Here is a 60,948-nt window from a genome sequence, read left to right on the forward strand (position 1 = left end):
GGTATGGTCTGATGGGTGTCGCGGTCCGGTCCGACACCTCCCATCTTCTTGCGAAGGCATCCACCTTCTTACTTCTGCCACGGCTCCTGCGCAGGCGTACTTTATCTGCAGGCTCCCGACCTCTCTGACATTTTCCGGTGCCTGCGCACTGCAGTACTTTACTATGCCCTCAATAGGGCAGATAAAGTACGCCTGTGCAGGAGCCGCGGCAGAAGTAAGAAGGACACCATCGCTAGAAGGGAGGCGCCGGACCGGATCGTGACACCCACCACGCCCCCCCCCGGTGAGTATAATCTAACTTCTAACTTGTTTAACTTCTCTTTCAGGTTTCATCGGGGGCTTATCTGCAGCATTACAGAATGCTCTAAAGAGAAACTGTCTGGAAATGGGAAGCCGATTGGAAGGTCTCAGGACATGATGCCACTTCTAAAGAGATTCAAATATGGGACTCTAATAAATCACAGGTTGAGCAGTTTTCCACAAACACTTGGAACAGTAATTTCCGTGAGTTGCTGGCCTTCCAAAATTTTGCCAAAAGCACACCAATGACTTCTGCAAAAGTTCATAAGAAACAACAGATGAGCATCCAAAGACATCAAGACTTCATTTGTCTCAATTAAGGTCCATAAACACTATTCTACAATTGGAAAGATTCTGGGCAAAAACTGCATTTATTGAAGGTCCAAACAATGCTGACTAAAAAACAAAGGCTTTTCTCCCGTGTCAAAACTGATGCAAATGAAATCTGATGTCTTTCACAAAATGGCACAAGCAAGTCCACCTCAAGGGAGGCATTAAGGTGTTGGAGTGATTGAGTCAAAGTCTTCACTTGAATCTCATTGAGATGCTGTCGCAATAATTTCAACTGGTAGTTCATGAAAAGTTTTGCAATTAGGAATAGTTTAAATGTTAAAAACTCATTGCATGTTTACACAAATTTGTTTGGTTTAGGGGGGCAATTACTTTTATCTTATATAAAAGGAATGATCAATAAAAAGCTGCATTTTGTTTTTACCCATAATATCTTCATACTATAATAGAACAAACTTTCTCATATTATCAAATCAATATTTATTTACTGATACAATTACGAAAACTACAGTACAAGCATTCTTTGTAATTAAAAAATGTATGAAAAATTACATGCTGCAAAGTACAGACCCAGTGACATAATGCCCTATAGTACTCAATATAGTAGAAAACAATAGTTTAAGTGAGCATAAACCAGAACAAACTTCCAAAATAAAGCCCTATAAATGATAGTGAAAAAATGTGACCGATAAAAAAGAGACACAAAAAGTGCCCAAAAAGAAAGAAAATACCTAAGAAAATAAGAAATAAAGTGTATCTAGGGAATATAGTCAGAGAAATTATTGATTACGCCAAGAAATAATGATCATCAATGATCAACTCCATCCCCCCAGAAGCCCCAAAAGGAAGAGTTTACTATTACTATTCATATAAGGTACAGACCCCCAAGTTGTCTAGGTCTTAACTTGCCTAGCCCCATAAGTATTAGAAATACTAGGATGTATACATTCGTACAGGAATGCCAACTGTCTATTACTGTCCTAACAATGTGGTTCCATATAAACCTCTGTACTTTGTGATCCCTATTGATGTTTCCTTGTATAGATGACCAATGTGATCTATGGTATTCAAGCATTTATCTTAACTACTGTGTTTCCCCGAAAATGAGACCGGGTATTATGTCTTTTTTTTGCTTCAAAAGATGGGGGAGGGTTTATTTTCAGGGGATGTCTTAATTTTTTTTCATGAACAGTAATCCATATTTATTTAAATATAATCATTGCATAAGATATACACAGTGCACATACACATGTATACACACACATACTAGCCTGTCTCCCCTTAAGTTCCTCTGGACTCCCACAGTTAATGGACCTTTGATGTCACATGATCACATGACTGTGATGTCACCAAAGGTCCTTAAGCAATCTTAAAGGGAATCTGTCACCTATTTTTTCGCATATAAGATGCGGCCACCTCCATCAGGGGCTTATCTACAGCATTCTGTAATGCTGTAGATAAGCCCCCGATGTAACATGAAAGATAAGAAAAACTAGTTATATTATACTCACCCGGGGGGCTGTCCGGTTCGATGGGTGTCACAGTCCGGGTCCTCTCATATTCTAGCGATGACATCCTCTTCCATGCTTCCTATCGCGGCTGTCACAGGGCAGAGCAGAGTACTGCAGTGCACAGGCGCCAGACCTCTCTGAACTTTCCCGGCACTTGCACACTGCAGTATTTTGCTCTGCCTTCAACAGGGTAGAGAATTACGCGTGTGCAGGAGCTGCGACGGGAAGCAAGGAAGAGGATGTCATCGCTAGAAGATGGGAGGCACCGGACCCGGTCCGTAACACCCATCGGACCCGGACCGCCCCCCCTCCCGTGAGTTTAACTCATTTTTCTTACCTTTCAGGTTACATTGTGGGCTTATCTACAGCATTACATGCCGCCTCTTATATGCGAAAAAATAGGTGACAGATTCCCTTTAACCTCAGAATAGAAAAGCTGGTAACCCCGAGCAATTGCCCAGCGACTCTCCTAACTCAGGCCCAGACTGTAACTGAGGCTTATTCTTGGAATAGGGCTTATATTTCAAGCATACTCCAAAAATCTTGTAAAACCATGTTAGGGCTTATTTTCATGGAAACACGGTATATGGGGTTTTTGTCTCTGATAGTTTTTATCATACATAGTAACATAGTTAGCAAGTTCGAAAAAAAGACATTTGTCCATCCAGTTCAGCCTATATTCTGTCAGAATAAATCCCCATCTGTACGTCCTTCTAAAGAACTTAATAACTGTAAGATACAATTTTGTTATGCTCCAGGAAGACATCCAGGCCTCTCTTGAACACCTCGACTGAGTTCGCCATCACCACCTCCTCAGGTAAGAAATTTCAGATTCTCACTGCCCTAACAGTAAAGAATCCTCTTGTATGTTGGTGGAAGAACCTTCTCTACTCCAGATGCAGAGAATGCCCCCTTGTGACAGTCACCTTCCCTGGTATAAACAGATCCTCGGAGAGATATTTGTATTGTCCCCTTATATACTTATACATGGTTATTAGATCGCCCCTCAGTTGTCTTTTTTCTAGACTAAATAATCCTAATTTTGCTAATCTCTCTGGGTATTGTAGTCCCCCCATTCCCTTTATTAATTTTGTTGCCCTCCTTTGTACTCACTTTAGTTCCATTATATCCTTCCTGAGCACTGGTGCCCAAAACTGTACACAGTACTCCATGTTCGGAATTTTGTTACCATTCTTTGGGGTTTTTTTAAAATCAGATATTTTTTATTCAACAAGTAAAGCAAGTACAACTTATACCCAATAACATATAATTAGGCATTTAAAAGATTTTTGTCCCCCCCCAGTAGACAGCAATCACATTTTCTACCTCCCTTTGGGTACCAAACAACCAGATTTTACACTATGCACATCACTGTAATATGCAGCTGGAACAGGACACTCACTCATGAAACTTTCTGCAACCTCCAGTATATCTTAAATGTTCATATCCTTCCTACATTATCTTCAGCCATGATGCCCAAATTTGTTCAAACTTTTTAACAGCATTCTTTTTCTGATATATACTTTCTTGTATAGAAACTGTATAATCCATTTGCTGAATATATTCCTTTCTAGAGGGTGGCTCAGCCTTCCCCCAATATCTGGCAATTAATTTCCTGGCCATGAACAGTAGCCTAGCCACGGCCAAATTCTTTGAGATAGTAATTCCAATTTCTTCCACGTACCCCAACACACACACTAACGGAGACCTAGGCAGTACACATTCATACCTCCCCTCAATCAGACAAATCAACATAATCCAAAAAGTTTGTAAATGCGGATTTTCCCATAATATATGCAAAATACAAGCACCCTCATTCATAGATCTCGTACATTCAGAAGTGCTTCTTACATCAACCTTAGGTAAAAACTCAGGGGATCTGTAAGCTCTATGAATGGTAAATAATTGCAACAAACGACCAGGCTCACTAAGTGACATTTTCGGAATATATTCTAAAATAGACTCCCAAACTTCATCATCTATTACTCCCAATTCTTCCTCCCATTTATACCGTGCTTGAACAGGGTGCCAAAACAAAAAGGTGTGTAACAGGTCTTCATAGTTCGTTGATATAACCCTTCTCGTGGTCCCTTCCAATACAAATATAGTCTAACAAAATATCTTTCTGAACCCTTAGACCGCTAACCCGCCTCTGCAGCCTTTAGGCATGTTGAACCCTTATATAAAGAAACCAATCCGTATCGGTCATCTGAAATTCTTCTTGTAAGGGCTCAAATGACCTTAACTACTGATTCACCAATAGCTGCGATATATAACATATCCCCCTACTCTGACCAAGCTTTCTGTTTCCCCAATTTATGAAATTGGCTCAAATTTTCGTTTATCCAGACGGGAGTATAGATCGTCATTTCAGAAATTCCTGTAATCGTTTTGATCCTGGACCATGTCTTCTGCACCAGATCCAGAGTGGGGAACCTCTTACCCAACCACCCAAAACTACCATCCTCTAGCCCTTACACCAAAAGGACCCTCCGAACCACATACCCAACCATAGCCTGCACAGAACTCCCACCAACCCCTGATACCCAACCTCTAATTTGTTGGCCTTGGGACGCCAGGAAGTATATCCACGGATTTAGCAGAGCCAGTCCCCCCCCTTCCTTGGGTCTTTGCAAGATCTCTAATTTTATCCTGGGTTGCTGACCACCCCAGACCAAATGCTGGAATATGGAATTAAGTCTCTGGAATAGACCCCACGAGAGCCACATCGGTGAATTGTGAAGTACATATAGGAGCTTCGGCATAAGTATCATTTTAGACAGGTTCGTCCTACCCACCACTGAGACACGCAGCTTGCACCAAGTCTGGGCCTTATCTTTAAATTTAGCCAGGAGCGGAAGTTCATTCAGCCTAGTATATTCCTTGATCAGCAAAGCAATCTGTATTCCCAGATATTTAAACCGATTAACAACTCTGAGTTTAGTACATCCCATCTCTCCCAGCTCACCCAATCTATCCCTGTCTACCCATTTTACCTTCAATTCTGACATAACCCCAAACCGCTCAATAATAATTACCACCTGGCTCAATGACTCTAGGGGATCCTCCAAAAACAGAAGAACATCATGTGCATAGAGTGCAATCTTTTCCTCCACCGGACCATACTTAAAGCCTTCCAAATATGAGCAGCAAGTGGCTCAGTCGTGAGGGCGAACAGTAACAGAGAAAGGGGACATCCCTGCTGTGTCCCTCTGGTAAGATCAAATTTATCCAATCTCTCTCCGTTCACCCTTATTCTAGCCATCGGGGAGGAATAGAGCAGCCTTACCCAAGAAATGAAAATTGGCCCGAAACCCATCTGCCCAAGCACCATCCACAAATACTCCTACTCTACACAATTGAATGCCTTATGAGCATCCAAAGAAGCCACCGCTCTGCAACCCGCATTATCCACCAGCAGTTGAATATTTAAGAATAGCCTCCTCAGATTGATGGCTGCTGATTTATTAGGCATAAACCCAGACTGATTCAGGTGAATCACCAGTAGCCACCCTTGCCAACCTGCCTGCCAGGACTTTTGCCAATAATTTGACGTCTACCGACATAAATGAGATGGGCCTATTCGAATCTGGTCTCCGAGCATCTTTCTCTTCCTTAGGCAAAACCACAATCGTTGCTTCCCTCAGACTCTGGCAGCCGTCCCTCCCCAAGGGCACCCTTAAATACTTGACATAATCTAGGTAGCAACACATCGTTAAGCTGTTTAAATATTCCAACAGGTAGGCCATCTGCCCCAGGAAACTTATCATTTGCCATGGAAGCCAACGCCTCCTCCAGCTGTTCAACTGTTAAGGGTTTTTTCAAACTATCCCGATCCTCCACACTGAGCTGTAACAGGCCCTTCTTCCCTAGAAGCCAAAAGCTTAGAACTGTATAGCTCTGAAAGGAACCTCCCAAATACACCCAAAATGTCCCTTGTCTCCATCACCAGCCTATCTTCCTCAGCATACAGATTATACACATAGGATGACGCCCTCTGAGCAACCGCTATCAATGACGAGTTGACCCACTTTTTCATCATCTTCATACATCTTCATGGAATGACACCCTCTGAAACGCCTGCCTCTTTTTAGCATTTTTAAATGGATCTTATCCAGTGCCTCTTGTGCTCCCTTTAGGCACCCCTGCGTCTCTGGGGTGGGCCGACTCACCGCCTCACTCTCTGGAATCCTCAAGTCTTCCAACGCCTGCCGCTCCTCCTGCCTAGATTCGTTCTTACATCTGGAAATGTCCCTAATGAACAAGCCTCAAACAAAAGCCTTCATGGCATCCCATACAGTTCCCTCAGGCGCCCTCCTTTCATTATCCTGGAAAAACAATTCCACCTCCCCCTAATTTTCTCCAAATCAATAGGTTTTAACTAGGCTGGATGAACTTTCCACTCCCCTCTTTGTCCCACACTTCCCGACCCAATCTGTATTACCACCTCCACCGGTTTATGATCTGAGGGCACTCTAGGTAAATAGTCCACCTTCCTAACTCACGCATCTATAAAAGTCTATCTCCAAGTGCCATATCTATTCTTGACATAGTATGAGAAGCTAAAAAGCACGAGTAACATTTCACATTTAAATTCCTAACTCTCCACAAATCCACCAAACCAACTTCTTTTATACGTTTAGCAAAGGATGTTTCAATGTCCCATCCCGTGCCTCTCATGCCACCCCCATGCCTATCCAGCTGCCAGTTCAAAATATTATTCATGTCTCCAACTATCAACAACGGTATCCCCACTCTGTGCCTCGTGAGTTCCAGAATCTCATGCAATTTCGTTCCCATGTATGGTGGCAGAAAATACACTGCAGCCAGGCACATGTACCCATACACACTATATACACATACTGTCCGTCTTTATCCAGTCGCACTTCCACCTCCTCATACGGCACCGAAGTATAAACCAAGACCGAGACTCCCTTGCATAGTTAGAGTATGTAGCGTGATATGAATGACGAATCCACCTTCTGGCTAAAACCCCAATCCTGTCTCTGACGAGGTGTGTTTCAATCAGACACAAAATAGACGGTTTTAAATAAAACATGTCTCAGTACAGCCGCTCTCTTACTCCTGTCAGCAATGCCCTGTATATTTCAGCCAATTACCCTTACTTGTCTAGCCATATTACATTTAAAACAATTATCTCCAGCATTAGTACCCAAAGGAGCTCCAATTCACATAATCGACCCTCTCACCCCCCTTAATTATCCTCCCCTTTCCCTCCCCTGCCCCCCACCCTCCCCGCCAAACAATCACCCCATACAAACTTATACTACCAACTCCCAACCCCTTTCACCCTCCAAAAATTAGCATCTCTCTATCTGAGAGTAGGTAAAAGCGCCTAAACCAACAAACCGCTCCCTTATATAGTTTATAAAATAACATTCAATTCGCCCCTCCTCCCCCTTTTAGTAAACAATTCAAATAACTCTCATTGTAAGCTACAGCAGCACATCGCAACGTCACAGCTCAACAGGTGACAGTCCAGGATGCCAGTCCAAAGAGAATGTTTCCTCTTGAAGTGATCAGAAACCTGAAAACAGAAAACTCATTTCAAACTGATACCACTCAGCCAGCTCCCAAGTCTCTCAGTTGCTTGTCATTGCGTTTGATCCATTCAATGGTTTCCTCCGAGGACTGAAAAAAATGAATCTTTTCAAACGCCACCACTCTCAGGTTTGCAGGATATAGCATAGAGTATGCGATGCCAAAACCTCTCAGTCACTTTTTCACTTCACCAAACCTCATTCTTAATTTCTGAACCGCTGCAGAATAATCAGAATAGATGGAGACGATCTGACCATCAATCATGTCTTTAGCATTCCTAGCTTTCCTCAGAATATTTTCTCTATCCAGATAATTCAAGATCTTTGCCAGAATAGTGCGGGGTGCTGCGCCCGGAGGCAGGGGTCTTAATGGTACTCTGTGGGCTCTTTCAATCACAAACACCTTGGATAGAGCATCAGCACCAATTTTTTGTAAAACATTTCTCTATAAATTCAGTGGGATTTGATCCTTCGGCTTTTTCTGGGACTCCCGCCATCCGAATATTATTCTGCCGTGAGCGGTTCTCCATATCATCATTTTTGGCAATAATCTCAGCCAATTGATCGGCATGTTGTTTATGAGCCTTTTGCAATTTAACTATTTGATCCTCTGCAGTACCAAATTTCTCCTCCACCTCTCCAGTCCTGGCATCTGGTCTTTGCATAGCAGCCCTCATATTCAACATCTCTGCTTTAATGCCATGAAACTGCTGAGTCAGAGTTGTAAGAGTCTCGTTAGAAAAATTCACTACAGCAAAGACATCCTTTATAGTGGGTTCATTGATATTAGAGGCAGCCATATCTCCTGATCCACCATCTCCTTCACTCACATGTGGGCTTCCAGACACAGCTCCTTCCCCCACCATGGGCTCTTCCCTGCCCTACTCCTGATCATCATCCTCTTCAACCCCTGCCTCCAGCTCCTCCACCTCCACTCTAGCAAACCTTTAAAGTTTGGCAGCCGCCGCCATCCTCCTGGCACATGCCGCGTTCTCCTTTGCTGCGTCCTCCAGCGCATCGGCGCCATCTTGGATTTTTCTACCCTCAGCATTTCCGGCATCCCGCTGCCTTCTGCAGGTCATAATGGCATCCCACTCAGCTATGGAAACACCCTCTGGGTCCAGGGGTACGCCTCGCTCCGTTACTCAACAGGCCCTGTAACACGGCACTCAGCCCACAAGGGGATTTATAGGCGGGAGAGCTCCGAGAATGCGACTGCTCACATCACAGGTTAGGTCACGTCCCCATTGCCGTCCTTTGTACTCGCTCTTGTTACATTATATCCTTCCTGAGCACCGGTGACCAAAACTGTACACAGTACTCCATGTGTGGTCTAACCAGGGATTTGTACAGAGGCAGTATAATGGTCTCATCATGGCTGCCTGGCACTGGCTGTTCCAGGTAAGTTTATCACTAACTAGGATCCCCAAGTCCTTCTCCATGTCTGATTTACCCAGTGGTTTCCCGTTCAGTATGTAATGGTGATATTGATTCCTTCTTCCCATGTGTATAACCTTACATTTATCATTGTTAAACCACATCTGCCACCTTTTGGCCCAAGTTTCCAACTTATCCAGATCCATCTGTAGTAGAATACTATCTTCTCTTGAATTGACTGCTTTACATAGTACTATACATGAGTACTTTAGTACATTGTCAAAAAGGTCAATACTCCACAGCATGTAATTTCCCATACGCTTTCCATTATAAAGAATTTTTGTACTGTGTAGTCTTCGCAATTGTTAAAATAAATATTGCTTTGATAATAATATATTGTAGAATAAGTAAGTAGAAGAAATTGATAAAGAACAAATACTTTTTCACAGAACTGTACATTGTAATCTCTTAACCAACATTTAGTGTTCTAAATTGCTTTCCATATTTCTTTAACGATGTGACGTTATTTTGACTGATAACTGTATCTTTTATTATTTTTAAGTAACACAAGATTTCTTTTTAAAGAAAAAGGCTATGACCTTTGATGTTTAAGAAGATGTGATGTATGGGTAAAACTTTTCAAATATTCAGGACCTAAAATAAATTTTCCTGTGTGAGATTTTTGATGTACAATTGGCTTTTTCTTGAAACTCTTTCCGCATATGGTGCATGTAAATGACTTATGCTCTTTTTAATTTATTTGATGGTTACACAGACTTGATTTCATAGTAAAAGATTTTTCAAATTCTGGGCAGGAAAATTGTTCACTGCTTGTGAATTCTTTAATACCTCATAAGATATAAATTCTTGCTAAATCATTTCCACATTCTAAACATCAACATGGTTTGTCCCTTGTGTTAGTTCTTTGATATTTAATTAAATTTGATTCCGCTTAAAAAAAAACCCAAATTCTGAACAGTAAAATGGCTTCACCTCTCTATGAATATTTTGATGTGCAACAAGAGATGAATTAGGAGTAAAACATGGCCCATATTCTGAACGTGAAAATGGCATCACACTGCGCGAACCTGATGAGGTTTTCATGATTTAAATTATCCGTATAATCCATGTTAGGAACATGAATATGGGTTTGTTTCTGTGTGAATTCTCTGATGTGCAACAAGACACGATTTCTGGCTAAAACATTTCCCACATTCTGAACATGAAAACGGCTTCTCCCCTGTGTGAATTCTCTGATGTCTAAAAAGATCTGATTTTGCGATAAAACATTTCTCACATTCTGAACAAGAATATGGCTTCTCCCCCGTGTGACTTTTCATATGTTTAGTAAGATTTGATTTCCGATTAAAGCATTTTCCACATTCTAAACAATTAAACGGCTTCTCTCCGGAGTGAATATCTTGATGTTGAAGAAGAGATGATTTATCAGTAAAAAATGCCCCACATTCCGAACATGAAAATGGCTTCACACCTGTGTGAACCCACTGATGTCTAGCAAGACTTGATTTATTATAGTAATTTTTCCCACATTCTGAACATGAAAATGGCTTTGCTCCTGTGTGAATATTTTGATGATTAACAAGAGATGATTTATCGGTAAAAAGATTCCCACATTCTGAACAAGAGAACGGTTTCACCCCTGTGTGAACCCACTGATGTCTAACAAGACTTGTTTTATTATTATAATGTTTGCCACATTCTGAACATGAATACGGCTTTGCTCCTGTATGAATATTTTGATGACTAACAAGAGATGATTTAGCAGTAAAAAGTGCTCCACATTCTGAACATGAAAATGGCTTCACCCCTGTGTGACTTTTCTTATGTTTTCCAAGAGATGAACTCTGGCTAAACCATTTTCCACACTCTGAACATGAAAATGGTTTTGCACCTGTGTGAATTCTCTTATGTCTAAAAAGTTCTGATTTCTCTTTAAAACATTTCCCACATTCTTCACAAGAAAATGGCTTCTCCCCTGTGTGTTTTCTCTTATGATTAATAAGTTTTGAGTTCCAGGCAAAACATTTTCCACATTCTGAGCATGAAAATGGCTTCTCTCCTATTAGACCACTTCGATTTATGACATCTTTTCTGTGACATTTAGTTTTCTTGACATTCTGTGATGAATCAGAAGATAGGATCTGTTGAAAAGGATCAACTGATAGATCTTTTCCATGGAGGGGTAGATTTGAAATTCTGACATGCTCTTCACTAGCATCTTTTGCGATATCACGATCATCTGCTTTACGATCTATATATATCCCATGTTCCTCTGAGCTCCTTCTGCAGTCATCTGAAAAGAATAAAAACAATTTTATTAGTTTTTAATAATATCAATACAAATTTATACGGATAATTTATATTTACAGTTTTTCACAAAAGTTAATACATTTGTAACATTTTTTGTAAATATTTTATATCTTTTCATGGGACTACACTGAGGATATGACACTTTGATACAATGTAAAGTAGTTGGTGTACACCATGTACAATAGAGTAAATTTGGTGTGCCCTCTAAATAACTCAACACACAGCCATTAATGTCTCAACCGCTGGCAACAAAAATGAGTGGACCCCCTAAGTGAACTTGGCCAAATTGTGCCCAAAGTGTCAATATTTTGTGGCCACCATTATTTTCAAAAACTGCTTCAACACTCTTGGGCATAATGTCCACTACAGCTTCACAGGTTGACACTGGAATAATTTTCTAGTCCTCCATGATGACATCACAGACCTTGTGGATGATAGAGACCTTGTGCTTGAGGATGCTCCACAAATGCTCAATGGGGTTTATGTCTAGAGACATTTCTTTTAGCAAGGCAGTGGTCATCTTGGAGGAGTGTTTGTGGTCTGGGCCCTGTGACCCAGTTTCCAAAGGGAGGGGATCATGCTTTGCTTTAGCATGTCACAGTACATGTTGGCATTCATGCTTCCCTCAATGAACTGTAGCTCCCCTCAGCCCACAGCATTCTTGCATACCCATAATGTCCTACAGCCATTGGTGGGGAGGAAATAGTAAGTGCACGTGCTGACCCTTTAAGAGGGTGGGAGCGAACACGCGCGTGCCCTAAGGACATGGCTAGAGGACCGGCTGGAAGCATGCCGAGCATGGGGAAGGGAAGAACTGTCTACAGCACGGGTGAGTGAAGTGACATGCCGGAGAACCTTCCTGTCAGAGCAGGGATCCGGCGTGGTGCTAACAGCACTAACTTTTGTGAGATACTGTATATATAAAAATCTCCAAATGAATTTAAAAATATGCAGCAATATTTGCTTGTAAATCAAGACAGTGATACAAAACAGATCACAACCTAATAGTAGACATCAAAAAAGCATTAGAAGATGCTACTTTTCCATTGACAGACGATTTTCCATTGAGATGAGATTCCATTGAGATGATTTTTTCTTTGATAGAGTGGAGGCTTCTATTTCACAGATTGAAAAAAAGTTTTTATTGGTACGAATTTAGGGTTGATGACATTTTTCGTCTCTTTATTAGTATGTGTGATATATGCCGAGAAAATGTAAAAAAAAAATTGTCAGTTTTTAAGTTACAGTATGATTTTTCTTGGTTATTATCAAGGGTTAAGCGTGTCATGTGAAAAAATTAATCGGGAAAATTTGGATGGCCTTGACGACACCTTCCTGCTCAAATGAAGATGGATCCTGATTGATGTGTGAGAATTGAGAAGCAGGGAACTTGGATATAAAAATTGCTGTAGTCCTTGTCCTCTTCAAGGAAAAAAGCTGAAAAGCCGCCACTCTCCCAAATAATTTTGTCTTATTCTTTTGCCATCACCTTTTTTTTTAAAAAGCTGTGCCACCCTGCTTTACGGCTGATGGATATGATTGGTGTAATATTTTAATTATTTATTAACTATTGGCTAGAGCCAATAACGGCTGAGCCATTGGATTTGTTCTTATTTATTATAATCACCCTTTTTAAATCACTACGGCCATTTTCTTAACATCAATCGTCTTGTGGTCATTTATTTCTTGGTTCGGAATTAGTTATAACACAACACATATATTTATATATAAATTTCTATAAGAAACATATGTGACCTCTGCATTTAGTGGTTACTACTCACCTTTGCAGTTATTTGTAAGACTCTCCTCTTTACTCCGCTCATCAGCCCTCACATATGTCTCTGTAGTATTAATATGGGTCAGATCTTCACCCTGAAACACATATTGTATAAGTCACAGACAGATGTAAGAAGTCACATCTATGATCAGCTCTAATCCTGCCATCTCCACCGTTCTCATTACACAAGTATAAAACATTTAATACTGGGGGATAAAACAAGACTGAGCACAAGACCTTCACAGCCGTCTACACATCATAGGGAAGATCTCATGACACCTTCTCTCCATCTACCTGATCATCCTGGGGAGCATTGGGAGCTTCTTGTTTACAGTCCTGTAGAAGAATAGGATGGTGACACTTCTCTGGTGTTCTCCTCTTACTGGATAGAACTGGAGGAGACATATACAGGGACTGAATTCATTCTTTACATACAGATAATTATAGACCATGTGTATTTAGTCCTGCCTATTACCTGATGATGTGAGGGGCTGGGGAACCTCCATCATGACGCCCTTGTATAGATCTCTATTTTCTTCTAAATACTTCCACTCCTCCATGGAGAAATAGATGGAGACATCTTCACACCTTATAGGAACCTGACACATACAACGATACAGTCATCCCCGATCCCTTTATAGCATTGCTGTATAATGTCCCAGCATTCCCAGCAGTGTCACCTCTCTAGTCAGCAGCTCAATCATCTTGTAGGTGAGTTCTAGGATCTTCCGGTCATTGATGTCCTCATGTACCAGGGGGTGAGTTGGAGGCCATGTGATTGAGCTCAGGGATGTTTCCCATCCCTCAGACACAGGGACCTGACAGCGCTTACTAGAGGTCTTCTTCACTATTGTGTAATTCTGGTTATGGAGAGACACATGAATAACTCTCACTACAGACATTTCCAGACTCCTCACCTCTCCTGTTCTGTCCATTTGTTATTCCCATAGATAAGAATGATGTAATGTGAAGTCATCAGAATCACTCACCTCTCCAGTAAGCCGGAAGAGGATCTCAAGGGTGAGGTGTAATATGTTCTCTGCCATATTGTCCCTGTCCTTATCCATCTTTGATCAGTCAGGAAAATTATACAGATCAATTATTATTATCTTTTTCTATATTGAAGTGACCTAAATGGGAAAAAGATGAGACGATGTGAAAACATACAAAATACCATGTAAAATTACAATTCCTAGAGTTGCGATCCAGTATAAAGCAATAATGTGGTAGAGCTCTTCATACATCTAGGAGGTCAGAATGAAAATACCTATGTCCTGTCAGTTGGGGTCAAGGCATTTATAAATAAATTCAGCTAATTTTGGATGGAGGGAACATCGCTGCTGGACCACGGCCAGGTAAAGAGAAAGTGTTTTTTTATTTTTATTTGAAGCGGCAAGCTGCAATATGTTTGAACAGCAGGATGGAAACACATGGACCATGTGTCTCCATCCAGCACCATATGACATGGTGCAGGATCATGGGGCAGCATGGAGAGGGAAGGAGATACATGGGGCAAGATCATGGGACAGGATGGACACAGATGGGGCAGGGTGGAGACAGATGGGGCAGGGTGGAGACAGATGGGGCAGGGTGGAGACAGATGGGGCAGGGTGGAGACAGATGGGGCAGGGCGGAGACAGATGGGGCAGGGCGGAGACAGATGGGGCAGGGCGGAGACAGATGGGGCAGGGCGGAGACAGATGGGGCAGGGCGGAGACAGATGGGGCAGGGCGGAGACAGATGGGGCAGGGCGGAGACAGATGGGGCAGGGCGGAGACAGATGGGGCAGGGCGGAGACAGATGGGGCAGGGCGGAGACAGATGGGGCAGGGCGGAGACAGATGGGGCAGGGCGGAGACAGATGGGGCAGGGCGGAGACAGATGGGGCAGGGCGGAGACAGATGGGGCAGGGCGGAGACAGATGGGGCAGGGCGGAGACAGATGGGGCAGGGCGGAGACAGATGGGGCAGGGCGGAGACAGATGGGGCAGGGCGGAGACAGATGGGGCAGGGCGGAGACAGATGGGGCAGGGTGGAGACAGATGGGGCAGGATCATGGGGCAGGATGGAGACAGATGGGGCAGGATGGAGACACATGGGGCAGGATCATGGGGCAGGAAGAAGACACATGGTTCAGGATCATGGGGCAGGATGGAAACAGATGGCTCAGAATGGCTACACATGGTGCAGGATGGATACAGATGGGGCAAGAACACGGTGCAGGATGGAGACAGTTGGTGCAGGAACATGGGGCATGATGGAGACACATCATGCAAGATCATGGGACAGGATGGAGATAGATGGGGCAGGATGGAGACAGATGGGGCAGGATGGAGAGAGATGGAAGGAATGGAGACAGATGGGACAGGATGGAGACATGTAACAGAATAGAGACAAATGGGCAGGATAGAGACAGATGGGGCAGGATCATGGGGCAGAATGGGGACACGTGTTGCAGGATCATGGGGCAGGATGGAGACACATGGTGCAGAATCATGGAGCAGGATGGAGGCAGGATGGGGTAGTGTCAGGGAAATATGATTTCCTATTGTCATAGGTACACATACAGAGCTGCCTGATCCTCCTCCCCCCAATGGTTTGTGTAAAACCCAGTTCCTGCTGCATTCCCACACACTACTACCAGCCCCCTGAGTCTCCCTCTGTGAAATTCTATCCACTCCCCTTCAGCCAAATGGTCACTTTTATTGCTCTGGCAGAGTTAAGTGTGGATTTTTCCCTCTAAAATTCCTTTGTCTATCAGGTATAATATTCCAGGTCGAATTCCATAACATACAATAATCCTAGAGACAGGAAAAATAGATTTCCAGGACCAGGGTGATTGGAGCTACACATGGCAATGTTTTGTGGTCTTTAGGGCCATCAGAAACTGGGAAATGAGTTTCTGCCCCCTAGTAACATGCAGACATGCCATGTTTGGTCTCAAAAGAATGATAAATTCACAGGGGAAAATGTAATGCCCCTATTGTCACCCTGTGAGCTTCCCAGCCAAAGATATGGAACATAGAAGTGTTTTAATATTCTGCCAACAGAGGAGTAACCCCTTGAACATGGCCAACCAGTGAGGTCAGCAAGGGAGGAGTTTCTAGTTTTGTGGCCAAAGCATAAAACCAAAATGCACATTTGGGGAGGCGTCAGACGCTGGATAGTCAGCTAGACAACAGGCTGTGCTGCTGATCCACTGCTTTGTGAAGGCTCTCCTCTCCTTTATCGACACATCATACCTGTGACTGAGATAGAGTAAGTTTCATATTTTAATCCCCTTTATTTTTAACTGTTTGTACATATTGTATTTTATCTGCCTTTTTGTAATATCTGTTGTACTTTTGTAAACACTGCTGATATTTTCTGGAGTAAACTTATAAATTTACTAGTATTGTACTTTTTGCTCTATGATCATACCGACACATACTCCACAAACACATACACATACACAAAATCCCGCTACCTTGGGTTGTTTCCTGACCCGATACAGGCTTCAGTATCAAACGAGGGACTGGTGTCAACGTAACATCCTGTTGTTATTGGGAACCCTGGTAGTGACGAATCGGAGGTTTATGTGTGTACAGCCGGTCTGGGACTGGTGACACACATACCGCCCTCTCTGCAGAGTGCCTGATAGTGATTGCATGACAAAGCAGCCTTTCCGGCGTCTACTTATCCTAGGTGCAGTTCCCTGACTGACCCGAGGGTCAGGTGGCTGCCAGAGAGCTGCAAGTTCCTAACTGTAACTGAGACCAAAGTTGGGTTACCCTGACAGGCAGGATGGAGACACATGCAGGATTATGGGGCAGAATACAGATGGGGCAGGATAAACACAGATGAGGAGGGATGAAAATAGATGGGACAGGATGGAAACAGATGGGTCAGGAACATGGGGCAGGATGGAGACAGATGGGTCAGGATGGAGACAGATGGGGCAGAATCGAGACACATGGTGCAGGATTAATACAGATGGTGCAGGATCATGGGGTAGTATGGAGACAGATGGGTCAGGAATATTGGGCAGGATGGAGACAGATGGGGCAGAATGGAGACACATGGTGCCAGATAGATACAGATGGTGCAGGATCATGGTGCAGGATGGAGACAGATGATGCAGGATCATGGGGCAGGATGGACATATATGGGGCAGGATGGAGACAGATGGGGCAGGATGGGGACAGATGGGGCACGATGGAGACAGATGGGGCAGGAACATGGAGCAGGATGGAAACAGATAGTACAGGATGTAGATAGATGGGATAGGAACATGATGCAGGATGTAGACAGATGAGGTAGGATGGAGAAAGATGGGGCAGGATGGAGGCACATGATGCAGTATCATGGGGCAGGATGGAAACACATTGTGCAGGATGGATACGATGGAGACACATAGGGCAGGATCACGTGACTGATGAGGCAGGATCATGGCAGGATGGGGAGATAATATGGGGAAGCATGGGACATCACATGGGGCAGAATGGATACTCATGAGAGTAGAATGGGAGAACATATGGGGGCAGGTTGGGGGAACATATGGCTGGAACCAGGAATGAGACACAAGGGGGCCAGGATGAGGGATATTATTACTGTAGGGGCTAATTAAGGGATATTATTACTGCAGTGATGGATTTTATTTGAGGATACTGTTTTCACTGGTGGGGGGGTCCTGTTACTGTGTACTGTAGAGCGACACTATGTCACCTTTTTTTCTTCATCTGATATAGTGTAGAAGTTGGGAAAATAATAAGTAATGTGCTCTAGGTAACTGTGTTATTTCTTGAAGAGACGAGTCCTGGCTCGAAAAAGTGATGGTGGTCTGTGTTGGATGAAGATGAAAAGTGATGATGAACGACTTCTGTTATGAATGGGTCACCAAGGAGGATGGCAGGAACAGGCTAGGCCACCAGAAGACCAGAGAGGTTGGTAACTAAGCGGATTGCAGACCCCTGATCCTATCCGCACAACTAGCAGTAGCTGTGGAGCGTTCCTACGATGCCCTAGACGCCTCGTCACAGCCGGAGGACTAACTAAGCCTAAAGACAGAAAGATGAAATCTAAACTGCCCCAGGGCAGATCCCCAAAGGAATAGACAGCCCCCAAACATATATGGTCGGTGAGACAAAATGAGACACAAACACAGGCAGAGAACAGACTGAGCAAAACGATGGGGCCCAAGCTGTCTAGACAGAGGACAGGATAGAAAAGATACTGTCTGCAATCACGCACAAAACCCTGAAAAAGTCTGAAAAAGCCCAACACTACTGATATACAAAAAAACTGAGAACACACAATCTCACCCCCCGCTAGATCAGCACTCTGGCATAAACTGGCAGCAAGCAAAAAGATACTAACATAACAGGGGACTGAACAAGCTGCCACATATGAAGTAGGGCCCAGCACTGCCCCCAACAGGGAGCACGCTGAACTCTAGCAGCAAAACAGAAAGCAAAAAAAAAAAAGACACAACCAGATTAGATGCAAAGGATTAGCAAAAGAATACTTAGCTGAACCATGTAGATCAAGCAGGGGACAAAAGAGCTCCAAATGCACACTGAGGAAATCACCAGCAACCTCCAAGAGCATCCAGCTCAATTATATGCTCCCAGCCAGTAATCCCAGGTTTCCAATTATCTTTGTCAGGTGGGGTACTTCCATCCACCTGGTCAGCTCCACCACTCTCAGCAACCACCAGAGGGAGCAGAGGGAGCTTCGGCTCAGAACTCCGAGCAAGAGAATTCAAAATAGTACCTCCCCCTTGAGGAGGGGTCACTGAACCCTCATCCACGCCACCAGGCCGATCAGGATGGGCCCGGTGAAAGGCACGAATCAATCTCTTGGCATGGATGTCGGAAGCAGAGATCCAAGAATTATCCTCCTGGCCATAACCCTTGCACTTGAACAAGTACTGAAGTCTCCGTCTAGCCAGACGAGAATCCAATATCTTCTCTACCTCATACTCCAAATTATCCTTAACCAGTACAGGGTCAGGGGGCGCTGCCATGGGAACGACTGGCTCCACAAACCTTTTCAACAAAGATTTATGAAAGACGTTATGAATCTTAAACGTAACTGGAAGAGCCAAACGAAAAGAAATGGGGTTAAGGATTTCCAAAATCTTATAAGGTCCAATAAACCTTGGCTTGAATTTTGGAGATGCAACCTCCATGGGAATATTTTTTATGGACAACCAAACCATATCACCCACTTTAAACCGGGGACCAATGGTCCTATGCCGGTTGGAAAACCGTTGGGCCCTTCCTGAGAGTGAGACAACTTATCCACTGCTTGGTCCCAAATCTGCTGCATTCTCTCTACCACAGAATCCACACCTGGGCAGGCAGAAGCTTCTACCTGCCCCGAAGAAAATCAAGGCTGAAACCCAAAGTTACAAAGGAAAGGAGACATCAAAGTGGCAGAGCTAGCCCTATTGTTTAGCGTGAATTCGGCCAAGGGCAAAAAAGAGACCCAATCATCCTGATCAGCAGATATGAAACATCTCAAATAGGACTCCAACGTCTAGTTTGTTCTCAGTCTGCCCATTGGCCTGAGGATGAAATGCAGAGGAGAAAGACAACTGAATTCCCAGTTTGGAAGAAAAAGCACTCCAAAATCTGGAAACAAACTGGACCCCTCTGTCCGACACAACGTTCTCAGGAATACCGTGCAAACTAACCACTTGTTGTAAAAACAAGGGCACCAACTCAGAAGAAGATGGCAACTTTGGGAATGGTACAAGATGGACCATCTTAGAAAATCTATCACAGATCACCCAAATAACAGTCATTCTCTGAGAGATGGAGATCACAGATAAAATCCATTGAGATATGGGTCCATGACCTCCTGGGCACCGGAAGGGGCATCAACAAACCACTAGCACGAGAACAGGGCTTAGACCGAGAACAAGTCCCACAGGACTGCACAAAATTCCTGACATCACGAGATAAGGCAGCCCACCAAAAAGACCGACTCACCAAATCTCTGGTACCAAAGATACCTGGATGACCAGCCAACACGGAGCAATGAATTTCAGACATTACTCTTTTCTTCCACTGGTCAGGGTCATACAATTTTCCCATAGGGCATCGTTCAAGTTTATCCTCCTAAAATTCCTCCAGGGCATGTCTCAAATCAGGAGCGATGGCGGAAAGAACTACACCCTCATTTAGAATGGTTGTAGGCTCGGTCACATCAAGAGAATCCGCAAAGAAACTCCTAGAAAGGGCGCCCGCCTTAACATTCTTAGTGCCCGGAAGAAAGGAGACCACAAAATTAAAACGCGTGAAAATCAAGGCCCACCTAGCCTGTCTAGGATTCAAGCGCTTGGATGATTCAAGATAAATCAAATTCTTGTGATCGGTGAGGACCACAACTTGATGTCTAGCTCCCTCCAACCAATGTCTCCACTCTTCAAATGCCCATTTCATGGCCAATAATTCCCAATTCCCCACATCATAATTACGTTCAGATGGAGAAAATTTTCGAGAAAAGAAGGCACAGGGATTCATCTTAGATGTTACTGAATCTCTTTGAGACAAAACGGCTCCTGCACCAATCTCAGAAACATCTATCTCCACCTGAAATGGGAGTGAAACATCAGGTTGCCGTAGAACCGGAGCAGAAGTGAATCTCTGCTTAAGCTTCTGAAATGCCGAGACTGCCTCTGGAGACCAATTTACCACATCAGCGCCCTTTTTGGTCAAATCCGTCAGAGGTTTAACAATACCAGAAAAATTACTTATAAATTTACAGTAGAAAAAGAAATTAGCAAAACCCAAAAATTTCTGAAGAGCCTTCAGAGAAGTGGGCTGAACCCAATCATAAATGGCCTGTACCTTGGCCAGGTCCATTTCAATAGCAGACGGGGACAAAATGAATCCCAAAAACAAAATCTTCTGTACACCAAAAAGACATTTCGATCCCCTAACATACAGAGTATTTTCTCTCAAAATCCGGAACAAAGTCCGGACATGTTCCACCTGAGAATCCCAATCACAGGAAAAAATCAAAATATCATCCAGATAAATGATCAAAAACTTATTCACAAGGTCCCGGAAAATATAATTCATAAAAGATTGGAAGCCGGAAGGGGCATTAGTGAGCCCAAAAGGCATCACCAGGTACTCAAAATGTCCCTCCAGAGTATTAAATGCCGTCTTCCATTAATCCCCGTGCTTGATGCGAATAAGATTATATGCCCCCCTGAGGTCAAGTTTGGTAAACCAACAAGCACTTTTAACTCAGGAAAATAAAACAGAGATCAGGGGTAACGGGTACTGATATTTAACAGTGATTTTGTTAAGGGAACGATAGTCAATACATGGCCTTAATGAGCCATCTTTTTTGGCCAAAAAGAAAAAAACAGCACCCGAAGAGGATGGTCTGATCTAACCCTTCTCCAATGATTCCTTGATATAAGATCGCATAGCATCATGTTCAGGTACAGATAAGTTGAAAAGCCTACCCTTGGGAAATTTACAACCAGGCATTAACTCAATTGCGCAGTCATAACTCCTATGAGGAGGCAAAGACACACACTTACTCTCACTAAATACATCAGAAAAATCAGCCAAATAGTCAGGAACGTCTTGAGACTGGGGAGAGGTGGAGAAAACCACTATGAACACATTGACACCCCAACTCACCACAGACAGAGATTTCCAATCTAAAACAGGTTTATGGGATTGCAACCAAGGAAAACCCAGTACAATAGTATCATGTAAATTGTGCAAAACCAAAAATTTACAATTCTCTTGATGGTCCGGGGCGACCCGCATTACCACCTGGGTCCAAAACTGGGGTTTATTCTCCGCCAAAGGGGTAGCATCAATCCCCCTCAAGGGAATAGGGTTTCTCAGGGGCACCATGGAGAAACCACAACGCTTGGCAAAGTCAAGATCCATCAGATTCAAAGCTGCTCCTGAATCAACAAAGGCCTTAGCAGAAAAAGTAGACAAGGAGCAGATCAAGGTAACTGCCAACAGGAACTTAGGCTGTACACTGCCCACGGCAAATGCGTGAGCAAAACGTTTTTCTCCTTTAGGGTAGACAGAAATAACATGAGAGGCGTCCCCACAAAAGAAGCATAACTTATTACGCCTTCTAAACTCTTGACGTTGCGTCCTAGACAAAACCCTATCACATTGCATGGGTTCAGAAGTTTGTTCAAAAGGCAGCACCGCCTCTCGCGTACTTTTACGTTCACGTAAACGTCAATCAATTTGAATGGCTAATGACATGGCGTCATTAAGACCAGATGGGGACAGGAAATCCCACCATAACATCCTTTACGGTTTCTGCCAGACCTTTCCGAAAGAGAGCTGCTAGGGCATCATCATTCCATTTACTAAGGACCGCCCACTTTCGGAACTTCTGGCAGTATAACTCCGCAGCATCCTGACCCTGGTTCAATGCCAATAAGGTCTTCTCAGCTTGATCAATAGAAATAGGTTCATCATACAACAACCCCAGGGCCTGAAAAAGTGCATCCACATTAGCCAGAATAGGATCTCCAGGTGTCAGAGAAAAAGCCCAATCCTGGGGATCGCGGCGCAGCAGGGAGATGACAATTTTAACCTGCTGCACCGAGCTCCCCGATGAATTAGGCTTCAAGGCAAGAAATAGTTTACAGTTATTCTTGAAATTCAAAAATTTAAACCGATCCCCAAAAAACACATCAGGAGTAGGGATCTTTGGTTCTACAGCAGATGATCGAGTGAGATAGGCAGAAATTCCCCGCACTTCAGCAGCGAGCTGCTCAACACGATCGGATAATTGCTTAGTCTCCATTAAAGAGAAAATCTTCCCACGGCCCCAGAGAAAAAGAGGAAAAAATATATTAAAAAATTCTGACACTTTTTTTTTTTTTTACAATTCTTTCGTTTTTTTGAGTACTCTAGAGTCTGCGGTTAGGCTGGTGATTCTGTTATGAATGTGTCACTGAGGAGGATGGAAGGAACAGGCTAGGCCACCAGAAGACCAGAGAGGTTGGTAACTAAGTGGATTGCAGACCCCTGACCCTATCCGCACAACTAGCAGTAGAGCGACACTATGTCACCTTTTTTTCTTCATCTGATATAGTGTAGAAGTTGGGAAAATAATAAGTAATGTGCTCTAGGTAACTGTGTTATTTCTTGAAGAGACGAGTCCTGGCTCGAAAAAGTGATGGTGGTCTGTGTTGGATGAAGATGAAAAGTGATGATGAACGACTTCTGTTATGAATGGGTCACCAAGGAGGATGGCAGGAACAGGCTAGGCCACCAGAAGACCAGAGAGGTTGGTAACTAAGCGGATTGCAGACCCCTGATCCTATCCGCACAACTAGCAGTAGCTGTGGAGTGTTCCTACGATGCCCTAGACACCTCGTCACAGCCGGAGGACTAACTAAGCCTAAAGACAGAAAGATGAAATCTAAATTGCCCAGGAGCAGATCCCCAAAGGAATAGACAGCCTCCAAACATATAAAGTTAGGTCCAAAAATATTTGGACAGAGACAACATTTTTCTAATTTTGGTTCTAGACATTACCACAATGAATTTTAAACAAAACAATTCAGATGCAGTTGAAGTTCAGACTTTCGGCTTTCATTTGAGGGTATCCACATTAAAATTGGATGAAGGGTTTAGGAGTTTCAGCTCCTTAACATGTGCCACCCTGTTTTTAAAGGGACCAAAAGTAATTGGACAATTGACTCCAAGGCTATTTCATGGACAGGTGTGGGCAGTCCCTTCGCTATGTCATTCTCAATTAAGCAGATAAAAGGCCTGGAGTTGATTTGAGGTGTGGTGCTTGCATTTGGAAAGTTTTGCTGTGAAGGAAACATGCGGTCAAAGGAGCTCTCCATGCAGGTGAAACAAGCCATCCTTAAGTTGCAAAAACAGAAAAAACCCATCCGAGAAATTGCTATAACATTAGGAGTGGCAAAATCTACAGTTTGGTACATCCTGAGAAAGAAAGCAAGCACTGGTGAACTCATCAGTGCAAAAAGACCTGCGCCCACTGAAGACAACACTGGTGGATGATCGCAGAATAATCTCCATGGTGAAGAGAAATCCCTTCACAACAGCCAACCAAGTGAACAACACTCTCCAGGAGGTAGGCGGTTCAATATCCAAATCTATCATAAAGAGAAGACTGCATGAAAGTAAATACAGATGGTTCACTGCACGGTGCAAGCCACTCATAAGCATCAAGAATCAAAAGGCTAGACTGGACTTTGCTAAAAAAAAACATCTAAAAAGCCAGCACAGTTCTGGAAGAACATTCTTTGGACAGATGAAACTAAGATCAACCTCTACCAGAATGATGGAAAGAGAAAAGTATGGCAAAGTATACCCCTGTTTATATGGGATATTTTTTCAGTCCTCCATTATCTACATATATTTCATCTTCATTCCCCACCTATAAAGCTCAGGGAATATAATATACACCTGTTTACGATAAGATACGTTACGATACGATACACTTGATCCCGAGGGAAATTATGGTATCACAGCAGCGTTACAACAGCATTACAAATAAAACATTTAAGAACAGCATTACTACATTACAAACAGCATTACATAGCGTAATTACCAGACACAGATCTTGCACATGACTAACCACAATACATAACAAGCAAAGGTACACAAATCTCTGATCATTTCCATTAGTGCGCCGGCCCTAGGTCATAGCCATCTTTCACCCTTAGTAAATTATTATACGTCCCCACAGCAGTAGGCAGAAACGATTTCCTGAATTTTTCCATCTTGCACCTAAGTAGGATTAGACGGCTGCCGAATGTGCTCCTCTGATTCAAGAACAGCCCGTATAGTGGGTGTGTATTATTGTTCATTATAGCCCTACACTTCTTCTGAATCCTATCTTCCACTACCTCTTCAAAAGAGTCAAGATGGAGGCCAACAGCCGCACTTGCCTTCTTGATAAGCTTGTTGAGCTTATTAACGTCAGCTACTCGCACACCGCTGCCCCAGCAGATGATAGCAAAAAAGATGGCGCTCGCTACCACGGACTGGTAGAACATTTCCAGCATTTTACTGCACACATTGAACGACCTGAGCTTCCGCAGAAAGTACAGTCTGCTCATTCCCTTCTTTTGAACCTTCTCTGTATGACACCTCCAATCAAGTTTGCTGTCAAGGTGAACCCCCAAATATTTGTAGCTCTCAACCCTTTCCACCTCCTGGCCAGCAATAGTGATCGGTAAGTAATCATCCTTTCTCCTTCTATAACTCACCACCATCTCCTTGGTTTTCTTCACATTTAGTTCTAGGCAGTTAGTCTGGCACCAGTCTACAAAGTCAGAAACCACCCTTCTATGATCCTCCTCACCCCGGTCCCCCACAATTCCCCCTACAATCACTGAGTCATCTGAGAAATTTTAGAGGTGACAGAGATCGGATTTATACTGAAAGTCAGCTGTATACAATGTGAAGAGGAAGGGCGACAGCACTGTACCATGAGGGGCTCCCACACTGCACTGTACACTGCCAGATACCACCTCTCCCATCCTTACAAACTGTGGCCTGTCCGTCAGGTAATCGCTTATCCAGTTCACGATCCCCTCATCCACTGGCATATCAGTCAACTTATTTCGTAATAAGAGCGGCTGTAAGGTGTTGAAAGCACTAGAGAAGTCAAAGAGCATGGCGCGCACTGCAGTTCCATCATTGTCTAAGAATGAATGTATTGTATGTAGCAGAGATACTACAGCATCATCCACCCCCATTCTCTGCTGGTACGCAAACTGCAGGGGGTCAGTGTAGGCCCTCACCCTCGGGCACAAGTAGGCAAGTACTATTCTCTCCAACGACTTCATAGCATGCGATGTTAAGGCCACTGGACGATAGTCATGTAGGGAAGTTGGAAAGGTGATCTTGGGAACCGGCCACCAGGCAGGTGGTCTTCCACAGCACTGGTATTCTCTGGGATTGTAGGCTCCTGTTAAACAGGAGCTGAAAGACATTACACAGTTGGTTTGCACACACTTTTAGGACACGTGGACTGAGGCCGTCAGGCCCAGCTGCTTTCATAGAATCATAGAATCGTAGAGTTGGAAGGGACCTCCTGGGCCATCTGGTCCAACCCCCTGCTCAAAGCAGGATTCGCTAAATCATCCCAGTCAGATGTCTGTCCAGCCTCTGTTTGAAGACTTCCATTGAAGGAGAACTCACCACTTCTCGTGGCAGCTTGTTCCACTCATTGATCACTCTAACTGTCAAAAAGTTTTTTCTAATATCTAATCTGTGTCTCCTCCCATTCAGTTTCATCCCATTGCTTCTAGTCTTTCCTTGTGCAAATGAGAATAAAGTTGATCCTTCTACAATGTGACAGCCCTTTAGATATTTGTAGACAGCTATTAAGTCTCCTCTCAGTCTTCTCTTTTGCAAACTAAACATTCCCAAATCCTGCAACCTTTCCTCATAAGACAGGGTTTGCAGACCGGTCACCATTCTGGTCGCTCTTTTCTGAACTTGCTCCAGTTTGTTGATGTCTTTTTTAAAATGTGGTGCCCAAAACTGGACACAATATTCCAGATGAGGTCTGACCAAAGAGGAGTAGAGAGAAATAATGACTTCACGTGATCTAGACTGTATGCTTCTGTTAATACATCCTAGAATTGCATTTGCCTTTTTTGCTGCTGCATCACACTGTTGACTCATATTCAGTCTGTGATCTATTAGTATGCCCAAGTCTTTTTCACATGTGCTGCTGCTTAGCCCTATTCCTCCCATTCTGTATGTGCTTTTTTCATTTTTATTGCCCAGATGTAGTACTTTGCATTTTTCCCTGTTAAAAACCATTCTGTTTGTTGCTGCCCACTTCTCCAGTTTATCTATATCTTTTTGAATCCTCTCTCTCTCTTCTCTAGTATTAGCTATCCCTCCTAGCTTTGTGTCATCAGCAAATTTAATCAGTTTACCCTCAATTCCTTCATCTAAATCGTTGATAAAGATGTTGAACAATACAGGGCCCAGGACAGAGCCCTGTGGTACCCCACTTGAGACATTCTTCCAACTGGATGTGCAGCCATTTACGACCACTCTTTGGGTCCGATCACTAAGCCAGTTATGAATCCACCTAACAGTTGCCTTGTCCATTCCATACTTAGTCATTTTTTCAATAAGGATTGTATGAGAGACTTTGTCAAATGCTTTGCTGAAGTCAAGATATACTATATCTACAGAATTTCCTTGATCCACCCAATCAGTGATTCCATCATAGAAGGAAATTAAGTTAGTCTGACATGACTTATTAGTTACAAACCCATGCTGACTCTGTTTAATCACTTCATTCTTATCCAGGTACTGACATACATGTTGTTTAATAATTTGTTCAAAGATCTTTCCTGGTATAGAAGTCAGACTCACCGGCCTATAGTTGCCTGGGTCCACCTTCTTCCCCTTTTTGAAGATAGGAACAACATTTGCTCTTCTCCAGTCTTCTGGGACTTCTCCTGTTCTCCAAGAATTTTCAAAGATTATGGAGAGGGGTTCAGAAATTTCTTCTGCTATCTCCTTCAGTACTCTGGGGTGTAATTCATCTGGACCTGGTGACTTGAATTCATTTAGGTTAGCTAAGTGTTTCCTCACTATCTTTCTGTTTATAGATATCCTGGATTCTTCTAGTCCCTGTTTATAAGGATTAGATCCAAGGTAGCAGTTCCCCTTGTTTTCTCCCCTACCTTTTGGAAGATAAAGTAGTCAGTAAGAGAGGATAAGAATTTCCTTGACCTGTTAGTTTTGCCTGAGAGAGATTCCCAACAAATGTCTGGATAGTTGAAATCTCCCATGACAACTATGTCATATTTTTTGGAGAACTTGGCCATTTGATGCATAAAGAGTTCATCCATATCTTCAGCTTGCACAGGCGGCCTGTAGTAAATGCCTACAATGGTGTCCTTTCCATTGTTCTGTCCTTGTATTCTTACCCAAACAGTTTCCACAGAACTCCCGGTCTCTGAGGCTTCAATCTCTGTGCAGATATACGCGTTTCTAACATACAATGTGACACCTCCTCCTCGTTTATAAAGTCTGTTTCTTGCAAATAAGTTGTATCCTTCTAGTCTTGTATTCCAATCATGTGTATCGTCCCACCAAGTTTCAGTGATTCCAATGACATATTTCTTTTCCTGTGTTAGTAGTTCCAATTCTCCTTATTTGGTGCTCATGCTTTGTGCATTAGTATAGAAACATTTTAGTTTGTGATTGGTTTCTCTTTCTCCAATATTTTTATTAATTAGATTCTTTTGTCTTTGTTCTTCCTTTCCACTTCTAATAGCAGAGTTCTCAATAGCATTTGTCAGGTGTATAGCTTTTTCTGGCCTATTTCTTCCCTTCTCACGTTGTTCTAGTTTAAAGCTCTCCTTAAAAGTGTAGCAAGGCGACTTCCAAATACATGTTTTCCAGTCTTCGTAAGGTGCACCCCATCTCTAGCAAGTAGTCCATTGTAAAGGTAATTCACTCCGTGATCCATAAATCCAAATCGTTGCTGATGGCACCATCGACGTAGCCAGTTGTTCACCTGCAGAATCTTATTCCACCTCCATGTTCCATGGCCATCCACTGGGAGGATGGAAGAGAAGACCACCTGCGCTCCCAGTTCTGTCACTTTCTTGCCTAAGTCTTCAAAGTCTCTGCAGATGGTTTCCAGGTCATTTCTTGCGGTGTCATTTGTCCCAATGACCAAATGGCTAGTTTACGAAACTGTTTCCTCGCATCGCTTGAGGAGACAGTGAAGGCGGGCAGTTCATCATCCAAAGTCAATGCTGCCGATCGTTCCTCAGCTCCATCCTTCACTTCTGATGACGCAGCACATGTGTTGGTAAATCTGTTGAAGAACTCGTTCATTTCATTATACATGGTCAGATCCACATTCCCACGCTCTGACCTAGCCTTAAACCCAGTTAACTGCTTCATGCCTGACCACACCTCCTTGGAATTGTTCTGTGACAGTTTATTTTCCAATTTAATTCAGAACGTCTCACGGGCATTCTTAATTTTCCCCTTTAAGTTCATTTGTATCAATTTCAGTTTCTTAGTATCCTTCATTTTAAATGTCATTTTTTTCTCATTTAGTATTTCAATTCTTTTGTAATCCAAGGCTTGTTATTTGCATAACATCGAATCTTTTTAACTGGTACTACAGTATCAGTACAAAAATTTATGTAATCAGTTACCCTTCCGACAATGTCATTTACATCATCATGCTCTCCTCTGTCGCATATCACCTCCCAGTCTGTGAGGTCAAAGCAGCCCTGCAGAGCTTCCTCCACTGCAGAAGACCACTTCCTAATTAGTTTTATTGTTGCTGGTTGTTTGCTGACAACAGGTTGGTAAGATGGAGACAATAGTATGAGGTTGTGGTCGGATTTCCTCAGGGGGGGTAATGCAGACGATGAATAGGCGTCTTTAACATTTGCATAGAGGAGATCCAATATACTGCTGTCCTTTGTTGCACAATTAACATATTGATAGAACTTTGGAAGAGCCTTTGAGATCATGACTCTGTTAAAATCCCCAGAGATTAATAATAACGAGTTTGGGTGCTTTGTCTGAAGGAGAGCCAAGACCCCCAGCAATACTTCCCTAGCTGCCTCTTGGCTAGCAGATGGAAGTATATACATGACTATTGCAATGCAAATGGAGAATTCTCTAGGTAGATAGTAAAGCCTGAGGCCAACTGCTAAAAGTTCAACGTTTTGACAGCAATGACTTTCCTTAGCAGTTATGTGCTGCGGATTTCAAAATCTGTTATTAATATATAATATAACCCCCCCACCCTGATATTTACCACACCTAGCCTTGTCTCTATTAGCCCGAACCATTTGAAACCCTGGAATCGAGACACTTGAATCAGGAACATCCCCATGTAACCAGGTTTCTGTAAAGCACATAAGACTGCATTCATTGAACTCCGTCTGGGTTTTACACAGAGCTAGCAGTTCATCTGTCTTATTCCCCAGCGAGCGCACATTGCCCATGATGATTGATGGCACTGCTGGTTTAAACCTTCTTCTCCTAGACTTCACCTTTTTTCCTGCTCTGCAGCCTCTGAAAAGTCTCCACACTTCACGAGGAACCTGTGGTATGGCCACAGCTGGAGAAGGCTTCAACCTGCTCAGCTCCAGAAGTCGATCACTTGAATACACAACACGTTAAGTGATGGGCTTAGGGACTGCCAGCAGATCAGTGACCCTGTCCTTCGTTCCAGTCCACTCCATGACTGACTTGTGTCCAGTGTCCACCTCTGCACACAGATGGCTGCCTCCGTAACCAACAAGGTTGAAGCTGTGTGTATTGCGGAACTATAGCTGACAGAGGCTGTATTAGATTCATGTCCATTGGTTCTAATAACTGTGCATCACATGTATCCATTTAGGAGTTGCATGTACCTGTGTGGGTGATGTACGTAGTAGTGGCAGATCCGGGTGCCGATCCAGAGCTGTGTGTCCAAGAACACATTCCCTCAATGGTCCGTCATGCAGGAACAGTGCGATCCCCAGGGTGTAAAATATCCACAGTGCAATCAACAGGGTGTAAAACATCCAGGGTGTAAAACATCCATCAATCCAAGGTTGAAGTTAGGGGTCCATCAAAGTAGCCGCTGCAATGGGCTGTCAGTAGCACGGCGCCAGTATTATCTCCTCTATCCCTCCGTCTTGCAGAGAGAAGACAGGCACGTCCACTCTCTCCGGAGTTGAGGAGTAATTTATATGGGATTTTTTTCATTCCTCTATAATCTACATAGATTTCATGTTCATTCCCCACCTATAAAGCACAGGGAATATAATATACACCTGTTTATATGGGATATGTGTTCATTCCCCTATTATCTACATATATTTCATGTTCATTCCCCACCTATAAAGCTCAGGGAATATAATATACACCTGTTTATATATGGGATATGTGTTCATTCTATTATCTATATACCGTATATTTCATGTTCATTCCCCACCTATAAAGCACAGGGAATATAATATACACCTGTTTATATGGGATATGTGTTCATTCCCCTATTATCTACATATATTTCATGTTCATTCCCCACCTATAAAGCTCAGGATTATAATATCCTCCAGTTTATATGGGATATGTGTTCATTCCCCTATTACCTACATATATTTCAGATTCATTCCCCACCTATGAAGCTCAGGGAATATAATATACACCTGTTTATATGGGATATGTGTTAATTCTCTAATTATCTACATATATTTCATATTCATTCCCCACTGTGAGAATCATGTGGGAATAGTGGATGAGGGCAGGTATATCTCGCCCAGATACCTTTCCTATGTGGCCTAGTCTGGTCAGTATCGCACCTGCTTGCTAATGAATAATGGGAGGCGGATATAAAAGGATGCCAGGTGGTTGTGTGAGTGTCTCAGCCTGGGAACACAGAGAGCTTGTCTGTGTGAGAGACACACGTGAATGAAAGCAGTGCCCACTGCAACTGTGGTTTGGCTGGACGGGAGAAGCCCGCCAGTTGGTAGTTAGGTTGTACTTTGTTTAGTTAGTGCCGGACAGGCAAGGATTTGTTTTATGTTTTTTTCTTTATGCATTGCTTTCACCTTTAATAAACCTGACCCAGTGTCAGTTATACACGGACCCCGGCTGTGCGCCGGAGTTTCATGCTGAACGCACGTGACCTTTGACCCCAGCAAAGGCAATCCCGGAGTGTTTTATCACATTGTGGTGGAGAACGCGCGCATCACGTTTTTAGCATGAGCCTGGAGGACGTGGTGAAAGCGCTGGTACAGTCCACCGCTGTCCAGCAAGAAGCTAATCGGGTGATGATGGCCCAGCTGAAGGAGTTGGTGGACATGACAGCTACCGATCGTTCGCTTCTCCAGCAGGTGGCGCAGCGCCTGGCAAGCTTACCTGAGGTTAACCTGGAAGCAGAGTCGAGAGTGATTCACGTGAGTCGGTACTGGCAAAAGATGACGACCGAAGATGACGTCGAGGCATACCTGACCACGTTTGAACGGACGGCAGTGCGAGAAAAATGGCCAAAGGCACGATGGGCCGGCCTGATTGCCCTGTTTCTTTCCGGTGAGGCCCAAAAGGCTTATTATGACTTAGAGCCTGAAGCTGCGCAGGACTTTGACAAACTGAAAGCCGAGATCTTGGCCCGGCTGGGAGTGACGACCGCTGTCCGTGCACAGAGAGTGAATCAATGGACTTATCAGCCAGATAAACCACCGCGGTCACAGATGTTCGACCTGATCCACGTGACGAAGAAGTGGCTACAACCCGAGGTGTTGACAGTGCCAGAGATAATCCGGAGAGTCGTCATGGACAAGTACCTGAGAGCTCTACCGCCAGCCCTGAGGAAATGGGTAAGCCATGGAAATCCTACGACGGCAGATCAACTGGTGGATCTGGTTGAACGTTACTCCGTGGCGACAGGACTCCGAGACGACGCTACCCCACCTCGTTCTTCATCGTCTCCATGTGGAACCGGTAAGACTGTTCCAGGGAGTAGGGAGAAGGAAAAATCCCTAAGACAGTGGGGGAGGAAAACGGGACTGCCCGCACTGCGAGGCCGAGAGTAACGAACTATGGTTTAAATTTGCTGATGACACAAAGCTAGGAGGGATAGCTAATACTAGAGAAGAGAGAGAGAGGATTCAAAAAGATTTAAATAAACTGGAGAAGTGGGCAGCAACTAACAGAATGGTTTTTAACAGGGAGAAATGCAAAGTACTACATCTGGGCAATAAAAATGAAAAAAGCATATATAGAATGGGAGGAATAGGGCTAAGTGACAGCACATGTGAAAAAGACTTGGGTATACTAATAGATCACAGACTGAATATGAGTCAACAGTGTGATGCAGCAGCAAAAAAGGCAAATGCAATTCTAGGATGTATTAACAGAAGCATACAGTCTAGATCACGTGAAGTCATTATTTCCCTCTACTCCTCTTTGGTCAGACCTCATCTGGAATATTGTGTCCAGTTTTGGGCACCACATTTTAAAAAAGACATCAACAAACTGGAGCAAGTTCAGAAAAGAGCGACCAGAATGGTGACCGGTCTGCAAACCCTGTCTTATGAGGAAAGGTTGCAGGATTTGGGAATGTTTAGTTTGCAAAAGAGAAGACTGAGAGGAGACTTAATAGCTGTCTACAAATATCTAAAGGGCTGTCACATTGTAGAAGGATCAACTTTATTCTCATTTGCACAAGGAAAGACTAGAAGCAATGGGATGAAACTGAATGGGAGGAGACACAGATTAGATATTAGAAAAAACTTTTTGACAGTTAGAGTGATCAATGAGTGGAACAGGCTGCCACGAGAAGTGGCGAGTTCTCCTTCAATGGAAGTCTTCAAACAGAGGCTGGACAGACATCTGACTGGGATGATTTAGCGAATCCTGCTTTGAGCAGGGGGTTGGACCAGATGGCTCAGGAAGTCCCTTCCAACTCTACGATTCTATGATGGTCTAAGCAAGGGTCCCGTTAGGTGTTTCCGCTGCCAAGAGATGGGACACATTGTTGCGAACTCTCCGCTCACTACTGAACCCATGCAGTGCGACCTCACAGACTCTAAAAACCGCATGTCTATGGTTGCACGGGTAGTGAGTGTGAATGCTGGTCAAAAGGATATGGAAAAACACTTGTGTGATTTAACTGTTGATGAAAAAATGTGGTGGCACTGTTAGACTCGGGAAGTGTGGTGACTCTGGTGAAGGCCAGTCTGGTGTCAGCCCCAACTGGACTATCAGACAAATTTTCTGTAACGTGTGTGCATGGAGACACCTGTTCGTACCTCACCACGGTCATATGCATTACTACTTCCTATGGGTCTGTGCAACATAAAGTGGGACTTGTCCCGGCGTTATTGCATGATGTTATCCTGGGCCGGGATTTTCCCCACTTCTGGCAATTGTGGGAGAATCAGTTGATGCCCTCGGGTAATAGTGTACATGATTCTTCTCCCAGGGCGCGTGTGGGTCCCGAACCCCTGGAAGAGGTCTCCCCGGAAGACTCGGGGGAAGAGTCTGCTGGAAATGACCTGCAGTTCCCGTTTTCAGTCATGGCGAGTGATACGGAGGAGACCGGGAAAGAGAAGGAGGCCGACAGCCGTCCACCTCCCCGTTTGCCGGATTTAGAAGTTCAGAAAGATGACTTCCAAAGCGAGCAAATAAAGGATCCTACCCTTTCTCAGGCTAGGACAAATGTAAAAGTGATAAATGGGGTACCCGTAGAACCTGGCTCTAGGCTGGCATATCCTTACATGGTTCTGGAGAATGATTTACTCTATCAGAGAAAAAGGGGGACGACACGGTGCAACTATTAGTCGTGCCAAAACCCTACCGGCGGCAGTTGCTGGACCTGGCCCACGGACATATGATGGGAGGTCACCTGGGAGTCCAGAAAACCACCGAAAGGATATTACACTGTTTTGTTTGGCCAGGCATGCATCACGATATTCGTGTATATTGTGAGTCTTGTCCTGACTGCCAAGCCTCTGCACCTAAGCCCCGGTTCTGTAGCCCTTTGGTACCCCTACCTATTATTGAAGTCCCGTTTGAGAGGATTGGGATGGATTTAGTTGGGCCCCTTCCACGGTCTGCACGTGGACACCAACATATCCTGTTCATCTTGGATTATGCCACTCGTTACCGGAGGCCATCCCTTTGCGTAGCACGGCCACCAAGACGATTGCAAAGGAACTGGTGCATGTGTTTAGTCGGGTCGGTATACCAAAACAGATACTCACCGACCAGGGGACCCCCTTCATGTCCAGGGTAACGAAGGAGCTCTGCCGATTGTTACAAATCGAACCGTTACGCACATCCGTGTATCACCCTCAAACAGACGGGTTGGTTGAACGGTTCAATAAACTCTGAAGCAGATGCTGAGAAAGGTGATAGACAAGGATGGGAAGAACTGGGACTATTTACTTCCGTATTTGCTTTTTGCCATCAGGGAAGTGCCCCAGTCTTCCACGGGATTCTCGCCTTTCGAGTTATTGTACGCCCGACGTCCTCGCGGAATGTTAGACGTTGCAAAAGAAACCTGGGAGGGTCAGGTCACTCCGTTTAAAACTGCGATAGATATCCACCTGTTTATATGGGATATGTGTTCATTCCTCTATTATCTAAATATATTTCATGTTCATTCCCCACCTATAAAGCTCAGGGAATATAATATACACCTGTTTATATGGGATAGGTGTTCATTCCCCTATTATCTACATATATTTCATGTTCATTCCCCACCTATAAAGCTCAGGGAATATAATATACACCTGTTTATATGGGATATGTGTTAATTCCTCTATTATATACATATATTTCATGTTCATTCCCCACCTATAAAGCTGAGGGAATATAATATGCACCTGTATATATATGGGATATGTGTTAATTCCTCTATTATCTACATATATTTCATGTTCATTCCCGTCCTATAAAGCTCAGGGAATATAATATACACCTGTTTATATGGGATATGTGTTCATTCCCCTATTATCTACATATATTTCATGTTCATTCCCCATCTATAAAGCTCAGGGAATATAATATACACCTGTTTATATGGGATATGTGTTCATTCCCCTATTATCTACATATATTTCATGTTCATTCCCCACCTATAAAGCTCAGGGAATATAATATACACCTGTTTATATGTGATATGTGTTCATTTCCCTATTATCTACATATATTTCATGTTCATTCCCCATCTATAAAGCTCAGGGAATATAATATACACCTGTTTATGTGGGATATGTGTTCATTCCCCTATTATCTACATATATTTCATGTTCATTCCCCACCTATAAAGCACAGGGAATATAATATACACCTGTTTATATGGGATATGTGTTCATTCCTCTATTATCTACATATATTTCATGTTCATTCCTCACCTATAAAGCACAGGGAATATAATATACACCTGTTATATGGGATGTGTTCATTCGCCTATTGCCTACATATATTTCATGTTCATTCCCAACCTATAAAGCTCAGGGAATATAATATACACCTGTTTATATGGGATATGTGTTCATTCCTCTATTATCTACATATATTTCATGTTCATTCCCCATCTATAAAGCTCAGGGAATATAATATACACCTGTTTATATGGGATATGTGTTCATTCCCCTATTATCTACATATATTTCATGTTCATTCCCCACCTATAAAGCTCAGGGAATATAATATACACCTGTTTATATGTGATATGTGTTCATTCCCCTATTATCTACATATATTTCATGTTCATTCCCCATCTATAAAGCTCAGGGAATATAATATACACCTGTTTATGTGGGATATGTGTTCATTCCCCTATTATCTACATATATTTCATGTTCATTCCCCACCTATAAAGCACAGGGAATATAATATACACCTGTTTATATGGGATATGTGTTCATTCCTCTATTATCTACATATATTTCATGTTCATTCCTCACCTATAGAGCACAGGGAATATAATATACACCTGTTTATATGGGATATGTGTTCATTCCTCTATTATCTACATATATTTCATGTTCATTCCCCACCTATAAAGCTCAGGGAATATAATGTACACCTGTTTATATGGGATATGTGCTCATTCCTCTATTATCTACATATATTTCATGTTCATTCCCCACCTATAAAGCTCAGGGAATATAATATACACCTGTATATATGGGATATGTGTTCATTCCTCTATTATCTACATATATTTCATGTTCATTCCCCACCTATAAAGCTCAGGGAAAATAATATACACCTGTATATATGGGATAGGTGTTCATTCCCCTATTATCTACATATATTTCATGTTCATTCCCCACCTATAAAGCTCAGGGAATATAATATACACCTGTATATATGGGATATGTGTTCATTCCCCTATTATCTACATATATTTCATGTTCATTCCCCACCTATAAAGCTCAGGGAATATAATATACACCTGTTTATATGGGATAGGTGTTCATTCCTCTATTATCTACATATATTTCATGTTCATTCCCCACCTATAAAGCTCAGGGAATATAATATACACCTGTATATATGGGATATGTGTTCATTCCCCTATTATCTACATATATTTCATGTTCATTCCCCACCTATAAAGCTCAGGGAATATAATATTCACCTGTTTATATGGGATATGTGCTCATTCCTCTATTATCTACATATATTTCATGTTCATTCCCCACCTATAAAGCTCAGGGAATATAATATACACCTGTATATATGGGATAGGTGTTCATTCCCCTATTATCTACATATATTTCATGCTCATTCCCCACCTATAAAGCTCAGGGAATATAATATTCACCTGTTTATATGGGATATGTGCTCATTCCTCTATTATCTACATATATTTCATGTTCATTCCCCACCTATAAAGCTCAGGGAAAATAATATACACCTGTATATATGGGATAGGTGTTCATTCCCCTATTTTCTACATATATTTCATGTTCATTCCCCACCTATAAAGCTCAGGGAATATAATATACACCTGTATATATGGGATATGTGTTCATTCCCCTATTATCTACATATATTTCATGTTCATTCCCCACCTATAAAGCTCAGGGAATATAATATACACCTGTTTATATGGGATAGGTGTTCATTCCTCTATTATCTACATATATTTCATGTTCATTCCCCACCTATAAAGCTCAGGGAATATAATATACACCTGTATATATGGGATATGTGTTCATTCCTCTATTATCTACATATATTTCATGTTCATTCCCCACCTATAAAGCTCAGGGAATATAATATACACCTGTATATATGGGATAGGTGTTCATTCCCCTATTATCTACATATATTTCATGTTCATTCCCCACCTATAAAGCTCAGGGAATATAATATTCACCTGTTTATATGGGATATGTGTTCATTCCCCTATTATCTACATATATTTCATGCTCATTCCCCACCTATAAAGCACAGGGAATATAATATACACCTGTTTATATGGGATAGGTGTTCATTCCTCTATTATCTACATATATTTCATGTTCATTCCCCACCTATAAAGCTCAGGGAATATAATATACACCTGTATATATGGGATATGTGTTCATTCCCCTATTATCTACATATATTTCATGCTCATTCCCCACCTATAAAGCTCAGGGAATATAATATCCACCTGTTTATATGGGATATGTGTTCATTCCTCTATTATCTACATATATTTCATGTTCATTCCCCACCTATAAAGCTCAGGGAATATAATATACACCTGTTTATATGGGATAGGTGTTCATTCCCCTATTATCTACATATATTTCATGTTCATTCCCCACCTATAAAGCACAGGGAATATAATATCCACCTGTTTATATGGGATATGTGTTCATTCCTCTATTATCTACATATATTTCATGTTCATTCCCCACCTATAAAGCTCAGGGAATATAATGTACACCTGTTTATATGGGATATGTGTTCATTCCTCTATTATCTACATATATTTCACGTTCATTCCCCACCTATAAAGCACAGGGAATATAATATACACCTGTTTATATGGGATATGTGTTCATTCCCCTATTATCTACATATATTTCATGTTCATTCCCCACCTATAAAGCTCAGGGAATATAATATGCACCTGTATATATGGGATATGTGTTCATTCTTCTATTATCAACATATATTTATGTTCATTCCCCACCTATAAAGCACAGGGAATATAATATACACCTGTTTATATGGGATATGTGTTCATTCCTCTATTATATACATATATTTCATGTTCATTCCCCACCTATAAAGCTCAGGGAATATAATATGCACCTGTATATATGGGATATGTGTTCATTCCTCTATTATCTACATATATTTCACATTCATTCCCCTCCTATAAAGCTCAGGGAATATAATATATACCTGTTTATATGGGATATGTGTTAATTCCTCTATTATCTACATACATTTCATGTGCATTCCCCACCTATAAAGCTCAGGGAATATAATATACACCTGTTTATATGGGATATGTGTTCATTCCCCTATTATATACATATATTTCATGTTCATTCCCCACCTATAAAGCTCAGGGAATATAATATACACCTGTTTATATGGGATATGTGTTCATTCCTCTATTATCTACATATATTTCATGTTCATTCCCCACCTATAAAGCTCAGGGAATATAATATACACCTGTTTATATGGGATATGTGTTCATTCCCCTATTATATACATATATTTCATGTTCATTCCCCACCTATAAAGCTCAGGGAATATAATATACACCTGTTTATATGGGATATGTGTTCATTCCCCTATTATATACATATATTTCATGTTCATTCCCCACCTATAAAGCTCAGGGAATATAATATACACCTGTTTATATGTGATATGTGTTCATTCCCCTATTATCTACATATATTTCATGTTCATTCCCCATCTATAAAGCTCAGGGAATATAATATACACCTGTTTATGTGGGATATGTGTTCATTCCCCTATTATCTACATATATTTCATGTTCATTCCCCACCTATAAAGCACAGGGAATATAATATACACCTGTTTATATGGGATATGTGTTCATTCCTCTATTATCTACATATATTTCATGTTCATTCCTCACCTATAAAGCACAGGGAATATAATATACACCTGTTATATGGGATGTGTTCATTCGCCTATTGCCTACATATATTTCATGTTCATTCCCAACCTATAAAGCTCAGGGAATATAATATACACCTGTTTATATGGGATATGTGTTCATTCCTCTATTATCTACATATATTTCATGTTCATTCCCCACCTATAAAGCTCAGGGAATATAATATACACCTGTTTATATGGGATATGTGCTCATTCCTCTATTATCTACATATATTTCATGTTCATTCCCCACCTATAAAGCTCAGGGAATATAATATACACCTGTATATATGGGATATGTGTTCATTCCTCTATTATCTACATATATTTCATGTTCATTCCCCACCTATAAAGCTCAGGGAAAATAATATACACCTGTATATATGGGATAGGTGTTCATTCCCCTATTATCTACATATATTTCATGTTCATTCCCCACCTATAAAGCTCAGGGAATATAATATACACCTGTATATATGGGATATGTGTTCATTCCCCTATTATCTACATATATTTCATGTTCATTCCCCACCTATAAAGCTCAGGGAATATAATATACACCTGTTTATATGGGATATGTGTTCATTCCCCTATTATCTACATATATTTCATGTTCATTCCCCACCTATAAAGCTCAGGGAATATAATATTCACCTGTTTATATGGGATATGTGCTCATTCCTCTATTATCTACATATATTTCATGTTCATTCCCCACCTATAAAGCTCAGGGAATATAATATACACCTGTATATATGGGATAGGTGTTCATTCCCCTATTATCTACATATATTTCATGTTCATTCCCCACCTATAAAGCTCAGGGAATATAATATTCACCTGTTTATATGGGATAGGTGTTCATTCCTCTATTATCTACATATATTTCATGTTCATTCCCCACCTATAAAGCTCAGGGAATATAATATACACCTGTTTATATGGGATAGGTGTTCATTCCCCTATTATCTACATATATTTCATGTTCATTCCCCACCTATAAAGCACAGGGAATATAATATCCACCTGTTTATATGGGATATGTGTTCATTCCTCTATTATCTACATATATTTCATGTTCATTCCCCACCTATAAAGCTCAGGGAATATAATGTACACCTGTTTATATGGGATATGTGTTCATTCCTCTATTATCTACATATATTTCACGTTCATTCCCCACCTATAAAGCACAGGGAATATAATATACACCTGTTTATATGGGATATGTGTTCATTCCCCTATTATCTACATATATTTCATGTTCATTCCCCACCTATAAAGCTCAGGGAATATAATATGCACCTGTATATATGGGATATGTGTTCATTCTTCTATTATCAACATATATTTATATTCATTCCCCACCTATAAAGCACAGGGAATATAATATACACCTGTTTATATGGGATATGTGTTCATTCCTCTATTATATACATATATTTCATGTTCATTCCCCACCTATAAAGCTCAGGGAATATAATATGCACCTGTATATATGGGATATGTGTTCATTCCTCTATTATCTACATATATTTCACATTCATTCCCCTCCTATAAAGCTCAGGGAATATAATATATACCTGTTTATATGGGATATGTGTTCATTCCTCTATTATCTACATACATTTCATGTGCATTCCCCACCTATAAAGCTCAGGGAATATAATATACACCTGTTTATATGGGATATGTGTTCATTCCCCTATTATATACATATATTTCATGTTCATTCCCCACCTATAAAGCTCAGGGAATATAATATACACCTGTTTATATGGGATATGTGTTCATTCCCCTATTATATACATATATTTCATGTTCATTCCCCACCTATAAAGCTCAGGGAATATAATATACACCTGTTTATATGGGATATGTGTTCATTCCTCCATTATCTACATATATTTCATGTTCATTCCCCACCTATAAAGCTCAGGGAATATAATATACACCTGTATATATGGGATATGTGTTCATTCCCCTATTATCTACATATATTTCATGTTCATTCCCCACCTATAAAGCTCAGGGAATATAATATACACCTGTATATATGGGATATGTGTTCATTCCCCTATTATCTACATATATTTCATGTTCATTCCCCACCTATAAAGCTCAGGGAATATAATATACACCTGTTTATATGGGATAGGTGTTCATTCCCCTATTATCTACATATATTTCATGTTCATTCCCCACCTATAAAGCTCAGGGAATATAATATACACCTGTATATATGGGATATGTGTTCATTCCCCTATTATCTACATATATTTCATGTTCATTCCCCACCTATAAAGCACAGGGAATATAATATACACCTGTTTATATGGGATAGGTGTTCATTCCCCTATTATCTACATATATTTCATTTTCATTCCCCACCTATAAAGCTCAGGGAATATAATATACACCTGTATATATGGGATATGTGTTCATTCCCCTATTATCTACATATATTTCATGTTCATTCCCCACCTATAAAGCACAGGGAATAGAATATACACCTGTTTATATGGGATGTGTTCATTCCTCTATTATCTACATATATTACATGTTCATTCCCCACCTATAAAGCTCAGGGAATATAATGTACACCTGTATATATGGGATATGTGTTCATTCTCCTATTATCTACATATATTTCATGTTCATTCCCCACCTATAAAGCTCAGGGAATATAATATACACCTGTTTATATGGGATATGTGTTCATTCCCCTATTATCTACATATATTTCATGTTCATTCCCCACCTATAAAGCACAGGGAATATAATATACACCTGTTTATGTGGGATATGTGTTCATTCCTCTATTATATACATATATTTCATGTTCATTCCCCACCTATAAAGCTCAGGGAATATAATGTACACCTGTTTATATGGGATATGTGTTCATTCTCCTATTATCTACATATATTTCATGTTCATTCCCCACCTATAAAGCTCAGGGAATATAATATACACCTGTTTATATGGGATAGGTGTTCATTCCCCTATTATCTACATATATTACATGTTCATTCCCCACCTATAAAGCACAGGGAATATAATATACACCTGTTTATATGGGATATGTGTTCATTCTCCTATTATCTACATATATTTCATGCTCATTCCCCACCTATAAAGCACAGGGAATATAATATACACCTGTTTATATGGGATAGGTGTTCATTCCCCTATTATCTACATATATTTCATGTTCATTCCCCACCTATAAAGCACAGGGAATATAATATACACCTGTTTATATGGGATATGTGTTCATTCTCCTATTATCTACATATATTTCATGTTCATTCCCCACCTATAAAGCACAGGGAATATAATATACAACCGTTTATGTGGGATATGTGTTCATTCCTCTATTATCTACATATATTTCATGTTCATTCCCCACCTATAAAGCTCAGGGAATATAATATACACCTGTTTATATGGGATAGGTGTTCATTCCCCTATTATCTACATATATTTCATGTTCATTCCCCACCTATAAAGCACAGGGAATATAATATACACCTGTATATATGGGATAGGTGTTCATTCCCCTATTATCTACATATATTTCATGTTCATTCCCCACCTATAAAGCTCAGGGAATATAATATACACCTGTATATATGGGATATGTGTTCATTCCCCTATTATCTACATATATTTCATGTTCATTCCCCACCTATAAAGCACAGGGAATATAATATCCACCTGTATATATGGGATATGTGTTCATTCCTCTATTATCTACATATATTTCATGTTCATTCCCCACCTATAAAGCTCAGGGAATATAATATACACCTGTATATATGGGATAGGTGTTCATTCCCCTATTATCTACATATATTTCATGTTCATTCCCCACCTATAAAGCTCAGGGAATATAATATACACCTGTATATATGGGATATGTGTTCGTTCCCCTATTATCTACATATATTTCATGTTCATTCCCCACCTATAAAGCTCAGGGAATATAATATACACCTGTATATATGGGATATGTGTTCATTCCCCTATTATCTACATATATTTCATGTTCATTCCCCACCTATAAAGCTCAGGGAATATAATATTCACCTGTTTATATGGGATATGTGTTCATTCCTCTATTATCTACATATATTTCATGTTCATTCCCCACCTATAAAGCTCAGGGAATATAATATACACCTGTATATATGGGATAGGTGTTCATTCCCCTATTATCTACATATATTTCATGTTCATTTCCCACCTATAAAGCTCAGGGAATATAATATACACCTGTATATATGGGATATGTGTTCATTCCCCTATTATCTACATATATTTCATGTTCATTCCCCACCAATGAAGCACAGGGAATATAATATTCACCTGTTTATATGGGATATGTGTTCATTCCTCTATTATCTACATATATTTCATGTTCATTCCCCACCTATAAAGCTCAGGGAATATAATATACACCTGTTTATATGGGATATGTGTTCATTCCTCTATTATCTACATATATTTCATGTTCATTCCCCACCTATAAAGCTCAGGGAATATAATATACACCTGTTTATATGGGATAGGTGTTCATTCCCCTATTATCTACATATATTTCATGTTCATTCCCCACCTATAAAGCACAGGGAATATAATATACACCTGTATATATGGGATATGTGTTCATTCCCCTATTATCTACATATATTTCATGTTCATTCCCCACCTATAAAGCACAGGGAATAGAATATACACCTGTTTATATGGGATGTGTTCATTCCTCTATTATCTACATATATTACATGTTCATTCCCCACCTATAAAGCTCAGGGAATATAATGTACACCTGTATATATGGGATATGTGTTCATTCTCCTATTATCTACATATATTTCATGTTCATTCCCCACCTATAAAGCTCAGGGAATATAATATACACCTGTTTATATGGGATATGTGTTCATTCCCCTATTATCTACATATATTTCATGTTCATTCCCCACCTATAAAGCACAGGGAATATAATATACACCTGTTTATGTGGGATATGTGTTCATTCCTCTATTATATACATATATTTCATGTTCATTCCCCACCTATAAAGCTCAGGGAATATAATGTACACCTGTTTATATGGGATATGTGTTCATTCTCCTATTATCTACATATATTTCATGTTCATTCCCCACCTATAAAGCTCAGGGAATATAATATACACCTGTTTATATGGGATAGGTGTTCATTCCCCTATTATCTACATATATTACATGTTCATTCCCCACCTATAAAGCACAGGGAATATAATATACACCTGTTTATATGGGATATGTGTTCATTCTCCTATTATCTACATATATTTCATGCTCATTCCCCACCTATAAAGCACAGGGAATATAATATACACCTGTTTATATGGGATAGGTGTTCATTCCCCTATTATCTACATATATTTCATGTTCATTCCCCACCTATAAAGCACAGGGAATATAATATACACCTGTTTATATGGGATATGTGTTCATTCTCCTATTATCTACATATATTTCATGTTCATTCCCCACCTATAAAGCACAGGGAATATAATATACAACCGTTTATGTGGGATATGTGTTCATTCCTCTATTATCTACATATATTTCATGTTCATTCCCCACCTATAAAGCTCAGGGAATATAATATACACCTGTTTATATGGGATAGGTGTTCATTCCCCTATTATCTACATATATTTCATGTTCATTCCCCACCTATAAAGCACAGGGAATATAATATACACCTGTATATATGGGATAGGTGTTCATTCCCCTATTATCTACATATATTTCATGTTCATTCCCCACCTATAAAGCTCAGGGAATATAATATACACCTGTATATATGGGATATGTGTTCATTCCCCTATTATCTACATATATTTCATGTTCATTCCCCACCTATAAAGCACAGGGAATATAATATCCACCTGTATATATGGGATATGTGTTCATTCCTCTATTATCTACATATATTTCATGTTCATTCCCCACCTATAAAGCTCAGGGAATATAATATACACCTGTATATATGGGATAGGTGTTCATTCCCCTATTATCTACATATATTTCATGTTCATTCCCCACCTATAAAGCTCAGGGAATATAATATACACCTGTATATATGGGATATGTGTTCGTTCCCCTATTATCTACATATATTTCATGTTCATTCCCCACCTATAAAGCTCAGGGAATATAATATACACCTGTATATATGGGATATGTGTTCATTCCCCTATTATCTACATATATTTCATGTTCATTCCCCACCTATAAAGCTCAGGGAATATAATATTCACCTGTTTATATGGGATATGTGTTCATTCCTCTATTATCTACATATATTTCATGTTCATTCCCCACCTATAAAGCTCAGGGAATATAATATACACCTGTATATATGGGATAGGTGTTCATTCCCCTATTATCTACATATATTTCATGTTCATTTCCCACCTATAAAGCTCAGGGAATATAATATACACCTGTATATATGGGATATGTGTTCATTCCCCTATTATCTACATATATTTCATGTTCATTCCCCACCAATGAAGCACAGGGAATATAATATTCACCTGTTTATATGGGATATGTGTTCATTCCTCTATTATCTACATATATTTCATGTTCATTCCCCACCTATAAAGCTCAGGGAATATAATATACACCTGTTTATATGGGATATGTGTTCATTCCTCTATTATCTACATATATTTCATGTTCATTCCCCACCTATAAAGCTCAGGGAATATAATATACACCTGTTTATATGGGATAGGTGTTCATTCCCCTATTATCTACATATATTTCATGTTCATTCCCCACCTATAAAGCACAGGGAATATAATATACACCTGTATATATGGGATATGTGTTCATTCCCCTATTATCTACATATATTTCATGTTCATTCCCCACCTATAAAGCTCAGGGAATATAATATACACCTGTATATATGGGATATGTGTTCATTCCCCTATTATCTACATATATTTCATGTTCATTCCCCACCTATAAAGCACAGGGAATATAATATACACCTGTTTATATGGGATATGTGTTCATTCTCCTATTATCTACATATATTTCATGTTCATTCCCCACCTATAAAGCTCAGGGAATATAATATACACCTGTATATATGGGATATGTGTTCATTCCCCTATTATCTACATATATTTCATGTTCATTCCCCACCTATAAAGCTCAGGGAATATAATATACACCTGTTTATGTGGGATAGGTGTTCATTCTCCTATTATCTACATATATTTCATGTTCATTCCCCACCTATAAAGCTCAGGGAATATAATGTACACCTGTTTATATGGGATATGTGTTCATTCTCCTATTATCTACATATATTTCATGTTCATTCCCCACCTATAAAGCTCAGGGAATATAATATACACCTGTATATATGGGATATGTGTTCATTCCCCTATTATCTACATATATTTCATGTTCATTCCCCACCTATAAAGCTCAGGGAATATAATATACACCTGTTTATGTGGGATAGGTGTTCATTCTCCTATTATCTACATATATTTCATGTTCATTCCCCACCTATAAAGCTCAGGGAATATAATGTACACCTGTTTATATGGGATATGTGTTCATTCTCCTATTATCTACATATATTTCATGTTCATTCCCCACCTATAAAGCTCAGGGAATATAATATACACCTGTTTATATGGGATATGTGTTCATTCTCCTATTATCTACATATATTTCATGTTCATTCCCCACCTATAAAGCTCAGGGAATATAATATACACCTGTTTATATGGGATATGTGTTCATTCCTCTATTATCTACATATATTTCATGTTCATTCCCCACCTATAAAGCTCAGGGAATATAATATACACCTGTATATATGAGATAGGTGTTCATTCCTCTATTATCTACATATATTTCATGTTCATTCCCCACCTATAAAGCTCAGGGAATATAATATACACCTGTATATATGGGATATGTGTTCATTCCCCTATTATCTACATATATTTCATGTTCATTCCCCACCTATAAAGCTCAGGGAATATAATATACACATGTTTATATGGGATAGGTGTTCATTCCCCTATTATCTACATATATTTCATGTTCATTCCCCACCTATAAAGCTCAGGGAATATAATATACACCTGTATATATGGGATAGGTGTTCATTCCTCTATTATCTACATATATTTCATGTTCATTCCCCACCTATAAAGCACAGGGAATATAATATACACCTGTATATATGGGATAGGTGTTCATTCCCCTATTATCTACATATATTTCATGTTCATTCCCCACCTATAAAGCTCAGGGAATATAATATTCACCTGTTTATATGGGATATGTGTTCATTCCTCTATTATCTACATATATTTCATGTTCATTCCCCACCTATAAAGCACAGGGAATATAATATACACCTGTATATATGGGATAGGTGTTCATTCCTCTATTATCTACATATATTTCATGTTCATTCCCCACCTATAAAGCTCAGGGAATATAATATACACCTGTATATATGGGATATGTGTTCATTCCCCTATTATCTACATATATTTCATGTTCATTCCCCACCTATAAAGCTCAGGGAATATAATATACACATGTTTATATGGGATATGTGTTCATGCCCCTATTATCTACATATATTTCATGTTCATTCCCCACCTATAAAGCACAGGGAATATAATATACACCTGTTTATATGGGATAGGTGTTCATTCCCCTATTATCTACATATATTTCATGTTCATTCCCCACCTATAAAGCTCAGGGAATATAATATACACCTGTTTATATGGGATAGGTGTTCATTCCCCTATTATCTACATATATTTCATGTTCATTCCCCACCTATAAAGCACAGGGAATATAATATACACCTGTTTATATGGGATATGTGTTCATTCCCCTATTATCTACATATATTTCATGTTCATTCCCCACCTATAAAGCACAGGGAATATAATATACACCTGTTTATATGGGATAGGTGTTCATTCCCCTATTATCTACATATATTTCATGTTCATTCCCCACCTATAAAGCACAGGGAATATAATATACACCTGTTTATATGGGATATGTGTTCATTCCTCTATTATCTACATATATTTCATGTTCATTCCCCACCTATAAAGCACAGGGAATATAATATACACCTGTTTATATGGGATATGTGTTCATTCCCCTATTATCTACATATATTTCATGTTCATTCCCCACCTATAAAGCACAGGGAATATAATATACACCTGTATATATGGGATATGTGTTCATTCCTCTATTATCTACATATATTTCATGTTCATTCCCCACCTATAAAGCACAGGGAATATAATATACACCTGTATATATGGGATAGGTGTTCATTCCCCTATTATCTACATATATTTCATGTTCATTCCCCACCTATAAAGCACAGGGAATATAATATACACCTGTTTATATGGGATATGTGTTCATTCCTCTATTATCTACATATATTTCATGTTCATTCCCCACCTATAAAGCACAGGGAATATAATATACACCTGTATATATGGGATATGTGTTCATTCCCCTATTATCTACATATATTTCATGTTCATTCCCCACCTATAAAGCTCAGGGAATATAATATACACCTGTTTATATGGGATATGTGTTCATTCCCCTATTATCTACATATATTTCATGTTCATTCCCCACCTATAAAGCACAGGGAATATAATATACACCTGTTTATATGGGATATGTGTTCATTCCTCTATTATCTACATATATTTCATGTTCATTCCCCACCTATAAAGCTCAGGGAATATAATATACACCTGTATATATGGGATATGTGTTCATTCCCCTATTATCTACATATATTTCATGTTCATTCCCCACCTATAAAGCTCAGGGAATATAATATACACATGTTTATATGGGATATGTGTTCATGCCCCTATTATCTACATATATTTCATGTTCATTCCCCACCTATAAAGCACAGGGAATATAATATACACCTGTTTATATGGGATAGGTGTTCATTCCTCTATTATCTACATATATTTCATGTTCATTCCCCACCTATAAAGCTCAGGGAATATAATATACACCTGTATATATGGGATATGTGTTCATTCCCCTATTATCTACATATATTTCATGTTCATTCCTCACCTATAAAGCACAGGGAATATAATATACACCTGTTTATATGGGATAGGTGTTCATTCCCCTATTATCTACATATATTTCATGTTCATTCCCCACCTATAAAGCACAGGGAATATAATATACACCTGTTTATATGGGATAGGTGTTCATTCCCCTATTATCTACATATATTTCATGTTCATTCCTCACCTATAAAGCACAGGGAATATAATATACACCTGTTTATATGGGATAGGTGTTCATTCCCCTATTATCTACATATATTTCATGTTCATTCCCCACCTATAAAGCACAGGGAATATAAGATACACCTGTTTATATGGGATAGGTGTTCATTCCCCTATTATCTACATATATTACATGTTCATTCCCCACCTATAAAGCACAGGGAATATAATATACACCTGTTTATATGGGATAGGTGTTCACTCCCCTATTATCTACATATATATCATATTCACTTCCCACCTATAAAGCTCAGGGAATATAATATACACCTGTATATATGGGATAGGTGTTCATTCCCCTATTATCTACATATATTTCATGTTCATTCCCCACCTATAAAGCACAGGGAATATAATATACACCTGTTTATATGGGATAGGTGTTCATTCCTCTATTATCTACATATATTTCATGTTCATTCCCCACCTATAAAGCTCAGGGAATATAATATACACCTGTATATATGGGATATGTGTTCATTCCCCTATTATCTACATATATTTCATGTTCATTCCTCACCTATAAAGCACAGGGAATATAATATACACCTGTTTATATGGGATAGGTGTTCATTCCCCTATTATCTACATATATTTCATGTTCATTCCCCACCTATAAAGCACAGGGAATATAATATACACCTGTTTATATGGGATAGGTGTTCATTCCCCTATTATCTACATATATTTCATGTTCATTCCTCACCTATAAAGCACAGGGAATATAATATACACCTGTTTATATGGGATAGGTGTTCATTCCCCTATTATCTACATATATTTCATGTTCATTCCCCACCTATAAAGCACAGGGAATATAATATACACCTGTTTATATGGGATAGGTGTTCATTCCCCTATTATCTACATATATTACATGTTCATTCCCCACCTATAAAGCTCAGGGAATATAATATACACCTGTTTATATGGGATAGGTGTTCACTCCCCTATTATCTACATATATATCATATTCACTTCCCACCTATAAAGCTCAGGGAATATAATATACACCTGTATATATGGGATAGGTGTTCATTCCCCTATTATCTACATATATTTCATGTTCATTCCCCACCTATAAAGCACAGGGAATATAATGTACACCTGTTTATATGGGATATGTGTTCATTCTCCTATTATCTACATATATTTCATGTTCATTCCCCACCTATAAAGCACAGGGAATATAATATACACCTGTTTATGTGGGATAGGTGTTCATTCTCCTATTATCTACATATATTTCATGTTCATTCCCCACCTATAAAGCTCAGGGAATATAATATACACCTGTATATATGGGATAGGTGTTCATTCCCCTATTATCTACATATATTTCATGTTCATTCCCCACCTATAAAGCACAGGGAATATAATATACACCTGTTTATGTGGGATAGGCGTTCATTCCCCTATTATCTACATATATTTCATGTTCATTCCCCACCTATAAAGCACAGGGAATATAATATACACCTGTATATATGGGATAGGTGTTCATTCCCCTATTATCTACATATATTTCATGTTCATTCCCCACCTATAAAGCACAGGGAATATAATATACACCTGTATATATGGGATAGGTGTTCATTCCCCTATTATCTACATATATTTCATGTTCATTCCCCACCTATAAAGCACAGGGAATATAATATACACCTGTATATATGGGATAGGTGTTCATTCCCCTATTATCTACATATATTTCATGTTCATTCCCCACCTATAAAGCACAGGGAATATAATATACACCTGTATATATGGGATAGGTGTTCATTCCCCTATTATCTACATATATTTCATGTTCATTCCCCACCTATAAAGCACAGGGAATATAATATACACCTGTATATATGGGATATGTGTTCATTCCCCTATTATCTACATATATTTCATGTTCATTCCCCACCTATAAAGCTCAAGGAATATAATATACACCTGTTTATATGTGATATGTGTTCATTCCCCTATTATCTACATATATTTCATGTTCATTCCCCACCTATGAAGCTCAGGGAATATAATATACACCTGTATATATGGGATATGTGTTCATTCCTCTATTATCTACATATATTTCATGTTCATTCCCCACCTATAAAGCACAGGGAATATAATATACACCTGTTTATATGGGATATGTGTTCATTCCCCTATTATCTACATATATTTCATGTTCATTCCCCACCTATAAAGCTCAAGGAATATAATATACACCTGTTTATATGTGATATGTGTTCATTCCCCTATTATCTACATATATTTCATGTTCATTCCCCACCTATAAAGCTCAGGGAATATAATATACACCTGTATATATGGGATATGTGTTCATTCCCCTATTATCTACATATATTTCATGTTCATTCCCCACCTATAAAGCACAGGGAATATAATATACACCTGTTTATATGGGATATGTGTTCATTCCCCTATTATCTACATATATTTCATGTTCATTCCCCACCTATAAAGCTCAGGGAATATAATATACACCTGTTTATATGTGGTATGTGTTCATTCCCCTATTATCTACATATATTTCATGTTCATTCCCCACCTATAAAGCTCAGGGAATATAATATACACCTGTATATGGGATATGTGTTCATTCCCCTATTATCTACATATATTTCATGTTCATTCCCCACCTATAAAGCTCAGGGAATATAATATACACCTGTATATATGGGATATGTGTTCATTCCTCTATTATCTACATATATTTCATGTTCATTCCCCACCTATAAAGCTCAGGGAATATAATATACACCTGTTTATATGGGATAGGTGTTCATTCCTCTATTATCTACATATATTTCATGTTCATTCCCCACCTATAAAGCTCAGGGAATATAATATACACCTGTTTATATGGGATATGTATTCATTCCTCTATTATCTACATATATTTCATGTTCATTCCCCACCTATAAAGCTCAGGGAATATAATATACACCTGTATATATGGGATATGTGTTCATTCCCCTATTATCTACATATATTTCATGTTCATTCCCCACCTATAAAGCTCAAGGAATATAATATACACCTGTTTATATGTGATATGTGTTCATTCCCCTATTATCTACATATATTTCATGTTCATTCCCCACCTATGAAGCTCAGGGAATATAATATACACCTGTATATATGGGATATGTGTTCATTCCCCTATTATCTACATATATTTCATGTTCATTCCCCACCTATAAAGCACAGGGAATATAATATACACCTGTTTATATGGGATATGTGTTCATTCCCCTATTATCTACATATATTTCATGTTCATTCCCCACCTATAAAGCTCAGGGAATATAATATACACCTGTATATGGGATATGTGTTCATTCCCCTATTATCTACATATATTTCATGTTCATTCCCCACCTATAAAGCTCAGGGAATATAATATACACCTGTTTATATGGGATATGTGTTCATTCCCCTATTATCTACATATATTTCATGTTCATTCCCCACCTATAAAGCTCAGGGAATATAATATACACCTGTTTATATGGGATAGGTGTTCATTCCTCTATTATCTACATATATTTCATGTTCATTCCCCACCTATAAAGCTCAGGGAATATAATATACACCTGTTTATATGGGATATGTATTCATTCCTCTATTATCTACATATATTTCATGTTCATTCCCCACCTATAAAGCTCAGGGAATATAATATGCACCTGTATATATGGGATATGTGTTCATTCCTCTATTATATACATATATTTCATGTTCATTCCCCACCTATAAAGCTCAGGGAATATAATATGCACCTGTATATATGGGATATGTGTTCATTCCCCTATTATCTACATATATTTCATGTTCATTCCCCACCTATAAAGCTCAGGGAATATAATATACACCTGTTTATATGGGATAGGTGTTCATTCCTCTATTATCTACATATATTTCATGTTCATTCCCCACCTATAAAGCTCAGGGAATATAATATACACCTGTTTATATGGGATATGTATTCATTCCTCTATTATCTACATATATTTCATGTTCATTCCCCACCTATAAAGCTCAGGGAATATAATATACACCTGTTTATATGGGATATGTGTTCATTCCCCTATTATCTACATATATTTCATGTTCATTCCCCACCTATAAAGCACAGGGAATATAATATACACCTGTTTATATGGGATATGTGTTCATTCCTCTATTATCTACATATATTTCATGTTCATTCCCCACCTATAAAGCTCAGGGAATATAATATCCACCTGTTTATATGGGATATGTGTTCATTCTCCTATTATCTACATATATTTCATGTTCATTCCCCACCTATAAAGCTCAGGGAATATAATATGCACCTGTATATATGGGATATGTGTTGATTTCCTAATTGTCTACATATATTTCATGCTCATTTCATATCCATGCATAAGAAATCTATAATACCTCTCCATGTCTTTGGGCCTAGAAGTTATTATGTTCATTCTTTTTCTTCATCTTTTTAGTCCGTCCGCCTGCTGAAAGCTCATTACTCCCTATTCCTAGACGGCAGAACTGTCATTCACTGCACCCAGACACTAAGATAGGAGGAGTCATGATCGGGGGCTATAAAGCAGAAAAATAAAGGTTTAAATATTTCTTAAAATGGGTTAAGAGCACAAAGATGGGAAACGCAATTTCAGATACGAAACGTAAAAAACACATGTATGAATAAAGGCTAAAAAAAACTATAATCCCCAGCGGGGACGGTGATAATAATGTGTGTACAGCGGTACGGGATATAGTGGCGATATAGAAGAGAGAGTAATAAATAATCCTGAGCGAGAATAACGGGGCTCCAGCACCTACCTCCACCTGCAGAGCCGCACTCCACATATATGGCTGCTCAGGACCTGGGATGAGGTCACAGTCATGTGATCAGTGACATGGAGGGGAGGAGTCAGAGGAATCAATAATAGTGGGCAAGGGCTAGACGAGTAACTGCAGACCTCTCTCTTGGTGTGCCTCCCTACTTATTCCTCTCTTATAGGCGCCAAGGTTTATCGCCTCTATATTCCGTTTCCCCGTCCATTAATCCCTTCCTCCCCTTATCTCATCCTTCACCTCTCCTATATCCCTTTATTTCCCGATAGTTCTACATTGTCTCGCCTGTATGTGTGTCTCAGTGTGTATCGGGCGGGTGAACTGTTTATTATGGGACGGTGACGGTATTATAAACACTCATTGTTTTATACCTTTGTAATAATAAACTTGTAACACTTATGCCACCCCTACTCTGACCTGACATGTATTGTATGTGTCAATAAATGAGTTATACTTCATCCTGCTGAGTGCGACCTTTCCTCTACATGGATTCATAAACTTGTTTTACTTCACCTACACCGAGCGTCGTGAATCGTCACACACGTTACATAGCGTAAGGGAAGTGGGACGGTCATACATAGGAAAAAGGAGACAAACTAGAGAACCCTCAGAAACCAAAATCAAGGGAGTAAACGGTATTAGAATATTAACAGCTGACATTTCAGACACCCTTTCACAATGGTTAGCTCTGTTGCTTTGCAGCACTGGGGTCATCTGTAATGCGTTTGGATGTACTCCCCATGTTTGCGTGGGTTTCCTCCGGGTACTCCTGATTTCCTCCTGAAAACATACAGAATTTAGATTGTGAGCCCCACTGGAGACAGTGATGTCAACGTCTGCAAAGCGATGAGGAATTAATGGTGCTATAGAATCTATCTATATATTATATATATATAATTGCCTTAAATTGCCCATCATCCACTTCCATCTGGATGTCCCCGAATCCCACAATCCACCGCGCCGACCGGAAGTAAGCAGACCGCCATATTGAAATACCCAAGTGATGCGTATTTCAATATGGCACCCGCTGGTGGTACCAGACCCTTCCACAGTACCACCAGCGGGACACCGCTGGGATCCCCCTACTGCAGCTGGACCCCCCCGTCGCTGCCGGACCCGCCGCCACCGGACCCACCGCTGTCTGCCCACCCACCTCCATCACAGCTGGCAAGAAAGACCGCGGCTTGCGGCCTGTGCACAGGCCGCAAGCCGCGGTCTTTCCTGCCAGCTGGCCGCCACCAGGACCACCTGCTGGCCGCCACCAGGACCCCCCGCCGCTGGACCCACCGCTGCCTGCCCACCATGTACATACACACACACACACACACACACACACATGTACTCACACACACACTCACACACATGTACTCTCACACACACACACGTACTCACATACACGTACTCACACACTCATACACAAACACACGTACTCACACACACACACGTACTCGCATACACGTACCCACACACACACACATGTACACACACACGTACTCACACACACACACATACACACGTACTCACACACACACACGTACTCGCATACACGTACCCACACACACGTACCCACACACACGTAGAACTCTGGGCTGCTGTTCTTGCCACAGAACTGGCGAACTTATCAGAACTCGACCTACAGCTTGAAGGCACAGAAATCTTCATTCATAGCAAAGTAGTGCTAGGCTACATTCATAATGAGACTAGAAGATTCTACGTCTATGTAAACAACCTAGTACTCAGAATTAGGAAGTCTTCACAGCCTTCTCAGTGGAGATATGTACCAACTGACCAAAATTCTGCAGACCGTGCAACCAGAACGGTACCGGCATCATGCCTTAGGCTAGTTTCACACTAGCGTTTTGGAGTGCAGCGACGGCCTGCGCACGGCCGCTGCTAAGCCCCGCCCCCTGCCGCGCCTCCGCCGGTAGCTCCGCCCACCGGCGCATGACGCTACATGCGCCCTGCGTCCCCTATCTTCATCACAGAGGGCGCAGGCCTTGCACAGTCTGCATTTGGCGGCGCATGCGTCCTTTTGACGGTGCGCCGACCTGCGCCAAACGCAACCTGCTGCAGTTTGGTTGCGTCGGCGTACCGTCAAAAAGGCGCATGCGCCGCCAAACGCATACTGCGCACGGCCTGCGCCCCCTGTGATAAAGATAGGGGACGCAGGGCGCACGCAGCGTCATGCGCCGATGGGCGGAGCTACCGGCGGAGGCACGGCAGGGGCGGGGCTTAGCGGCGGCCGTGCGCAGGCCGTCGCTGCGCTCCAAAACGCTAGTGTGAAACTAGCCTTAAAGACACTACCTGGCCCGTCAGGCCTACATTTCTGTATCAACCAGTACCCACTGCTTGCGAGACACATACACTTGAACTGTTCAAGCCCAAATCAAATATAGAGATCCGGCCTCAAGTTTCTACACTTAAAACAGCAGTCACCAAAAGGCGCCTTGACTCCAGCCGCTTCCTCAGATTCTCTATCTGGAGGTCAGTTTACAGAGCATTAACTTGCCTGATTCGTGTTGTTAAATCCTTTGAAATTACACAAACAAGGTCAGTTCTATGCAAAGTGCCATCATTGTCATAAAGCTTACACAGAGGACGATTTCATGCAAGCGAAACATGCTATCATCCGTTGTGTCCAGCATGAGGCTTATACCCACTCTGGAGTCCCTCCAAAATCATGGCGATGTCCCTAAAGATAGTCCTCACTCATCTCGGAAGCGTGTGGGAGCGCATAATCAACATTTCTCGCAGGATCCTCTATTACAACTAGGTCCTTCGAAGCTCAGCCATGAGACTCTCACTACCTTCATGGCGGAGGTAGTAGCCATTATAGACCACAGGTTGCCATGTCCAATGATCCTGAAGACCCATCTCTGCTAACTTCCTCCATGAAACGCTATTTCAGATGTGAAACGTAAAAAATACATGTCTGAACAAGGGCTAATTAAACCGTGATAATAATGTGTGTACAGCGCTGCGGGATATAGCGGCGATATAGAAGAGAGTGTAATAAATAATCCTGAGAGAGAATAACGGGGCTCCAGCACCTACCTCCACCTGCAGAGCCGCACTCCACATATATGGCTGCTCTGTGCGCACAGGACCTGGGATGAGGTCACAGGAGGGGAGGAGTCAGGGGTCACATGATCAGGGGCCTCAGTGTATGCAGGACTCTGCTGTGCTGGTTGTCATGGTGCTGGATGAGGGGAAGTTTCTGTGTGGGGTCAGGAGGGGTTTACAGGGTGGATGTAGCAGAGCCGTGTGTGTACGAGGTGTACGGAGCAGAGCCGTGTGTGTACGAGGTGTACGAGGTGTACGGAGCGGAGCCGCGTGTGTACGAGGTGTACGGAGCAGAGCCGTGTGTGTACGAGGTGTACGGAGCGGAGCCGTGTGTGTACGAGGTGTACGGAGCGGAGCCGCGTGTGTACGAGGTGTACGGAGCAGAGCCGTGTGTGTACGAGGTGTACGGAGCGGAGCCGTGTGTGTACGAGGTGTACTGAGCGGAGCCGCGTGTGTACGAGGTGTACGGAGCGGAGCGGCATGTGTACGGAGCAGGGCCGTGTGTGTACGAGGTGTACGGAGCGGAGCCGCGTGTGTACGAGGTGTACGGAGCGGAGCGGCATGTGTACGGAGCAGGGCCGTGTGTGTATGAGGTGTACGGAGCAGAGCCGTGTGTGTACAAGGTGTACAGAGCAGAGCCGTGTGTGTACGAGGTGTACGGAGCGGAGCCGCGTGTGTACGAGGTGTACGGAGCGGAGCCGCGTGTGTACGAGGTGTACGGAGCGGAGCGGCATGTGTACGGAGCAGAACCGTGTGTGTACAAGGTGTACAGAGCAGAGCCGTGTGTGTACGAGGTGTACGGAGCGGAGCCGCGTGTGTACGAGGTGTACGGAGCGGAGCCGCGTGTGTACGAGGTGTACGGAGCGGAGCGGCATGTGTACGGAGCAGGGCCGTGTGTGTACGAGGTGTACGGAGCGGAGCCGCGTGTGTACGAGGTGTACGGAGCGGAGCGGCATGTGTACGGAGCAGGGCCGTGTGTGTATGAGGTGTACGGAGCAGAGCCGTGTGTGTACAAGGTGTACAGAGCAGAGCCGTGTGTGTACGAGGTGTACGGAGCGGAGCCGCGTGTGTACGAGGTGTACGGAGCGGAGCCGCGTGTGTACGAGGTGTACGGAGCGGAGCGGCATGTGTACGGAGCAGAACCGTGTGTGTACAAGGTGTACAGAGCAGAGCCGTGTGTGTACGAGGTGTACGGAGCGGAGCCGCGTGTGTACGAGGTGTACGGAGCGGAGCCGCGTGTGTACGAGGTGTACGGAGCGGAGCGGCATGTGTACGGAGCAGGGCCGTGTGTGTACGAGGTGTACGGAGCGGAGCCGCGTGTGTACGAGGTGTACGGAGCGGAGCGGCATGTGTACGGAGCAGGGCCGTGTGTGTATGAGGTGTACGGAGCAGAGCCGTGTGTGTACAAGGTGTACAGAGCAGAGCCGTGTGTGTACGAGGTGTACGGAGCGGAGCCGCGTGTGTACGAGGTGTACGGAGCGGAGCCGCGTGTGTACGAGGTGTACGGAGCGGAGCGGCATGTGTACGGAGCAGAACCGTGTGTGTACAAGGTGTACAGAGCAGAGCCGTGTGTGTACGAGGTGTACGGAGCGGAGCCGCGTGTGTACGAGGTGTACGGAGCGGAGCCGCGTGTGTACGAGGTGTACGGAGCGGAGCGGCATGTGTACGGAGCAGGGCCGTGTGTGTACGAGATGTACGGAGCGGAGCCGTGTGTGTACGAGGTGTACGGAGCAGAGCCGTGTGTGTACGAGGTGTACGGAGCAGAGCCGTGTGTGTACGAGGTGTACGGAGCGGAGCCGCGTGTGTACGAGGTGTACAGAGCAGAGCCGTGTGTGTACGAGGTGTACGAGGTGTACGGAGCGGAGCCGCGTGTGTACGAGGTGTACGGAGCAGAGCCGTGTGTGTACGAGGTGTACGGAGCGGAGCCGTGTGTGTACGAGGTGTACTGAGCGGAGCCGCGTGTGTACGAGGTGTACGGAGCGGAGCGGCATGTGTACGGAGCAGGGCCGTGTGTGTACGAGGTGTACGGAGCGGAGCCGCGTGTGTACGAGGTGTACGGAGCGGAGCGGCATGTGTACGGAGCAGGGCCGTGTGTGTATGAGGTGTACGGAGCAGAGCCGTGTGTGTACAAGGTGTACAGAGCAGAGCCGTGTGTGTACGAGGTGTACGGAGCGGAGCCGCGTGTGTACGAGGTGTACGGAGCGGAGCCGCGTGTGTACGAGGTGTACGGAGCGGAGCGGCATGTGTACGGAGCAGGGCCGTGTGTGTACGAGATGTACGGAGCGGAGCCGTGTGTGTACGAGGTGTACGGAGCAGAGCCGTGTGTGTACGAGGTGTACGGAGCAGAGCCGTGTGTGTACGAGGTGTACGGAGCGGAGCCGCGTGTGTACGAGGTGTACAGAGCAGAGCCGTGTGTGTACGAGGTGTACAGAGCGGAGCCGTGTGTGTACGAGGTGTACGGAGCGGAGCCGTGTGTGTACGAGGTGTACGGAGCGGAGCCGTGTGTGTACGAGGTGTACGGAGCGGAGCCGTGTGTGTACGAGGTGTACGGAGCGGAGCCGTGTGTGTACGAGGTGTACGGAGCGGAGCCGTGTGTGTACGAGGTGTACGGAGCGGAGCCGCGTGTGTACGAGGTGTACGGAGCGGAGCGGCATGTGTACGGAGCAGGGCCGTGTGTGTACGAGGTGTACGGAGCGGAGCCGCGTGTGTACGAGGTGTACGGAGCGGAGCGGCATGTGTACGGAGCAGGGCCGTGTGTGTATGAGGTGTACGGAGCAGAGCCGTGTGTGTACAAGGTGTACAGAGCAGAGCCGTGTGTGTACGAGGTGT

General features: G+C 41.6%; 1 protein-coding gene across 1 annotated transcript; it reads right to left on the reverse strand.

The window, feature by feature from the left end:
• Window positions 1-9,858: 9,858 nt before the first annotated feature.
• Window positions 9,859-58,238, reverse strand: LOC141055783 (uncharacterized). Its single transcript, XM_073552489.1, has 9 exons — window positions 58,111-58,238; window positions 55,042-55,836; window positions 54,640-54,798; window positions 14,138-14,278; window positions 13,829-14,008; window positions 13,624-13,747; window positions 13,443-13,540; window positions 13,153-13,243; window positions 9,859-11,354 (listed from the first exon to the last, which is right to left on the reverse strand). Exons 4-9 carry the CDS (start codon window positions 14,213-14,215, stop codon window positions 10,171-10,173), a joined length of 1,755 nt encoding a protein of 584 aa, XP_073408590.1. The 5' UTR covers window positions 14,216-14,278; window positions 54,640-54,798; window positions 55,042-55,836; window positions 58,111-58,238; the 3' UTR covers window positions 9,859-10,170.
• Between the last annotated feature and the right edge of the window lie 2,710 nt (window positions 58,239-60,948).

Source organism: Dendrobates tinctorius, unplaced genomic scaffold (genome assembly GCF_039654945.1).
Source record: "Dendrobates tinctorius isolate UK_male_01 unplaced genomic scaffold, ASM3965494v1 ptg000192l, whole genome shotgun sequence".
Taxonomy (NCBI): domain Eukaryota; kingdom Metazoa; phylum Chordata; class Amphibia; order Anura; family Dendrobatidae; genus Dendrobates; species Dendrobates tinctorius.

Coding starts and splice junctions, on each gene's coding strand:
- LOC141055783 (XM_073552489.1), bottom strand. CDS start 14,215: ATGGATAAGGACAGGGACAATATGGCAGAGAACATATTACACCTCACC. Junction 13,541..13,623: donor CCAGCCCCTCACATCATCAG/GTAATAGGCAGG, acceptor TGTCTCCTCCAG/TTCTATCCAGTAAGAGGAGA. Junction 11,355..13,152: donor TCTTACAAATAACTGCAAAG/GTGAGTAGTAAC, acceptor TATTCTTTTCAG/ATGACTGCAGAAGGAGCTCA.